Consider the following 72089-nt stretch of genomic DNA (forward strand, 5'->3'; position numbering starts at 1 on the left):
TGAAATGGTATGAAGGGGTATGTATGGTATGGTACGGTATGGAATGGTATGGTCTGGTATGGTCTGGTACACTATGGTATGGTATGGTATGTATGGTATGGAATGGAATGTATGGTATGGTCGGTATGGTATCGTATGGTACGGCATGGTATGGTACTGTATGGTATGGTACGGTACAGTATGGTATGGTATGGTATCATACAGTATGGTATAGTATGTAATGGTATGTGTGGTATGGTACGGTATGATATGGTGTGTATGGTATGGCAAGGTACGGTATGCTATGATATTATATGGTATGGTATGGGTTGGTACGGTATGGTATGGCACGGTATGGTATAGTATGTATGGTATGGTACGGTATGGTATGGAATGGTATGTACTGTATGATACGGCATGGTATGGTACGGTATGGACGGTATGGTATTGTATGTATAGTATGGTACGGTACGGTATGGAATAGTAATATGGTATGGTATGGTATCGTACGGTATGGTATGGTTTGGAATGGAATGTATTCTATGGTACGGTATGGTATGGAATGGTATGTCCTGCTGCTGTACCCAAGCGAGGACAAGACCCAGTCAGGAGGTTTAGCACCTCCTTTTGTCTTGCCTCGTGGGCAATACCTGTATGTTGCCCAAATAAGAAATAAACAGAAAAAAATGTATGGTATGGTACAGTATGGTATGGTATAGAATGATATGTATAGTATGGTACAGTATGGTATGGAATTGTATGTATGGTATGGTACGGTATGGTATGGTACGGTATTGCACGCTATGGTACGGTACGATATGATACGGTATGGTACGGTATGGTATGTTATGGTATGGTACGGTAAGGTATGGTACGGTATGGTACGGTATTGTATGGTATGGTATGGTACGGTATGGTATGGAATAGTATATATGATATGGTATGGAATGGTACAGTATGGTATGGTATGGTATGGTATGGAATGGTATATATGGTATGGTACGATGTGGTATAGTATGGTACGGTACGGTACGGTATGGTTTGGTATGGTACGGTATGGTATGGTATAGAATGGCATGTATGGTATGGTAGAGTTTGGTATTGTATGGTACGGAGTAGTATGTATGGTATGGTACGGTATGGAATGGAATGTATGGTATGGTACGGTATGGTAAGGTATGGTACGGTATGGTAGGCATGGTACGGAATGGTATGTATGGTATGGTACGGTATGGTATGGAGTGGAATGTATGGTATGTTATGGTATGGTATGGTACCATATGGAATGGAATAGTATGTATGGTATGGTATGGAATGATATGTATGGTATGGTGTGGTATGGTATGGTACAGTATGGTATGGAATGGAATGTATTGAATGGTACGGTATGGTATGATACGGTATGGTATGCATGGTATGGTATGGTACGGTGTGGTATGGTATCGTATAGTATGGTATGGTATTTAATGATGTGTGTGTTTGGTAATACATGAAATGGTATGTATGGTATGGTATGGAATGGTACGTACAATATGGTACAGCATGGTATGGTAAGGTTTTGTATGGAATGGTATGTATGGTAATGTATGGTATCATACGGCATGGTATGGTTTGAAATGGTATGTATTGTATGATACAGTATGAAATGGTATGTATGGTATGGTATGGTACAGTATGATATGATATGGTATGGTGTGGCATGGTATGGTATGGCATGTTAAGTATGGTATGGTATGGAATGGTATGTATGGTATGGTACAGTATGGTATGGTATGGAATGAGATTTATAGTTTAATACGGTATGGTATGATAAGGTATGGTATAGAATGGTATATATGGTATGGTACGATATGGTGCGGTGTGGTATGGTACGGTATGGTATGGTACGGAATGGCAAGTATGTTATGGTACGGTATGGTATGGTATGGAGTGGTATGTACGGTATGGTATGGTCTGGTACGGTCTAGTACGCTTTGGTATGGTATATATGGTACAGTATGGTATGGAATGGAATGTATGGTATGGTACGGTATGGTATGGTATGGAGTGGTATGTTTGGTATGGTACGGTATGGAATGAAATGGTATGTATGGTATGGTTTGGAATGATATGCATGGTTTGTTGTGGTATGGTATGGTATGGAATGGTATGTATGGTATGGAATGGTACGGTATTGTATAATACGGTATGGCATGGTATGGTATGTATGGTATGGTATGGTACGGTTATGGTATGGCATGTATGGTATTGTACGGTATGGTATGGAATGGCACGTATGGTATGGTACTGTATGTTATGGTATCGTATGGTACGGTATGTTATGGAATGGTTATATGGTATGGTATGGAATGGTATTGTATGGTACGGTATGTATGGTATGATTTACTATGGTATGGTATGTACGGTATGGTACCGTGTGTTATGGTGTGGTATGGAATGGTATGGTATTGTATTGTACGGTATGGTAAGGAATAGTATGGTACGGTATGGTATGGTATTGTATGGTACTGCACAGTATGGTATGGTACGTCATGGTATGTATGGTACAATAAGGTATGGCATGTATGGTATGGTATGGAATGGTATGGTATGGTACAGTATGGTATGGTAGGGTATGATATGATATTTTATGGTACGGGATTCCGGACATGCCGCCATTGGAATCTCAACCTGGCAACGTTTAACGCTAGAACTTTATCTAGTGAGGCTAGCCTAGCAGTGCTGTTCGAGGAACTAGCGGGAAATAAATGGGATGTGATAGGGCTTAGCGAAGTTAGGACAGGTGACGCGTATACAGTACTTAAGGACTGACACATACTGTGCTACCGCGGATTAGAGGATAGACGAGAACTAGGTGTGGTACTCCTGAATAATAAGGATATAGCTGTCAACGTAGAGGAGTTCTATAGTAATAACGAGAGGGTAGCAGCTACAGTATTTAGGCTGAATAGGAGGTACAAGCTGAAAGTTGTGCAGGCCTACGCGCCCACGTCCAGCCATGATGTCCAAACCGTTGAGTTTCTATGAGGACGTAGAATCGGCAATGAATAAAGCAAAATCGCGGTACACTGTACTGAGGGGCGACTTCAATGCGGAGGTGGGCAAGAAGCAGGCTGACGACCACGTGGTAGGTGACTATGGGATAGGCTCTAGAAATAGCAGGGGAGAGTTATTAGACGAATTCGCGGATAGAAATAATTTACGGATCATGAATACCTTCTTCCGCAAACGAGAAAACAGGAAGTGGACCTGGAAGAGCCCCAATGGTGAAACTAAAAATGAAATCGATTTCATACTATGCGCTAAACCTGGCATCATTCAGGATGTGGCCGTCCTCGGAAAGGTGCGTTGTAGTGACCATAGAATGGTAAGGTCTAGACTTTGCTTAGACTTTAAGAGAGAATGGAAGAATCTAGTGAAGAAGACCATTAATGAGTTAGCCGTAAGAGGGAAAGCACAGGAGTTTAGGATAGCGCTGCAAAACAGATATTTGGCTTTAACTGAGGAAGACGATCTTGATGTTCATACAATGCACGATAATCTGACATCAATAAATACGAAGTGCGCAGTTGAAGTAGGATGTAGGGCAGTTCTACATGATACCGGGAAGCTATGTCAGGTGACGAAAGATCTGATTAAGAAGCGCCAAAGCATGAGAGCGTCTAACTCTACGGACAGAATCGAAATATCAGAGCTTTTGAAATTAATAAACAAGCGCAAGGTAGCCGACATAATGAAGTTTTATATAGAGAGAATCGAGCATGCTCTAAAGAACGGAGGTATTCTATAAGCAGTGAAGAGGAAACTTGGCATAGGTAAAAACCAGATGTATGCATTAAGAGGGAATCAGGGCAATGTCATTAGTATTATGGATAAGATTGTTAACGTAGCCGAAGAGATCTACAGAGATCTGTAGAGTAACCAATGTAATCAGAGCGTTAATGAGGGAGACAGCAGAGCAGAGCAATGCGTCATCCCGCCAGTGACGAAAGATGAAGTAAAGATAGCCTTAGAAGTAATGAAAAGGGGAAAAGCAGCTGGGGAGGACCAGGTAACAGCAGATCTGTTGAAAGATGGAGGGGACATCGTGCTAGAAAAACTAGCCACCCTCTATACGCAATGCCTTATGACCTCGACTGTACCAGAGGCTTGGAAGAATGCAAACATTATCTTAATTCATAAGAAGGGAGACGCCAAGGACTTGAAAAATTACAAGCCGATCAGCTTACTATTCGTTGCCTACAAATATATTTACTAAGGTAATCGCTAATAGAGTCAGGGCAACGTTCGACTTTAATCAACCAAATGATGAGGCAGGCTTTCGTAAAGGATATTCGACAATGGATCATAATCACACTATCAATCAGGTGATTGAGAATTGCGCAGAATATAACCAACCTCTATATATAGCTTTCATTGATTACGAGAAAGCATTCGACTCAGTGTAAACCTCAGTAGTCATACAGGCGTTGCGCAATCAGGGGGTAGAAGAGCCTTCTGTCAAAATGTTGGAAGATATATACAGCAACAGCACAGCTACTATAGTCCTCCATAAAGTCAGCAATAAAGTTCCAATAAGGAAGGGCGTCAGGCAAGGAGACACTATCTCGCCAATGCTGTTCACTGGATGTTTACAGGAGGTATTTCGAGGCCTGAATTGGGAACATTTGGGTATAACAATTAATGGAGAATACCTAAATATTCTGCGATTCGCTGATGACATTGCCTTGCTGAGTCACACACGAGGTGAACTGCAAATCATGATCAATGAGTTAGACAGGCAGAGCAGATTGTTGGGTTTAAAAATTAACATGCAGAAAACCAAGATAATGTTCAACAGCCTAGCAAGGGAACAACAGTTCACAATTGGCAGCGAGAGCCTAGAAGTTGTGACGGAATACATCTACTTAGGGCATGTAGTGACAGCTGATCCGGATCATGAGAGGGAGATAACTAGAAGGATAAGAATGGGGTGGAGCGCATATTAAAAATTCTTGCAGATCATGAGTGGCAGTTTACCAATTTCCCTCACGTGGAAAGTGTACAACAGCTTTATCTTACCGGTACTCACCTACGGGGCAGAAACGTGTAGGCTAACGAAAAGAGTTCAGCTTAAGGTAAGGACAACGCAGCGAGCCATTGAAAGAAAAATGATAGGTGTAACGTTAAAAGAACGGAAGCGGGCAGAGTGGGTGAGGGAACAAACGCGGGTTAATGACATCCTAGTCGATATCAAGAAAAAGAAATGGGCTTGGGCAGGGGATGTAATGCGAAGGCAAGATAACCGCTGGTCCTTAAGGGTAACGGAGTGGGTTCCAAGAGAAAGTATGCATAGCAGGGGCGGCAGAATGTTATGTGGGCGGATGAGATTAAGAAGTTTGCAGGCAAACGGTGGATGCAGCTGGCAAAGGTTAGGGTTAATTGGAGAGACATGGGAGAGGCCTTTGCCCTGCAGTGGATGTAGTCAGGCTGATGATGATGATGGTATGGGATGGTACAGTATGGTATGGTATGTATGGCATGGTACGGTATGTATGTTATGGTATTTTAAGGTACGGTATGTACGGTATGGTACAGTGTGATATGGTATGGTATGGAATGGTATGTATGGTATGGTATGGTACGGTATGGTATGGAATGGTACAGCATGGTATGGTACGGTATGGCACGGCATGGTATGGTACGGTACGGTATGGAATGGTATGGTATGGTATGATATGGTATGGCATGGAAGGGTATGCACATTATGGTACGCTATGGTATGGTATGAAATGCTATGTGTGGTATTGTACGGTACGGTACGGTACGCTATGGTACGGTATGGTATGGAATGGCATGTACGGTATTGTACAGTATGGTATGGTACGGTATTGTATGGTATGTATTGTATGGTACAGAATGGTATGGTATGGAATGGTATGTATATTATGGTACACTATGTGTGGTATGGTAAGCATGGTATGGAATGGTATGGTATTGTACGGTATAGTATGGAATGGTACGTAAGGTATGGTACAGTATGTTACGGTATGGTACGATACGATAGGAATTGTATGTATGGAATGGAATGGTATGTATGGTATGTTATGGTATGGTATGGTACGGTGTGGTATGGTATGGTATGGTATGGAATGGTACAGTATGTTATGGTATGGTATGGTACGGTATGGTTTGGAATGGTATGTATGGTATGGTACGGTATAGAATGGTATGGTGTGGTATTTACGGTGTGGTATGGTCTGGTACTGTCTGGTATGCTATGGTATGGTATGTATGGTATGGTACAGCATGGTATATGGTATGGTAGGAATGGTATGTATGGGATGGTATGGTATTGTATGGTACGGTATGGTATGGAATGGTATGGTATGGTACAGTAATTTATGGAATGGTATGGTATGGCATAGAATGGTATGTATAGTATGGTACAGTATGGTATGGAATGATATGTATGGTATGGTATGGCATGTATGGTATGGTACGTTATGGTATCGTATGGTACGGTACGGTATGGTATGGTACGGTACGGTATGGTACAGTATTGTGTGGTATGGTATGGTACGGTGCGGTTTGGTATGTTACGGTATGACACGGTATGGTATGGAATGGTAAGTATAGTATTGTACGCAATGGTATGGTATGGTATGTATGGTATGGTACGTTATGGTATCGTATGGTACGGTACGATATGGTTTGGTACGGTACGGTATGGTACAGTATTGTATGGTATGGTATGGTATGGTACGGTACGGTATGGTATGGTACGGTATGGCACGGTATGGTATGGAATGGTAGGATACGATTTAGTATGCTATGGTGTGGTATGGAATGTTATGTATAGTATGGTATGCAATGGTATGGTAAGTATAGTATGGTACGCAATGGTATGGTATGGTATGTATGGTATGGTACGCTATGGTATCGTATGGTACGGTATGGTATGGTACGGTATGGCACGGTATGGTATGGAATGGTATGGTAGGATATGGTATGCTGTGGTATGGTATGGAATGGTAAGTATAGTATGGTACGCAGTGGTATGGTATGGTATGTATGGTATGGTATGTGTGGTATGGTACGGTACGGTATGGTAAGGAATGGTATGGTATGGTATCGTACGGTATGGTTTAAAATGGCCGTGTGGTAGAGCATCCGCCTCGCATTCGGGAGGTGCTGGGTTCGATCCCCAGTGCCGCCGGGTACCTACCGGGTACCCGGCGGCACTGGGGATCGAACTACTGTGGCTACTGTGGATCGAACTACTGTGACTACTGTGGTCAAGACTCTTTTCCCAAGCATCTCACCCAGAAGAGCCGAGCACCATGCCGGGGGAAATCTAGTACCCATTAAAAACCGGTGGGTACCCGGCGGCACTTGGGATCGAGCCCAGCACCTCCCGAATGCGAGGCGGATGCTCTACCACAAAGCGACGCTTCGGTATAATAAAGGGCCACAAATGGGCTTCTACCGCACGAGGCGGATTTAACGTTGTTGACGGCGGAACTTATTGCTGATCCATCAGAGCAACTGTGGTCAAGACCCTTTTCCCAAGCATTTCACCCAGAAGAGCCGGGCACCAGGCCGTGGGAAATCTTGTTCCCATTAAAAACCGGTGGGTACCCGGCGGCACTGGGCATCGAACCCAGCACCTCCCGAATGCGAGGCGGATGCTCTACGACAAGGCCACCGCTTCGGTCTTGACAACAGTTGACCAAAGTTGCACGGTATGGTATGGAATGATATGGCACTGTAGCGCCCTCTCTTGTGCGGCGCTGACAACCCGGCTGGCTGGCGCCACCCTGCGAAGAGAATAAAGACGGCACCTGCTCGTGGCTCGTGCAGCCACGGCTGGCAGTTCTGTTCTGGTGTCGGATCGTAGCAGTGGTCTCGTTTCCTTCGCTCCTGAGGCGTTAAGCCTACATTGGTGACCTGGGACGAGCAATGACAGATCCCTCAACATCCACGTAGCAGGATTCGCGTCCGCAGGAGGTTTCGTCGCTGCAGGTTCACCTTCCACCTTTCTGGCCCCAGGACCCGCAAGTTTGGTTCCACCAGGTTGAGTCGCAATTTTGCCTAGCCCGCATCACGTCGGAGACGACGCGCTACTACCATGTTGCCTCAAGCCTGCCTCCTGACGTTGCCGGTGAGCTCTCCGACGTTCTCTCCGCCCCCATGGGTGCTACACCATATCAACACCTGAAAACCAAGGTGCTGAAGAGATTTGTGCCATCGGACTGCACCCGCCTCCAGCAGCTCCTTACCGGGGAAGACCTTGGCGACCGGCGCCCCTCCCAGCTTCTGCGCCGCATGCAACAGCTTCTTGGGGAGCGCGACATCCCCAACCACTCAGCGTTGCTTCGGGAGCTTTTCCTCCAACGCCTTCCCCAGCCCATCCGCCTCGTCCTTGCGGCGGCCGGTGACGTCACCCTCGACAGCCTGGCTGAGCTCGCAGATAACGTTCACGAGGCCACCTCCCCGTCCGTCACTGCTGTTTTGCCGCCAAGAGACCCAGCGATTTCGCGCCTTGAGGCCCGTCTCGAGGAGCTTGCCGCCTCAGTCGCCGCACTCCGGAGCCGACTTCTGGAGACCCGTCCGTCTCGTCTTGATCATCGCGCTCTTTCGCGCTCACGTAAAGCTCGGAGTCCCAGCCCTACGTCTCTCTGCTGGTACCACAGGCGTTTTCGCCACCGGGCCACGAAGTGTACACCTCCCTGTTCGTGGCCGGGAAATGCCCGCCGGGATCACTAACGGCGGCGTGTGGTTCCCCCAGTCATTCGAGCCGCCTGTTCATGGTCACTGACAAGTTCTCCGGCACCCGGTTTCTTATCGACACGGGCGCGGAAATCAGCGTGGTTCCACCGACTAAAGCAGATCGTTCCAAGCCATGAGGACTGTCGCTCCGTGCTGCCAACGCCTCGTCTATACCCACGTATGGGCTACGATCTCTCATCCTCGACTTCGGCCTACGCCGCACTTTTCGATGGGCCGTCGTCATCGCAGACGTGGTTCGCCCGATCATCGGCTCAGACTTCCTCTCCTACTTCGACTTAGACGTCAGCGTGCGGCATCGTCGCCTTACCGACGGTCCGACTCATCTCTCTCTCTCAGGAGTCTCGTCCGACCTGGCTCCCATGGGCATTCGCACGCTGATACCTTCCTCTCAGTTCGAAAAAGTGTTGGCGGATTTCCCGGAGCTCACTAAGCCATGCAACCTCACTCAGGCGCCTAAACATACTGTGACACACCACATCGTCACCCGGGGTCCACCCGCAGCTGCTCGACCGCGCCGCGTGTTTGGAGACCGTCTAGCTATTGCCAAACGTGAGTTTGACCACATGCTGGAGCTCGGCATTATACGCCCGTCGTCCAGCGCGTGGGCGTCTCCGCTGCATCTAGTGCCCAAGCGTGATCCCGGTGACTGGCTTCCCTGCGGCGACTATCGGGCGTTGAATGCCAACACTGTCCACGACAGCTATCCGCTGTCCCACATCCAGGACTTTACATCGCGCCTCGCCGGCTGCGCCATTTTTAGCAAAGTTGACCTGGTTAAGGCGTATCACCAAATTCCCATTGAACCCGCCGACATACCTAAGACCGCCATCACGACGCCCTTTGGTTTGTTTGAGTATGTCTGGATGCCTTTTGGACTACACAATTCGGCTCATACCTTCCAGCGGTTCATGGCTGAGGTCACGCGGGGCCTACCGAGTGTATTCGCGTACCTTGACGATGTTCTCATCGCCAGCCCTACACCTCACGATCAAGAGCAAGACCTACGTGCTTTGTTCAAGCGTCGACAGCACTACGCCCTGGTTGTGAATGCCTCCAAGTGTGTTTTCGGTGCTTCTGAGCTGGAGTTTTTGGGTCATCACATATCCTCAGTGGGTATCCGCCCTCTCGCGTCCCACGTCACGACCATCGAGAATATTGCCCTGCCCACAACCCTGCCCCTCCTGCGACAATTCCTGGGGCTGGTGAATTTCTCCCGCCGCTTTATCCCGCACTGTGCAGAGCTACTTCGCCCGCTCACCGACCTCCTCTGGTCAACCGCTGGCCCATCCTCCGCAATCTCTTGGTCATCAGAAGCCCAGGCCGCCTTTACTGTCGCGAAGCAAGCAGTCGCTAACGCCGTGCTTCTAGTCCATACGCGCAACGACGCCCCTACGTGATTGATGGTGGATGCCTCCAGTGTGGCCATCGGAGCCGTCTTACAGCAGTACATTAACTCCGAGTGCAGACCATTGTCTTTTTACTCTCGGAAGCTACTTCCTGCTCAGACCCGCTACAGCGTCTTCGGTCGAGAGCTCCTAGCCATCTACTCCGCTATCCAGCACTTTCAGCATTTGTAGAAGGATGCAAGTTTCACGTGCTAACCGATCATAAACCGCTGGCATATGTGTTCCGGACCAACTCATCGAAGTACGTGTCACGTGAACTCCGTCAACTCGCTTATATCTCAGAGTTTACCACCGACATCTGGCATGTGAAAGGTGCAGCCAACACCGCCGCTGACGCCCTCTCTCGTATAGTCGCGATAGACGCTCCATCTTCCACCGTCGACTGGGCCGCATTCTCTTCTGCCCAGCAGAATGACGATGAGCTCGCCGCTTTTCGAGCGAACCCTCGTTCTCTCCGATTACGGCTTGTGCCCCATCCTTGCTCGCCTGAGCCCTTGTGGTGCGATGTTTCAACGGACTTTCCTCGCCCTTTTGTTCCGGCTTAACTACGTCGCCCTATCTTCCATTCTCTCCATGACATATGCCATCCAGGCATTCGGGCTACTCAGTGCCTTCTCACCCAGCGCTATGTTTGGCCCGGAATCAACGCTGATGTGCGCGCTTTGACGCGCCGGTGCCTACCCTGTCAGTCGACCAAGATCTGTCGACATACCAAGACACCTTCCCAAGCCTTTCTACCCCCTGGCCGTCGTTTCGACCATGTTCATCTCGACATCGTGGGCCCTCTACCCATCTCTCGAGGCTACTGCTATATCTTGACCATAGTCGACCGCTTCACTCGCTGGCCGGAGGCAGTCCCCATTCCTGACATCACCGCGGATGACATCTGCATATGGACATCTGCAGTAACACGCCTACAGTTGCGAGCGAGAATTCAGAGAGCCGCCACACAAACTGTTATCTACCTCCGTAATCGAGGCCTGGAAATTTCCATTTACGCGCAAACCCATGGCAAACTACAGTGTAATGATAAATGGCCAAATAATACGATGGGTCCGATCGTACAAGTTTCTAGGGGTCATAATCGACAGGGACTTGTCATGGAGCCCACACATATCATACGTGAAAAAAAGGTTGACAGGCATCTGCCACCTGTTCAAGTTTTTCGCTGGCTAGACCTGGGGATTGTCGCCTAGTGCCATGTTACAACTGTACAGGGTGCTTTTTCTAGGATTTCTGCGATACAGCTTGCCAGCAATAAACAACACAGGCAAAACGAATCTACGCACAATACAAAGTCTCCAGGGTCAAGTGCTCCGGATCTGTCTAGGCCTGCCTCAGAGTGCATCAACAGTGGCTACGATAGCAATCGCTAGAGACCACCTTGTCAAGACTCACATTGAAATTGAAGTACTCAGGACCCATATAAGGCATCTAGCCAGGAATCCTCGTCACCATTTAGCCTCTCTACCAGCGGACCGGCCACACACCACTTTCAGCCAAACGATAACTGCATATGAAGAATCATTGCCAGCTTGTTTCACTCCGGCTGCGAGACCTTCGATCCCTCCATGGTGCTTCGCTCAGACAAAAATCAACCTCGCATTACCTGGTATCTCGAAAAAAGCTGATCTGTCGTCACCAGCCCTTAGACAGCTCACGCTACTACATTTGTACGAGAACTACCGTGACTCAACGCATATTTACACTCATGGATCTGTTCTTCCAAGCAGCTCCGCGGCGGCAATCGTCATTCCAGTGAAAGCTACAACAATCAAATTTAAGACGACCCACGCGACAACATCGACGGCAGCAGAGCTCGCAGCGCTCTTAACTGCCCTTCATCACATTGGTGATGAATCGCCACACAAATGGACAATATTCTGTGATTCGAAGCCGGCACTGCAGTCTCTACTGTCATCTCTACGACGCGGACCGCACGAACAACTAATCTTCCATATTACAGAGACGTTACTCCGGACAGGCCGCCATTGGAATCTGAACCTGGCAACGTTTAACGCTAGAACGTTAGCTAGTGAGGCTAGCCTGGCAGTGCTGTTTGAGGAACTAGCGGGAATTAAATGGGATGTGATAGGGCTTAGCGAAGCTAGGAGGACAGGTGAGGCGTATTCAGTACTAAAGGACGGACACATACTGTGCCATCGCGGGTTAGAGGATAGACGAGAACTAGGTGTGGGATTCCTCATTAATAAGGATATAGCTAGCAACGTAGAGGAGTTCTACAGTATTACCGAGAGGGTAGCAGCTATAGTAATTAGGCTGAATAGGAGGTACAAGCTGAAAGTGGTGCAGGCCTACGCACCCAAATCCAGCCATGATGAACAGACCGTTGAAAGTTTCTATGAGGACGTAGAATCGGCAATGAATAAAGTAAAATCGCAGTACACTGTACTGATGGGCGACTTCAATGCGAAGGAGGGCAAGAAGCATGCTGTCGACCACGCGTTAGGTGACTATGGGATAGGCTCTAGAAATAGCAGGGGAGAGTTATTAGTCGAATTCGCGGATAGAAATAATTTACAGATCATGAATACCTTCTTCCACAAACGAGAAAACAGGAAGTGGACCTGGAAGAGCCCCAGTGGTGAGATTAAAATGAAATCGACTTCATACTATGCGCTAAACCTGGCATCATTCAGGATGTGGCCGTCCTCGGAAAGGTGCCTTGTAGCGACCACAGAATGGTAAGGTCTAGAATTAACTTAGACTTGAAGAGGGAACGGAAGAAGCTAGTGAAGAGGAAGACCATTAACGAGTTAGCCGTAAGAGGGAAAGCACAGGAGTTTAGGATAGCGCTGCAAAACCGATATTCGGCTTTACCTGAGGAAGATGATCTTGATGTTCATTCAATGCACGATAATCTGACATCAATAAATACGGAGTGCGCAGTAGAAGTAGGCGGTAGGAAAGTTAGAAAGGATACCGGGAAGCTATCTCAGGTGACGAAAGATCTGATTAAGAAGTGCCAAAACATGAGGGCATCTAACCCTACCGATAGAATAGAACTAACGGAGATATCAAAGTTAATAAATAAGCGCAAGATAGCCGACATAAGGAAGTTTAATATGGAGAGAATCGAGCATGCTATAAAGAACGGAGGTAGCCTAAAAACAGTGAAGAGGAAACTAGGCATAGGTAAAAACCAGATGTATGCATTAAGAGACAAGCAGGGCAATGTCATTAACAATATGGATAAGATTGTTAACGTAGCCGAAGAGTTCTACACAGACCTGTATAGTAGTGAATGTAATCAGAGCACTAATGAGAAAGACAGCAGTGCACAGCAATGCGTCATCCCGCCAGTAACGAAAGATGAAGTAAAGAAAGCCTTAGAAGCAATGAAAAGGGGAAAAGCAGCTGGGGAAGTTCAGGTAACAGCAGATCTATTGAAGGATGGAGGGGACATCGTGCTTGAAAAACTAGCCACCTTGTATACGCAATGCCTTATGACCTCGACTGTACCAGAAGCTTGGAAGAATGCAAACATTATCTTAATTCATAAGAAGGGAGACGCCAAGGACTTGAAAAATTACAGGCCGATCAGCTTACTATCCGTTGCCTACAAAGTATTTACTAAGGTAATCGCTAATAGAGTCAGGGCAACGTTCAACTTTAATCAACCAAATGATGAGGCAGGCTTTCGTAAAGGATATTCCACAATAGATTATATTCACACTATCAATCAGGTGATAGAGAAATGCGCAGAATATAACCAACCTCTATATATAGCTTTCATTGATTACGAGAAAGCATTCGACTCAGTGGAAACCTCAGCAGTCATACAGGCATTGCGTAATCAGGGGGTAGAAGAGCCTTATGTCCAAATACTGGAAGATATATATAGCAACTGCACAGCTACTATAGTCCTCCATAAAGTCAGCAATAAAATTTCAATAAGGAAGGGTGTCAGGCAAGGAGACACGATCTCGCCAATGCTGTTCACCGCATGATTACAGGAGGTATTTCGAGGCCTGAATTGGGAACAGTTGGAAATAAGAATAAACGAAGAATACCTAAATATTCTGCGATTCGCTGATGACATTGCCTTGCGGAGCGACGCAGGAGGTGAACTACAAATCATGATCAATGAGAGCAGATTGTTGGGTCTAAAAATTAACATGCAGAAAACCAAGGTAATGTTCAACAGCCTAGCAAGGGAACAACAGTTCACAATTGGCAGCGAGAGCCTTGAAGAGACGGAATACGTCTACTTAGGGCATGTAGTATGAAGTGGTATGTATGGTATGGAACTGTATGGAATGGTATGGTACAGACTGTACAGTATGGTATGGTCTGGTATGGTCTGGTACACTATGGTATGGTATGCATGGTATGGTATGGAATGGAATGTATGGTATGGTCGGTATGGTATCGTATGGTGCGGCATGGTATGGTACTATATGGTATGGTACGCTATGTATGGTATGGCACGGTATGGTACGATATGTATGGCATGGTACGGTATAGTATGGTACAGTATGGTACGGTATGGTAAGGTATGGAACGATATGGTATGGTAAGGTATGGAATGGTATGTATAGTATGGTACGGTATGGTATTGAATTGTATATATGGTATGGTATGGTATGCTATGGTATGGTATGGTACAGTATGGTACGGTGCGGTATGGTACAGTATGATATGCTATGGTATGGTATGGTACGGTATGGAATGGTATGTATGGTATGGTATGGCACGGTATGGTACGGAATGATATGGTAGAGTATGTATGGTATGATATGGTACGGAACTATATGGTGCGGTATTGTAAGGAATGGTATAGTATGGTATCGTACGGTATGGTATGTTATGGAATGGTATGTATGGTATAATACAGTACGATGTGCTATGGTATGGTATGGAATGGTATGTATGGTATAGTACAAAATGGTATGGTACGGCACAGTATGGTATGGTATCATACAATATAGTATAGTATGTGATTGTATGTGTGGTATGGTACGGTATACTATGATATTATATGGTATTTTATGGGTTGGTACGGTATGGTATGGCACGGTATGGTATAGTATGTATGGTATGGTACAGTATTGTACGGTATGGTATGGTTTGGAATGGTATGTATTGTATGATACGGCATGGTATGGTACGGTATGGACGGTATGGTATTGTATGTATAGTATGGTACGGTACGGTATGGAATAGTATGTATGGTATGGTATGGTATCGTACGGTATGGTATGTTTTGAAATAGAATGTATTCTATGGTATGGTATGGAATGGTATGTATGGTATAGTACAGTATGGTATGGTATAAAATGATATGTATAGTATGGTACAGTATGGTATAGAATTGTACGTATGGTATGGTACGGTATGGTATGGTATGGTATTGCACGCTATGGTACGGTACGATATGATACTTTATGGTACGGTATGGTATGTTATGGTATGGTACGTTAAGGTATGGTACGGTATGGTACGGTACGATATGATACGGTATGGTACGGTATGGTATCTTATGGTACGGTACGTTAAGGTGTGGTACGGTATGGTACGGTATAGTACGGTATGGTACGGTATTGTATGGTATGGTATGGTACGGTATGGTATAGTATGTATGGCATGGTATGAAATGGTATGAAATGGTACAGTATTGTATGGTATGTATGGCATATTATGGTATGGTTTGGTATGGAATGGTATATGGTATGGTACGATGTGGTATAGTATGGTACGGTATGGCATGGTACGGTATGGTATGGAATGGCATGCATGGTATGGTACAGTATGGTATTGTATGGTATGGAATGGTATGTATGGTATGGTACGGTATGGTATGGTACGGTATGGTAAGGTATCCTACAGTATGGTATGGTATGTAATGGTATGTCTGGTATGGTACGGTATGTTATGGTATGTATAGTATGGTATGGTACGGTATGCTATGATATTATATGGTATGGTATGGGATGGTACGGTATGGTATGGCATGGTATGGTATAGTATGTATGGCATGGTACGGTATGGTACGGTATGGTATAGTATTGATTGGTATGTATTGCATGATATGGCATGGCATGGTACGGTATGGCACGGTATGGTATTGCATGTATAGTATGGTTCGGTACGGTATGGAATAGTATGTATGGTATGGTATCGTACGGTATGGTATGGTTAGGAATGGAATGTATTGTATGGTACGGGACGGTATGGACTAGTATGTATGGTATGGTACAGTAAGGTATGGTATGGTATGGAATGATATGTATAGTATGGTACAGTATGGTATGGAATTGTATGTATGGTATGGTACGGTATGGTATGGTACGGTATGGCACAGTATGGTACGGTATGATATTGTACAGTATGGTACGGAATGGTATGGTATGGTACGGTAAGGTATGGTACGGTATTGTATGGTATGGTATGGCACGGTACGGTATGATTCGGTATGGTACGGTATGGTAATGTACGGTATGGTATGGTATGGAATGGCATGTATGGTATGGTATGGAAAGGCATGTATGGTATGGTACAGTATGGTATTGTATGGTATGAATTGGTATGTATGGTATGGTATGGTATGGAATGGAATGTATGGTATGGTACGGTATGGTAAGGCTTGGTACGGTATGGTATGGAATGGTATGTGTGGTATGGTACGGTATGGTATGGAGTGGTATGTATGGTATGGTGCGGTATGGAATGGTGTGGTACAGTCTGTACAGTATGGTATGGGCTGGTATGGTATGGTAGACTATGGTATGGTATGGTATGGAATGAAATGTATGGTATGGTCGGTACGGTACTGTATGGTACGGCATGGTATGGTACTGTATGGTATGGTATGCTATGTATGGTATGGCACGTTATGGTACGATATGTATGGTATGGTACGGTATGGTCTGGTACGGTATGGAATGGTATGTATAGTATGGTATGGCACGGTATGGTATGGAACGGTATGGTAGAGTATGTATGGTATGGTACAGTACATTATGGTATGGTATTGTAAGGAATGGTATGGTATCGTACGGTATGGTATGTTATGGAATGGTATGCATGGTATGGTAGGGTATGATATGCTATGGTATGGTATGGAATGGTATGTATGGCATGGTACGGTATAGTATGGTTTCATACAGTATGGTATGGTATGTGATGGTATGTGGGGTATGGTACGGTATGGTATGGTATGTATGGTATGGTACGGTATGCTATGATATTATATGGTATGGTAAGGGATGATATGGTATGGCATGGCATGGTATGGTATAGTATGCATGGTATGGTACGGTATGGTACGGTATAGTACGGTATGAAATGGTATTGAATGGTATGTATTGTATGATACGGAATGGTTGTATGGTACAGTATGGCACGGTATGGTATTGTATGTATAGTATGGTACAGTACGGTATGGAATAGTATGTATGGTATGGTACGGTATGGTATGGTACGGTATGGCATGGTATGGTACGGTACGATATGGTACGGTATGGTACGGTAAGGTATGGTACGGTGTTGTATGGTATGGTATGGTACGGTATGGTATGGAATAGTATGTATGTTATGGTATGGTATGGAATGATACGGTATGGTATGGTATGGTATTGTATGGTATGGTATGGAGTGGTATCTATGGTATGGTACGGTATGGAATGGAATGTTTGGTATGGTACGGTATGGTGTGGTACAGTATGGCACTGTATGGTATGCTATGGGATAGTGTGGTATGGAATGGTTGTATGGTATGGCACGGAATGGTATGGTACGGTATGGAATGGTATGTATGCTATGGAATGGTACGTATGGTATTGTACGGTATGAAATGGTATGAAGTGGTATGTATGGTATGGTACGGTATGGAATGGTATGGTCTGGTATGGTCTGGTACGTTATGGTATGGTATGGTATGTATGGTATGGTATGGAATGGAATGTATGGTATGGTCGGTATGGTATCGTAGGGTACGGCATGGTATGGTACTGTATGGTATGGTACGCTATGTATGGTATGGCACGGTATGGTACGGTGTAGTATGGTACAGTATGGTATGCTATGGTATGGTATGGTATGGTATGGGTGGTATGGTACGGTATGTTATGGTACGGTATAGAATGGTATGTATGGTATGGTATGGCACGGTATGGTAGGGAATGGTATGGTAGAGTATGTATGGTAAGGTACGGTACGGAACTATATGGAGCGGTATTGTAAGGAATGGTATGGTATCGTATCGTACGGTATGGTATGTTATGGAATGGTATGTATGGTATAATACAGTATGATGTGCTATGGTGTGGTATGGAATGGTATGTATGGTATGGTACGGTACAGTATGGTATGGTGTGGTATCATACAGTATGGTATAGTATGTAATGGTATGTGTGGTATGGTACGGTATGATATGGTGTGTATGGTATGGTATGGTACGGTATGCTATGATATTATATGGTATAGTATGGGTTGGTACGGTATGGTATGGCACGGTATGGTATAGTATGTATGGTATGGTACGGTATGGTATGGAATGGTATGTATTGTATGATACGGCATGGTATGGTACGGTATGGACGGTATGGTATTGTATGTATAGTATGGTACGGTACGGTATGGAATAGTATTATGGTATGGTATCGTACGGTATGGTATGGTTTGGAATGGAATGTATTGTATGGTACGGTATGGTATAGAATGGTATGTCCTGCTGCTGTACCCAAGCGAGGACAAGACCCAGTCAGGAGGTTTAGCACCTCCTTTTGTCTTGCCTCGTGGGCAATACCTGTATGTTGCCCAAAGAAGAAATAAACAGAAAAAATGTATGGTATGGTACAGTATGGTATGGTATAGAATGATATGTATAGTATGGTACAGTATGGTATGGAATTGTATGTATGGTATGGTACGGTATGGTATGGTACGGTATTGCAAGCTATGGTACGGTACGATATGATACGGTATGGTACGGTATGGTATGTTATGGTATGGTACGGTAAGGTATGGTACGGTATGGTACGGTATTGTAGGGTATGGTATGGTACGGTATGGTATGGAATAGTATGTATGATATGGTATGGAATGGTATGGAATGGTACAGTATGGTATGGTATGTATGGCATGTTATGGTATGGTATGGAATGGTATATATGGTATGGTACGATGTGGTATAGTATGGTACGGTACGGTATGGTTCGGAATGGTACGGTATGGTATGGTATAGAATGGCATGTATGGTATGGTACAGTTTGGTATTGTATGGTATGGAGTGGTATGTATGGTATGGTACGGTATGGAACGGAATGTATGGTATGGTACGGTATGGTAAGATATGGTACGGTATAGTAAGGCATGGTACGGAATGGTATGTATGGAATGGTGTGGTATGGTATGGTACAGTATGGTATAGAATGGTACGGTATGGTATGATACGGTATGGTATGGATGGTATGGTATGGTACGGTGTGGTATGGTATCGTATAGTATGGTATGGTATGTAATGATGTGTGCGTTTGGTAATATATGAAATGGTATGTATAGTATGGTATGGAATGGTACGTACAGTATGGTACAGCATGGTATGGTAAGGTTTGGTATGGAATAGTATGTATGGTAATGTATGGTATCATACGGTATGGTATGGTTTGAAATGGTATGTATTGTATGGTACAGTATGAAATGGTATGTATGGTATGGTATGGTACAGTATGCTATGATATGGTATGGTGTGACATGGTATGGTATGGCATGTTAAGTATGGTATGGTATGGAATGGTATGTATGGTATGGTACAGTATGGTATGGTATGGAATGAGATTTATAGTTTAACACGGTATGGTATGATAACGTATGGTATAGAATGGTATATATGGTATGGTACGATATGGTGCGGTGTGGTATGGTACGGTATGGTATGGTACGGAATGGCAGGTATGTTATGGTACGGTATGGTATGGTATGGAGTGGTATGTACGGTATTGTATGGTCTGGTACGGTCTAGTACGCAATGGTATGGTATGTATGGTACGGTATGGTATGGAATGGAATGTATGGTATGGTACGGTATGGTATGGTATGGAGGGGTATGTTTGGTATGGTACGGTATGGAATGAAATGGTATGTATGGTATGGTTTGGAATGATATGCATGGTTTGTTGTGGTATGGTATGGTATGGAATGGTATGTATGGTATGGTACGGTATGGTATGGAATGGTACGGTATTGTATAATACGGTATGGCATGGTATGGTATGTATTGTATGGTATGGTACGGTTATGGTATGGCATGTATTGTATGGTACGGTATGGTATGGAATGGCACATATGGTATGGTACTGTATGGTATGGTATCGTATGGTACGGTATGTTATGGAATGGTTATATGGTATGGTATGGTATGGAATGGTATTGTATGGTACGGTATGTATGGTATGTATGGTATGGTATGTACGGTATGGTACCGTGTGTTATGGTGTGGTATGGAATGGAATGGTATTGTATTGTACGGTATGGTAAGGAATAGTATGGTACGGTATGGTATGGTATTGTATGGTATGGTATGGTACTGTACAGTATGGTATGGTACGTCATGGTATGTATGGTACAATATGGTATGGTACGGTATGGTATGGAATGACACGTATGGTATGGTACTGTATGGTATGGTATCGTATGGTACGGTATGTTATGGAATGGTTATATGGTATGGTATGGTATGGAATGGTATTGTATGGTACGGTATGTATGGTATGGTATACTATGGTATGGTATGTACGGTATGGTACCGTGAGGTATGGTGTGGTATGGAATGGAATGGTATTGTATTGTACGGTATGGTAAGGAATAGTATGGTACGGTATGGTATGGTATTGTATGGTATGGTATGGTACTGTACAGTATGGTATGGTACGTCATGGTATGTATGGTACAATATGGTATGGCATGTATGGTATGGTATGGAATGGTATGGTATGGTACAGTATGGTATGGTAGGGTATGATATGATATTTTATGGTAAGGGATTCCGGACAGGCCGCCATTGGAATCTCAACCTGGCAACGTTTAATGTTAGAACTTTATCTAGTGAGGCTAGCCTAGCAGTGCTGTTCGAGGAACTAGCGGGGAATAAATGGGATGTGATAGGGCTTAGCGAAGTTAGGAGGACAGGTGACGCGTATACAGTACTTAAGGACTGACACTTACTGTGCTACCGCGGATTAGAGGATAGACGAGAACTAGGTGTGGTACTCCTGATTATTAAGGATATAGCTGTCAACGTAGAGGAGTTCTATAGTATTAACGAGAGGGTAGCAGCTACAGTAATTAGGCTGAATAGGAGGTACAAGCTGAAAGTGGTGCAGGCCTACGCGCCCACGTCCAGGCATGATGTCCAAACCGTTGAAAGTTTCTATGAGGACGTAGAATCGGCAATGAATAAAGCAAAATCGCAGTACACTGTACTGAGGGGCGACTTCAATGCGGAGGTGGGCAAGAAGCAGGCTGACGACTACGCGGTAGGTGACTATGGGATAGGCTCTAGAAATAGCAGGGGAGAGTTATTAGACGAATTCGCGGATAGAAAAAATTTACGGATCATGAATACCTTCTTCCGCAAACGAGAAAACAGGAAGTGGACCTGGAAGAGCCCCAATGGTGAAACTAAAAATGAAATCGATTTCATACTATGCGCTAAACCTGGCATCATTCAGGATGTGGCCGTCCTTGGAAAGGTGCGTTGTAGCGACCACAGAATGGTAAGGTCTAGACTTTGCTTAGACTTTAGGCGAGAATGGAAGAAGCTAGTGAAGAAGACCATTAACGAGTTAGCCGTAAGAGGGAAAGCACAGGAGTTTAGGATAGCGCTGCAAAACAGATATTTGGCTTTAACTGAGGAAGACCATCTTGATGTTCATACAATTCACGATAATCTGACATCAATAAATACGAAAAGCGCAGTAGAAGTAGGCGGTAGGAAAGTTAGAAAGGATACCGGGAAGCTATCTCAGGTGACGAAAGATCTGATTAAGAAGTGCCAAAACATGAGGGCATCTAACCCTACCGATAGAATAGAACTAACGGAGATATCAAAGTTAATAAATAAGCGCAAGATAGCCGACATAAGGAAGTTTATTATGGAGAGAATCGAGCATGCTATAAAGAACGGAGGTAGCCTAAAAACAGTGAAGAGGAAACTAGGCATAGGTAAAAACCAGATGTATGCATTAAGAGACAAGCAGGGCAATGTCATTAACAATATGGATAAGATTGTTAACGTAGCCGAAGAGTTCTACACAGACCTGTATAGTAGTGAATGTAATCAGAGCACTAATGAGAAAGACAGCAGTGCACAGCAATGCGTCATCCCGCCAGTAACGAAAGATGAAGTAAAGAAAGCCTTAGAAGCAATGAAAAGGGGAAAAGCAGCTGGGGAAGTTCAGGTAACAGCAGATCTATTGAAGGATGGAGGGGACATCGTGCTTGAAAAACTAGCCACCTTGTATACGCAATGCCTTATGACCTCGACTGTACCAGAAGCTTGGAAGAATGCAAACATTATCTTAATTCATAAGAAGGGAGACGCCAAGGACTTGAAAAATTACAGGCCGATCAGCTTACTATCCGTTGCCTACAAAGTATTTACTAAGGTAATCGCTAATAGAGTCAGGGCAACGTTCAACTTTAATCAACCAAATGATGAGGCAGGCTTTCGTAAAGGATATTCCACAATAGATTATATTCACACTATCAATCAGGTGATAGAGAAATGCGCAGAATATAACCAACCTCTATATATAGCTTTCATTGATTACGAGAAAGCATTCGACTCAGTGGAAACCTCAGCAGTCATACAGGCATTGCGTAATCAGGGGGTAGAAGAGCCTTATGTCCAAATACTGGAAGATATATATAGCAACTGCACAGCTACTATAGTCCTCCATAAAGTCAGCAATAAAATTTCAATAAGGAAGGGTGTCAGGCAAGGAGACACGATCTCGCCAATGCTGTTCACCGCATGATTACAGGAGGTATTTCGAGGCCTGAATTGGGAACAGTTGGAAATAAGAATAAACGAAGAATACCTAAATATTCTGCGATTCGCTGATGACATTGCCTTGCGGAGCGACGCAGGAGGTGAACTACAAATCATGATCAATGAGAGCAGATTGTTGGGTCTAAAAATTAACATGCAGAAAACCAAGGTAATGTTCAACAGCCTAGCAAGGGAACAACAGTTCACAATTGGCAGCGAGAGCCTTGAAGAGACGGAATACGTCTACTTAGGGCATGTAGTATGAAGTGGTATGTATGGTATGGAACTGTATGGAATGGTATGGTACAGACTGTACAGTATGGTATGGTCTGGTATGGTCTGGTACACTATGGTATGGTATGCATGGTATGGTATGGAATGGAATGTATGGTATGGTCGGTATGGTATCGTATGGTGCGGCATGGTATGGTACTATATGGTATGGTACGCTATGTATGGTATGGCACGGTATGGTACGATATGTATGGCATGGTACGGTATAGTATGGTACAGTATGGTACGGTATGGTAAGGTATGGAACGATATGGTATGGTAAGGTATGGAATGGTATGTATAGTATGGTACGGTATGGTATTGAATTGTATATATGGTATGGTATGCTATGGTATGGTATGGTACAGTATGGTACGGTGCGGTATGGTACAGTATGATATGCTATGGTATGGTATGGTACGGTATGGAATGGTATGTATGGTATGGTATGGCACGGTATGGTACGGAATGATATGGTAGAGTATGTATGGTATGATATGGTACGGAACTATATGGTGCGGTATTGTAAGGAATGGTATAGTATGGTATCGTACGGTATGGTATGTTATGGAATGGTATGTATGGTATAATACAGTACGATGTGCTATGGTATGGTATGGAATGGTATGTATGGTATGGTACAAAATGGTATGGTACGGCACGGTATGGTATGGTATCATACAATATAGTATAGTATGTGATTGTATGTGTGGTATGGTACGGTATACTATGATATTATATGGTATGGTATGGGTTGGTACGGTATGGTATGACACGGTATGGTATAGTATGTATGGTATGGTACAGTATTGTACGGTATGGTATGGTATGGAATGGTATGTATTGTATGATACGGCATGGTATGGTACGGTATGGACGGTATGGTATTGTATGTATAGTATGGTACGGTACGGTATGGAATAGTATGTATGGTATGGTATGGTATCGTACGGTATGGTATGTTTTGAAATTGAATGTATTGTATGGTATGGTATGGAATGGTATGTATGGTATAGTACAGTATGGTATGGTGTAAAATGATATGTATAGTATGGTACAGTATGGTATAGAATTGTATGTATGGTATGGTACGGTATGGTATGGTATGGTATGGTATTGCACGCTATGGTACGGTACGATATGATACGGTATGGTACGGTATGGTATGTTATGGTATGGTACGTTAAGGTATGGTACGGTATGGTACGGTACGATATGATACGGTATGGTACGGTATGGTATGTTATGGTATGGTACGTTAAGGTGTGGTACGGTATGGTACGGTATAGTACGGTATGGTACGGTATTGTATGGTATGGTATGGTACGGTATGGTATAGTATGTATGGCATGGTATGGAATGGTATGAAATGGTACAGTATTGTATGGTATGTATGGCATATTATGGTATGGTTTGGTATGGAATGGTATATGGTATGGTACGATGTGGTATAGTATGGTACGGTATGGCATGGTACGGTATGGTATGGAATGGCATGCATGGTATGGTACAGTATGGTATTGTATGGTATGGAATGGTATGTATGGTATGGTACGGTATGGTATGGTACGGTATGTTATGGTATGTGTAGTATGGTATGGTACGGTATGCTATGATATTATATGGTATGGTATGGGATGGTACGGTATGGTATGGCATGGTATGGTATAGTATGTATGGCATGGTACGGTATGGTACGGTATGGTATAGTATTGATTGGTATGTATTGCATGATATGGCATGGTATGGTACGGTATGGCACGGTATGGTATTGCATGTATAGTATGGTTCGGTACGGCATGGAATAGTATGTATGGTATGGTATCGTACGGTATGGTATGGTTAGGAATGGAATGTATTGTATGGTACGGGACGGTATGGACTAGTATGTATGGTATGGTACAGTAAGGTATGGTATGGTATGGAATGATATGTATAGTATGGTACAGTATGGTATGGAATTGTATGTATGGTATGGTACGGTATGGTATGGTACGGTATGGCACAGTATGGTACGGTATGATATTTTACAGTATGGTACGGAATGGTATGGTATGGTACGGTAAGGTATGGTACGGTATTGTATGGTATGGTATGGCACGGTACGGTATGATTCGGTATGGTACGGTATGGTAATGTACGGTATGGTATGGTATGGAATGGCATGTATGGTATGGTATGGAAAGGCATGTATGGTATGGTACAGTATGGTATTGTATGGTATGAATTGGTATGTATGGTATGGTATGGTATGGAATGGAATGTATGGTATGGTACGGTATGGTAAGGCTTGGTACGGTATGGTATGGAATGGTATGTGTGGTATGGTACGGTATGGTATGGAGTGGTATGTATGGTATGGTGCGGTATGGAATGGTGTGGTACAGTCTGTACAGTATGGTATGGGCTGGTATGGTATGGTAGACTATGGTATGGTATGGTATGGAATGAAATGTATGGTATGGTCGGTACGGTACTGTATGGTACGGCATGGTATGGTACTGTATGGTATGGTATGCTATGTATGGTATGGCACGTTATGGTACGATATGTTGGTATGGTACGGTATGGTCTGGTACGGTATGGAATGGTATGTATAGTATGTTATGGCACGGTATGGTATGGAACGGTATGGTAGAGTATGTATGGTATGGTACAGTACATTATGGTATGGTATTGTAAGGAATGGTATGGTATCGTACGGTATGGTATGGAATGGTATGCATGGTATGGTAGGGTATGATATGCTATGGTATGGTATGGAATGGTATGTATGGCATGGTACGGTATAGTATGGTTTCATACAGTATGGTATGGTATGTGATGGTATGTGGGGTATGGTACGGTATGGTATGGTATGTATGGTATCGTACGGTATGCTATGATATTATATGGTATGGTAAGGGATGATATGGTATGGCATGGCATGGTATGGTATAGTATGCATGGTATGGTACGGTATGGTACGGTATAGTACGGTATGAAATGGTATTGAATGGTATGTATTGTATGATACGGAATGGTTGTATGGTACAGTATGGCACGGTATGGTATTGTATGTATAGTATGGTACAGTACGGTATGGAATAGTATGTATGGTATGGTACGGTATGGTATGGTACGGTATGGCATGGTATGGTACGGTACGATATGGTACGGTATGGTACGGTAAGGTATGGTACGGTGTTGTATGGTATGGTATGGTACGGTATGGTATGGAGTAGTATGTATGTTATGGTATGGTATGGAATGATACGGTATGGTATGGTATGGTATTGTATGGTATGGAGTGGTATCTATGGTATGGTACGGTATGGAATGGAATGTTTGGTATGGTACGGTATGGTGTGGTACAGTATGGCACGGTATGGTATGCTATGGGATAGTGTGGTATGGAATGGTTGTATGGTATGGCACGGAATGGTATGGTACGGTATGGAATGGTATGTATGCTATGGAATGGTACGTATGGTATGGTACGGTATGAAATGGTATGAAGTGGTATGTATGGTATGGTACGGTATGGAATGGTATGGTCTGGTATGGTCTGGTACGTTATGGTAGGGTATGGTATGTATGGTATGGTATGGAATGGAATGTATGGTATGGTCGGTATGGTATCGTAGGGTACGGCATGGTATGGTACTGTATGGTATGGTACGCTATGTATGGTATGGCACGGTATGGTACGGTGTAGTATGGTACAGTATGGTATGCTATGGTATGGTATGGTATGGGTGGTATGGTACGGTATGTTATGGTACGGTATAGAATGGTATGTATGGTATGGTATGGCACGGTATGGTAGGGAATGGTATGGTAGAGTATGTATGGTAAGGTACGGTACGGAACTATATGGAGCGGTATTGTAAGGAATGGTATGGTATCGTATCGTACGGTATGGTATGTTATGGAATGGTATGTATGGTATAATACAGTATGATGTGCTATGGTGTGGTATGGAATGGTATGCATGGTATGGTACGGTGCAGTATGGTATGGTGTGGTATCATACAGTATGGTATAGTATGTAATGGTATGTGTGGTATGGTACGGTATGATATGGTGTGTATGGTATGGTATGGTACGGTATGCTATGATATTATATGGTATAGTATGGGTTGGTACGGTATGGTATGGCACGGTATGGTATAGTATGTATGGTATGGTACGGTATGGTATGGAATGGTATGTATTGTATGATACGGCATGGTATGGTACGGTATGGACGGTATGGTATTGTATGTATAGTATGGTACGGTACGGCATGGAATAGTATTATGGTATGGTATCGTACGGTATGGTATGGTTTGGAATGGAATGTATTGTATGGTACGGTATGGTATAGAATGGTATGTCCTGCTGCTGTACCCAAGCGAGGACAAGACCCAGTCAGGAGGTTTAGCACCTCCTTTTGTCTTGCCTCGTGGGCAATACCTGTATGTTGCCCAAAGAAGAAATAAACAGAAAAAATGTATGGTATGGTACAGTATGGTATGGTATAGAATGATATGTATAGTATGGTACAGTATGGTATGGAATTGTATGTATGGTATGGTACGGTATGGTATGGTACGGTATTGCAAGCTATGGTACGGTACGATATGATACGGTATGGTACGGTATGGTATGTTATGGTATGGTACGGTAAGGTATGGTACGGTATGGTACGGTATTGTATGGTATGGTATGGTACGGTATGGTATGGAATAGTATGTATGATATGGTATGGAATGGTATGGAATGGTACAGTATGGTATGGTATGTATGGCATGTTATGGTATGGTATGGAATGGTATATATGGTATGGTACGATGTGGTATAGTATGGTACGGTACGGTATGGTTCGGAATGGTACGGTATGGTATGGTATAGAATGGCATGTATGGTATGGTACAGTTTGGTATTGTATGGTATGGAGTGGTATGTATGGTATGGTACGGTATAGAACGGAATGTATGGTATGGTACGGTATGGTAAGATATGGTACGGTATAGTAAGGCATGGTACGGAATGGTATGTATGGAATGGTGTGGTATGGTATGGTACAGTATGGTATAGAATGGTACGGTATGGTATGATACGGTATGGTATGGATGGTATGGTATGGTACGGTGTGGTATGGTATCGTATAGTATGGTATGGTATGTAATGATGTGTGCGTTTGGTAATATATGAAATGGTATGCATAGTATGGTATGGAATGGTACGTACAGTATGGTACAGCATGGTATGGTAAGGTTTGGTATGGAATAGTATGTATGGTAATGTATGGTATCATACGGTATGGTATGGTTTGAAATGGTATGTATTGTATGGTACAGTATGAAATGGTATGTATGGTATGGTATGGTATGGTACAGTTTGCTATGATATGGTATGGTGTGGCATGGTATGGTATGGCATGTTAAGTATGGTATGGTATGGAATGGTATGTATGGTATGGTACAGTATGGTATGGTATGGAATGAGATTTATAGTTTAACACGGTATGGTATGATAACGTATGGTATAGAATGGTATATATGGTATGGTACGATATGGTGCGGTGTGGTATGGTACGGTATGGTATGGTACGGAATGGCAGGTATGTTATGGTACGGTATGGTATGGTATGGAGTGGTATGTACGGTATTGTATGGTCTGGTACGGTGTAGTACGCAATGGTATGGTATGTATGGTACGGTATGGTATGGAATGGAATGTATGGTATGGTACGGTATGGTATGGTATGGAGGGGTATGTTTGGTATGGTACGGTATGGAATGAAATGGTATGTATGGTATGGTTTGGAATGATATGCATGGTTTGTTGTGGTATGGTATGGTATGGAATGGTATGTATGGTATGGTACGGTATGGTATGGAATGGTACGGTATTGTATAATACGGTATGGCATGGTATGGTATGTATTGTATGGTATGGTACGGTTATGGTATGGCATGTATTGTATGGTACGGTATGGTATGGAATGGCACGTATGGTATGGTACTGTATGGTATGGTATCGTATGGTACGGTATGTTATGGAATGGTTATATGGTATGGTATGGTGTGGAATGGTATTGTATGGTACGGTATGTATGGTATGTATGGTATGGTATGTACGGTATGGTACCGTGTGTTATGGTGTGGTATGGAATGGAATGGTATTGTATTGTACGGTATGGTAAGGAATAGTATGGTACGGTATGGTATGGTATTGTATGGTATGGTATGGTACTGTACAGTATGGTATGGTACGTCATGGTATGTATGGTACAATATGGTATGGTACGGTATGGTATGGAATGACACGTATGGTATGGTACTGTATGGTATGGTATCGTATGGTACGGTATGTTATGGAATGGTTATATGGTATGGTATGGTATGGAATGGTATTGTATGGTACGGTATGTATGGTATGGTATACTATGGTATGGTATGTACGGTATGGTACCGTGTGTTATGGTGTGGTATGGAATGGAATGGTATTGTATTGTACGGTATGGTAAGGAATAGTATGGTACGGTATGGTATGGTATTGTATGGTATGGTATGGTACGTCATGGTATGTATGGTACAATATGGTATGGCATGCATGGTATGGTATGGAATGGTATGGTATGGTACAGTATGGTATGGTAGGGTATGATATGATATTTTATGGTAAGGGATTCCGGACAGGCCGCCATTGGAATCTCAACCTGGCAACGTTTAATGTTAGAACTTTATCTAGTGAGGCTAGCCTAGCAGTGCTGTTCGAGGAACTAGCGGGGAATAAATGGGATGTGATAGGGCTTAGCGAAGTTAGGAGGACAGGTGACGCGTATACAGTACTTAAGGACTGACACTTACTGTGCTACTGCGGATTAGAGGATAGACGAGAACTAGGTGTGGTACTCCTGATTAATAAGGATATAGCTGTCAACGTAGAGGAGTTCTATAGTATTAACGAGAGGGTAGCAGCTACAGTAATTAGGCTGAATAGGAGGTACAAGCTGAAAGTGGTGCAGGCCTACGCGCCCACGTCCAGGCATGATGTCCAAACCGTTGAAAGTTTCTATGAGGACGTAGAATCGGCAATGAATAAAGCAAAATCGCAGTACACTGTACTGAGGGGCGACTTCAATGCGGAGGTGGGCAAGAAGCAGGCTGACGACTACGCGGTAGGTGACTATGGGATAGGCTCTAGAAATAGCAGGGGAGAGTTATTAGACGAATTCGCGGATAGAAAAAATTTACGGATCATGAATACCTTCTTCCGCAAACGAGAAAACAGGAAGTGGACCTGGAAGAGCCCCAATGGTGAAACTAAAAATGAAATCGATTTCATACTATGCGCTAAACCTGGCATCATTCAGGATGTGGCCGGCCTTGGAAAGGTGCGTTGTAGCGACCACAGAATGGTAAGGTCTAGACTTTGCTTAGACTTTAAGCGAGAATGGAAGAAGCTAGTGAAGAAGACCACTAACGAGTTAGCCGTAAGAGGGAAAGCACAGGAGTTTAGGATAGCGCTGCAAAACAGATATTTGGCTTTAACTGAGGAAGACCATCTTGATGTTCATACAATTCACGATAATCTGACATCAATAAATACGAAAAGCGCAGTAGAAGTAGGCGGTAGGAAAGTTAGAAAGGATACCGGGAAGCTATCTCAGGTGACGAAAGATCTGATTAAGAAGTGCCAAAACATGAGGGCATCTAACCCTACCGATAGAATAGAACTAACGGAGATATCAAAGTTAATAAATAAGTGCAAGATAGCCGACATAAGGAAGTTTAATATGGAGAGAATCGAGCATGCTATAAAGAACGGAGGTAGCCTAAAAACAGTGAAGAGGAAACTAGGCATAGGTAAAAACCAGATGTATGCATTAAGAGTCAAGCAGGGCAATGTCATTAACAATATGGATAAGATTGTTAACGTAGCCGAAGAGTTCTACACAGACCTGCACAGTAGTCAATGTAATCAGAGCACTAATGAGAAAGACAGCAGTGCACAGCAATGCGTCATCCCGCCAGTAACGAAAGATGAAGTAAAGAAAGCCATAGAAGGAATGAAAAGGGGAAAAGCAGCTGGGGAAGTTCAGGTAACAGCAGATCTATTGAAGGATGGAGGGGACATCGTGCTTGAAAAACTAGCCACCTTGTATACGCAATGCCCTATGACCTCGACTGTACCAGAAGCTTGGAAGAATGCAAACATTATCTTAATTCATAAGAAGGGAGACGCCAAGGACTTGAAAAATTACAGGCCGATCAGCTTACTATCCGTTGCCTACAAAGTATTTACTAAGGTAATCGCTAATAGAGTCAGGGCAACGTTCAACTTTAATCAACCAAATGATGAGGCAGGCTTTCGTAAAGGATATTCCACAATAGATTATATTCACACTATCAATCAGGTGATAGAGAAATGCGCAGAATATAACCAACCTCTATATATAGCTTTCATTGATTACGAGAAAGCATTCGACTCAGTGGAAACCTCAGCAGTCATACAGGCATTGCGTAATCAGGGGGTAGAAGAGCCTTATGTCCAAATACTGGAAGATATATATAGCAACTGCACAGCTACTATAGTCCTCCATAAAGTCAGCAATAAAATTTCAATAAGGAAGGGTGTCAGGCAAGGAGACACGATCTCGCCAATGCTGTTCACCGCATGATTACAGGAGGTATTTCGAGGCCTGAATTGGGAACAGTTGGAAATAAGAATAAACGAAGAATACCTAAATATTCTGCGATTCGCTGATGACATTGCCTTGCGGAGCGACGCAGGAGGTGAACTACAAATCATGATCAATGAGAGCAGATTGTTGGGTCTAAAAATTAACATGCAGAAAACCAAGGTAATGTTCAACAGCCTAGCAAGGGAACAACAGTTCACAATTGGCAGCGAGAGCCTTGAAGAGACAGAATACGTCTACTTAGGGCATGTAGTATGAAGTGGTATGTATGGTATAGGACTGTATGGAATGGTATGGTACAGACTGTACAGTATGGTATGGTCTGGTATGGTCTGGTACACTATGGTATGGTATGCATGGTATGGTATGGAATGGAATGTATGGTATGGTCGGTATGGTATCGTATGGTGCGGCATGGTATGGTAATATATGGTATGGTACGCTATGTATGGTATGGCACGGTATGGTACGATATGTATGGCATGGTACGGTATAGTATGGTACAGTATGGTACGGTATGGTAAGGTATGGAACGATATGGTATGGTAAGGTATGGAATGGTATGTATAGTATGGTACGGTATGGTATTGAATTGTATATATGGTATGGTATGGTATGCTATGGTATGGTATGGTACAGTATGGTACGGTGCGGTATGGTACAGTATGATATGCTATGGTATGGTATGGTACGGTATGGAATGGTATGTATGGTATGGTATGGCACGGTATGGTACGGAATGATATGGTAGAGTATGTATGGTATGATATGGTACGGAACTATATGGTGCGGTATTGTAAGGAATGGTATAGTATGGTATCGTACGGTATGGTATGTTATGGAATGGTATGTATGGTATAATACAGTACGATGTGCTATGGTATGGTATGGAATGGTATGTATGGTATGGTACAAAATGGTATGGTACGGCACAGTATGGTATGGTATCATACAATATAGTATAGTATGTGATTGTATGTGTGGTATGGTACGGTATACTATGATATTATATGGTATGGTATGGGTTGGTACGGTATGGTATGGCACGGTATGGTATAGTATGTATGGTATGGTACAGTATTGTACGGTATGGTATGGTATGGAATGGTATGTATTGTATGATACGGCATGGTATGGTACGGTATGGACGGTATGGTATTGTATGTATACTATGGTACGGTACGGTATGGAATAGTATGTATGGTATGGTATCGTACGGTATGGTATGTTTTGAAATAGAATGTATTCTATGGTATGGTATGGAATGGTATGTATGGTATAGTACAGTATGGTATGGTATAAAATGATATGTATAGTATGGTACAGTATGGTATAGAATTGTATGTATGGTATGGTACGGTATGGTATGGTATGGTATGGTATTGCACGCTATGGTACGGTACGATATGATACGGTATGGTACGGTATGGTATGTTATGGTATGGTACGTTAAGGTATGGTACGGTATGGTACGGTACGATATGATATGGTATGGTACGGTATGGTATGTTATGGTATGGTACGTTAAGGTGTGGTACGGTATGGTACGGTATAGTACGGTATGGTACGGTATTGAATGGTATGGTATGGTACGGTATGGTATAGTATGTATGGCATGGTATGGAATGGTATGAAATGGTACAGTATTGTATGGTATGTATGGCATATTATGGTATGGTTTGGTATGGAATGGTATATGGTATGGTACGATGTGGTATAGTATGGTACGGTATGGCATGGTACGGTATGGTATGGAATGGCATGCATGGTATGGTACAGTATGGTATTGTATGGTATGGAATGGTATGTATGGTATGGTACGGTATGGTATGGTACGGTATGGTAAGGTATCATACAGTATGGTATGGTATGTAATGGTATGGTACGGTATGGTATGGTATGTATAGTATGGTATGGTACGGTATGCTATGATATTATATGGTATGGTATGGGATGGTACGGTATGGTATGGCATGGTATGGTATAGTATGTATGGCATGGTACGGTATGGTACGGTATGGTATAGTATTGATTGGTATGTATTGCATGATATGGCATGGTATGGTACGGTATGGCACGGTATGGTATTGCATGTATAGTATGGTTCGGTACGGTACGGAATAGTATGTATGGTATGGTATCGTACGGTATGGTATGGTTAGGAATGGAATGTATTGTATGGTACGGGACGGTATGGACTAGTATGTATGGTATGGTACAGTAAGGTATGGTATGGTATGGAATGATATGTATAGTATGGTACAGTATGGTATGGAATTGTATGTATGGTATGGTACGGTATGGTATGGTACGGTATGGCACAGTATGGTACGGTATGATATTGTACAGTATGGTACGGAATGGTATGGCATGGTACGGTAAGGTATGGTACGGTATTGTATGGTATGGTATGGCACGGTACGGTATGATTCGGTATGGTACGGTATGGTAATGTACGGTATGGTATGGTATGGAATGGCATGTATGGTATGGTATGGAAAGGCATGTATGGTATGGTACAGTATGGTATTGTATGGTATGAATTGGTATGTATGGTATGGTATGGTATGGAATGGAATGTATGGTATGGTACGGTATGGTAAGGCTTGGTACGGTATGGTATGGAATGGTATGTGTGGTATGGTACGGTATGGTATGGAGTGGTATGTATGGTATGGTGCGGTATGGAATGGTGTGGTACAGTCTGTACAGTATGGTATGGGCTGGTATGGTATGGTAGACTATGGTATGGTATGGTATGGTCGGTACGGTACTGTATGGTACGGCATGGTATGGTACTGTATGGTATGGTATGCTATGTATGGTATGGCACGTTATGGTACGATATGTATGGTATGGTACGGTATGGTCTGGTACGGTATGGAATGGTATGTATAGTATGGTATGGCACGGTATGGTATGGAACGGTATGGTAGAGTATGTATGGTATGGTACAGTACATTATGGTATGGTATTGTAAGGAATGGTATGGTATCGTACGGTATGGTATGGAATGGTATGCATGGTATGGTAGGGTATGATATGCTATGGTATGGTATGGAATGGTATGTATGGCATGGTACGGTATAGTATGGTTTCATACAGTATGGTATGGTATGTGATGGTATGTGGGGTATGGTACGGTATGGTATGGTATGTATGGTATGGTACGGTATGCTATGATATTATATGGTATGGTAAGGGATGATATGGTATGGCATGGCATGGTATGGTATAGTATGCATGGTATGGTACGGTATGGTACGGTATAGTACGGTATGAAATGGTATTGAATGGTATGTATTGTATGATACGGAATGGTTGTATGGTACAGTATGGCACGGTATGGTATTGTATGTATAGTATGGTACAGTACGGTATGGAATAGTATGTATGGTATGGTACGGTATGGTATGGTACGGTATGGCATGGTATGGTACGGTACGATATGGTACGGTATGGTACGGTAAGGTATGGTACGGTGTTGTATGGTATGGTATGGTACGGTATGGTATGGAATAGTATGTATGTTATGGTATGGTATGGAATGATACGGTATGGTATGGTATGGTATTGTATGGTATGGAGTGGTATCTATGGTATGGTACGGTATGGAATGGAATGTTTGGTATGGTACGGTATGGTGTGGTACAGTATGGCACGGTATGGTATGCTATGGGATAGTGTGGTATGGAATGGTTGTATGGTATGGCACGGAATGGTATGGTACGGTATGGAATGGTATGTATACTATGGAATGGTACGTATGGTATGGTACGGTATGAAATGGTATGAAGTGGTATGTATGGTATGGTACGGTATGGAATGGTATGGTCTGGTATGGTCTGGTACGTTATGGTAGGGTATGGTATGTATGGTATGGTATGGAATGGAATGTATGGTATGGTCGGTATGGTATCGTAGGGTACGGCATGGTATGGTACTGTATGGTATGGTACGCTATGTATGGTATGGCACGGTATGGTACGGTGTAGTATGGTACAGTATGGTATGCTATGGTATGGTATGGTATGGGTGGTATGGTACGGTATGTTATGGTACGGTATAGAATGGTATGTATGGTATGGTATGGCACGGTATGGTAGGGAATGGTATGGTAGAGTATGTATGGTAAGGTACGGTACGGAACTATATGGAGCGGTATTGTAAGGAATGGTATGGTATCGTATCGTACGGTATGGTATGTTATGGAATGGTATGTATGGTATAATACAGTATGATGTGCTATGGTGTGGTATGGAATGGTATGTATGGTATGGTACGGTACAGTATGGTATGGTGTGGTATCATACAGTATGGTATAGTATGTAATGGTATGTGTGGTATGGTACGGTATGATATGGTGTGTATGGTATGGTATGGTACGGTATGCTATGATATTATATGGTATAGTATGGGTTGGTACGGTATGGTATGGCACGGTATGGTATAGTATGTATGGTATGGTACGGTATGGTATGGAATGGTATGTATTGTATGATACGGCATGGTATGGTACGGTATGGACGGTATGGTATTGTATGTATAGTATGGTACGGTACGGTATGGAATAGTATTATGGTATGGTATCGTACGGTATGGTATGGTTTGGAATGGAATGTATTGTATGGTACGGTATGGTATAGAATGGTATGTCCTGCTGCTGTACCCAAGCGAGGACAAGACCCAGTCAGGAGGTTTAGCACCTCCTTTTGTCTTGCCTCGTGGGCAATACCTGTATGTTGCCCAAAGAAGAAATAAACAGAAAAAATGTATGGTATGGTACAGTATGGTATGGTATAGAATGATATGTATAGTATGGTACAGTATGGTATGGAATTGTATGTATGGTATGGTACGGTATGGTATGGTACGGTATTGCAAGCTATGGTACGGTACGATATGATACGGTATGGTACGGTATGGTATGTTATGGTATGGTACGGTAAGGTATGGTACGGTATGGTACGGTATTGTATGGTATGGTATGGTACGGTATGGTATGGAATAGTATGTATGATATGGTATGGAATGGTATGGAATGGTACAGTATGGTATGGTATGTATGGCATGTTATGGTATGGTATGGAATGGTATATATGGTATGGTACGATGTGGTATAGTATGGTACGGTACGGTATGGTTCGGAATGGTACGGTATGGTATGGTATAGAATGGCATGTATGGTATGGTACAGTTTGGTATTGTATGGTATGGAGTGGTATGTATGGTATGGTACGGTATGGAACGAAATGTATGGTATGGTACGGTATGGTAAGATATGGTACGGTATAGTAAGGCATGGTACGGAATGGTATGTATGGAATGGTGTGGTATGGTATGGTACAGTATGGTATAGAATGGTACGGTATGGTATGATACGGTATGGTATGGATGGTATGGTATGGTACGGTGTGGTATGGTATCGTATAGTATGGTATGGTATGTAATGATGTGTGCGTTTGGTAATATATGAAATGGTATGTATAGTATGGTATGGAATGGTACGTACAGTATGGTACAGCATGGTATGGTAAGGTTTGGTATGGAATAGTATGTATGGTAATGTATGGTATCATACGGTATGGTATGGTTTGAAATGGTATGTATTGTATGGTACAGTATGAAATGGTATGTATGGTATGGTATGGTATGGTACAGTATGCTATGATATGGTATGGTGTGGCATGGTATGGTATGGCATGTTAAGTATGGTATGGTATGGAATGGTATGTATGGTATGGTACAGTATGGTATGGTATGGAATGAGATTTATAGTTTAACACGGTATGGTATGATAACGTATGGTATAGAATGGTATATATGGTATGGTACGATATGGTGCGGTGTGGTATGGTACGGTATGGTATGGTACGGAATGGCAGGTATGTTATGGTACAGGTATGGTACGGAGTGGTATGTACGGTATTGTATGGTCTGGTACGGTCTAGTACGCAATGGTATGGTATGTATGGTACGGTATGGTATGGAATGAAATGTATGGTATGGTACGGTATGGTATGGTATGGAGGGGTATGTTTGGTATGGTACGGTATGGAATGAAATGGTATGTATGGTATGGTTTGGAATGATAGGCATGGTTTGTTGTGGTATGGTATGGTATGGAATGGTATGTATGGTATGGTACGGTATGGTATGGAATGGTACGGTATTGTATAATATGGTATGGCATGGTATGGTATGTATTGTATGGTATGGTACGGTTATGGTATGGCATGTATTGTATGGTACGGTATGGTATGGAATGGCACGTATGGTATGGTACTGTATGGTATGGTATCGTATGGTACGGTATGTTATGGAATGGTTATATGGTATGGTATGGTATGGAATGGTATTGTATGGTACGGTATGTATGGTATGTATGGTATGGTATGTACGGTATGGTACCGTGTGTTATGGTGTGGTATGGAATGGAATGGTATTGTATTGTACGGTAAGGTAAGGAATAGTATGGTACGGTATGGTATGGTATTGTATGGTATGGTATGGTACTGTACAGTATGGTATGGTACGTCATGGTATGTATGGTACAATATGGTATGGTACGGTATGGTATGGAATGACACGTATGGTATGGTACTGTATGGTATGGTATCGTATGGTACGGTATGTTATGGAATGGTTATATGGTATGGTATGGTATGGAATGGTATTGTATGGTACGGTATGTATGGTATGGTATACTATGGTATGGTATGTACGGTATGGTACCGTGTGTTATGGTGTGGTATGGAATGGAATGGTATTGTATTGTACGGTATGGTAAGGAATAGTATGGTACGGTATGGTATGGTATTGTATGGTATAATATGGTACTGTACAGTATGGTATGGTACGTCATGGTATGTATGGTACAATATGGTATGGCATGTATGGTATGGTATGGAATGGTATGGTATGGTACAGTATGGTATGGTAGGGTATGATATGATATTTTATGGTAAGGGATTCCGGACAGGCCGCCATTGGAATCTCAACCTGGCAACGTTTAATGTTAGAACTTTATCTAGTGAGGCTAGCCTAGCAGTGCTGTTCGAGGAACTAGCGGGGAATAAATGGGATGTGATAGGGCTTAGCGAAGTTAGGAGGACAGGTGACGCGTATACAGTACTTAAGGACTGACACTTACTGTGCTACCGCGGATTAGAGGATAGACGAGAACTAGGTGTGGTACTCCTGATTAATAAGGATATAGCTGTCAACGTAGAGGAGTTCTATAGTATTAACGAGAGGGTAGCAGCTACAGTAATTAGGCTGAATAGGAGGTACAAGCTGAAAGTGGTGCAGGCCTACGCGCCCACGTCCAGGCATGATGTCCAAACCGTTGAAAGTTTCTATGAGGACGTAGAATCGGCAATGAATAAAGCAAAATCGCAGTACACTGTACTGAGGGGCGACTTCAATGCGGAGGTGGGCAAGAAGCAGGCTGACGACTACGCGGTAGGTGACTATGGGATAGGCTCTAGAAATAGCAGGGGAGAGTTATTAGACGAATTCGCGGATAGAAAAAATTTACGGATCATGAATACCTTCTTCCGCAAACGAGAAAACAGGAAGTGGACCTGGAAGAGCCCCAATGGTGAAACTAAAAATGAAATCGATTTCATACTATGCGCTAAACCTGGCATCATTCAGGATGTGGCCGTCCTTGGAAAGGTGCGTTGTAGCGACCGCAGAATGGTAAGGTCTAGACTTTGCTTAGACTTTAAGAGAGAATGGAAGAAGCTAGTGAAGAAGACCATTAACGAGTTAGCCGTAAGAGGGAAAGCACAGGAGTTTAGGATAGCGCTGCAAAACAGATATTTGGCTTTAACTGAGGAAGACCATCTTGATGTTCATACAATTCACGATAATCTGACATCAATAAGTACGAAAAGCGCAGTAGAAGTAGGATGTAGGGCAGTTCTACATGATACCGGGAAGCTATGTCAAGTGACGAAAGATCTGATTATGAAGCGCCAAAGCATGAGAGCGTCTAACTCTACGGACAGAATCGAAATAGCAGAGCTTTCGAAATTAATAAACAAGCGCAATGTAGCCGACATAATGAAGTTTTATATAGGGAGAATCGAGCATGCTTTAAAGAACGGAGGTATCCTAAAAGCAGTGAAGAGGAAACATGGCATAGGTAAAAACCAGATGTATGCATTAAGAGGGAAGCAGGGCAATGTCATTAGTAATATGGATAAGATTGTTAACGTAGCCGAAGAGCTCTACAGAGATCTGTAGAGTAACCAATGTAATCAGAGCGTTAATTAGGGAGACAGCAGAGCAGAGCAATGCGTCATCCCGCCAGTGACGAAAGATGAAGTAAAGGTAGCCTTAGAAGTAATGAAAAGGAGAAAAGCAGCTGAGGAGGACCAGGTAACAGCAGATCTGTTGAAGGATGGAGGGGACATCGTGCTAGAAAAACTAGCCACCCTGTATACGCAATGCCTTATGACCTCGACTGTACCAGAGGCTTGGAAGAATGCAAACATTATCTTAATTCTTTAGAAGGAAGAGGCCAAGGACTTGAAAAATTACAGGCCGATCAGCTTACTATCCGTTGCCTACAAATAATTCACTGAGGTAATTGCTAATAGAGTCAGGGCAACGTTAGACTTTAATCAACCAAATGATCAGGCAGGCTTTCGTAAAGGATATTCGACAATGAATCATATTCACACTATCAATCAGATGATTGAGAAATTCGCAGAATATAACCAACCTCTCTATATAGCTTTCATTGATTACGAGAAAGCATTCGACTCAGTGGAAACCTCAGCAGTCATACAGGCGTTGCGTAATCGGGGGGTAGAAGAGCCTTCAGTCAAAATACTGGAAGATATATACAGCAACTGCACAGCTACTATAGTTCTGCATAAACTCAGCAATAAAATTCCAATAAGGAAGGGCGTCAAGCAAGGAGACACGATCTCGCCAATGCTGTTCACTGCATGTTTACAGGAGGTATTTCGAGGCCTGAATTGGGAACAGTTGGGAATAACAATTAACGGAGAATACCTAAATATTCTGCGATTCGCTGATGACATTGCCTTGCTGAGTCACACAGGATCTGATCTGCAAATCATGATTAATGAGTTAGACAGGCAGAGCAGATTGTTGGGTCTAAAAATTATCATGCAGAAAACCAAGGTAATGTTCAACAGCCTAGCAAGGGAACAACGGTTCAAAATTGGCAGCGAGAGCCTAGAGGTTGAGACAGTATACGTCTTGTTAGGGCATGTAGGGATAGCTAATCCGGATCATGAGAGGCAGATAACCAGAAGGATATGAATGGGGTGGAGCGCATATTAGAAAATCTTGCAGATCATGAGTGGCAGTTTACCAATTTCCCTCACGTGGAAAGTGTACAACAGCTTTATCTTACCGGAACTCACCTACGGGGCTGAAACGTGGAGGCTAACGAAAAGAGTTCAGCTTAAGTCAAGGACAACGCAGCGAGCCATTGAAAGAAAATATGGTATGAAATGCTATGTGTGGTATTGTACAGTACGGTACACTATGGTATGGTAGGGTATGGAATGGTATGTATGGTATGGTACAGTATAGTATGGTACGATATTGTATGGTATGGTATGGTATAGTATGGTATGTATGGTATGGTACAGTATGGTATGGTACGCTATGGAATGGTATGTATATTACGGTACAGTATGGCACGGTATGGTATTGAATGGTATGGTACGGTATGGTATGCTATGGTATAGTAAGATATGGAATGGTAGTATGGTATGTTACGGTATGGAATGGTATGTATGGTATGGTATGGTGTGGTACGTATAGTATGGTACGGAATGAAATGGTATAGAGTGCTATGTATGGTATGGTATGGTATGGAATGGTGTGGTACAGTTTTTACAGTATGGTATGGGCTGGTATGGTCTGCTGGACTATGGTATGGTATGGTATGGAATGAAATGTATGGTATGGTCGGTACGGTACCGTATGGAACGGCATGGTATGGTACTGTATGGTATGGAATGCTATGTATGGTATGGCACGTTATGGTACGATATGTATGGTATGGTACGGTATGGTATGGTACAGTATGGTACGGTGCGGTATGGTACAGTATGGTATGCTATGGTATGGTCTAGAATGGTATGTATGGTACGGTATGGTATGGTACGGTATGGAATGGTATGTATAGTATGGTATGTCACGGTATGGTATGGAACGGTATGGTAGAGTATGTATGGTATGGTATGGTACAGTACAATAAGGTACGGTATTGTAAGGAATGGTATGGTATGGTATCGCGCGGTATGGTATGTTATGAAATGGTATGTATGGTATGGTAGGGTATGATATACTATGGAATGGTATTGAATGGTATGTATGGTATGGTATGGTTTCATACAGTATGGTATGTGATGGTATGTGTGGTATGGTACGGTATGATATGGTATGTATGGTATGGTACGGTATGCTATGATATTATATGGTATGCTATGGGATGGTACGGTATGGCATGGCACGGTATGGTATAGTATGCATGGTATGGTACGGTATGGTACAATATGGAATGGTATTGAATGGTATGTATTGTATGATACGGAATGGTATGGTACGGTATGGCACGGTATGGTATTGTATGTATAGTATGGTACGGTACGGTATGGAATAGTATGTATGGTATGGTATCGTACGGTATGGTATGGTTTGGAATGGAACGTATTGTATGGTACGGTTTGGGATGGAATGGTATGTATGGTATGGTACAGTAAGGTATGGTATGGTATGGAATGATATGTATAGTATGGTACAGTATGGTATGGAATTGTATGTATGGTATGGTACGGTATGGTATGGTACAGTATGGTACGGTAAGATATGGTACGGTATGGTACGGTATAGTACGGTATTGTATGGTATGGTATGGTACGGTATGGTATGGAATAGTACGTATGGTACTGTATGGTATGGAGTGGTATGTATGGTATGGTACGGTATGGAATGGAATGGAATGTATGGTATGGTACAGTATGGTAAGGTATGGTACGGTATGGTAAGGCATTGTACGGTATGGTATGTATGGTATGGTATGGTATGGAGTGGTATGTATGGTATGCTATGATATGGTATGGTACCATAAGGAATGGAATAGTATGTATGGTATGGTATGGTGTCGTATGGTATGGTACAGTACAGTATGGTATGGAATGGATTGTATGGAATGGTACGGTATGGTATGATACGGTATGGTATGGTATGGTACGGTGTGGTATGGTATCGTACAGTATGGTATGTAATGGTGTGTGTGTATGGTAACATAATAAATGGTATGTATGGTACGGTACGGTACAGTATGCTATGATATGGTATGGTATGGGATGTTACGGTATGGTATGGCACGGTATGGTATGATATGTAAGGTATGGTACGGTATGGTGCATATGGTATGGTATGGTATGAAATGGTATAGAATAGTATGTATGGTATGGAATGGTATGGTACGGCATGTACGGTATGGTATAGTCTGGTACAGTCTGGTACGCTATGGTATGGTATGTATGGTATGGTACGGTATGGTATGGAATGGAATGGTATGTATGGTATGGTTTGGTGTGGTATGGTATGATACAGTATGGTATGGAATGGCATGTAAGGTATTGTACGGTATGGTATTGTACAGAATGTATGGTATGGTACGGCATGGTGTGGTACAGTATGGCACGGTATGGTATTGATTGGTATGGTACGGTATGGTATGCTATGGTATAGTATGGAATGGAATGGTAGTATGGTATGGCACAGAATGGTATGGTACAGTATGGAATGGTATGTATGGTATGGTATGGTACGAATGGTATGGTACGGTATGAAATGGTATGGAGTGGTATGTATGTTATGGTAAGGTTTGAATGGTCTGGTACAGTCTGTACAGTATGGTATGGTGTGGTACACTATGGTATGGTATGGTATGTATGGTATGGAATGGAATGTATGGTATGGTCGGTATGGTACGGTATGGTACGGCATGGTATGGTACTGTATGGTATGGTACGCTATGTATGGTTTGGCACGGTATGGTACGATATGTATGGTATGGTACGGTATAGTATGGTACAGTATGGTACGGTATGGTATGGTAAGGTATGGAATGATATGGTATGGTAAGGTATGGAATGGTATGTATATTATGGTACGGTATGGTATTGAATTGTATATATGGTATGGTATGCTAAGGTATGGTATGGTACAGAATGGCACGGTGCGGTATGGTACAGTATGGTATGCTATGGTATGGTATGGAATGGTATGTATGGTATGGAACGGTATGGTATGGTACGGTATGGAATGGAATCTATGGTATGGTAAGGCACGGTATGATATGGAATGGTATGGTAGAGTATGTATGGTATGGTATGGTACAATATGGTACGGTATGGTATGGAATGGTATGGTACTGTACAGTATGGTATGTTATGGAATGGTATGTATGGTATGGTATGCTATGGTATGGTATGGAATGGTATGTATGGTATTGTACGGTATTTTATGGTACAGTACGGTACGGTATGGTATGGTACGGTATGGTATGGAATAGTATGTATGGTATGGTATCGTACGGTATGGTATGGTTTGGAATGGAATGTATTGTATGGTACGGTATGGTATGGTATGGTACGGTATGGTATGTATGGTATGGTATGGTATAGTATGGTATGGTACGGTACGGCATGGTAGGGTACTGTATTGAATGGTATGGTATGGTACGATCTGGTACGGTATGGTATGGTACGGTATGGTATGTATGGTATGGTAAGTATGGAATGGAATAGTATGTATGGTATGGTATGGTATGGCATGATATGGTACGGTATGCATGGTTTGTACGGTATGTGCGTTATGGTAGGGTACGCTATTGTACGGTATAGTACGGTATAGAATGGTATGGTATGGTACGGTATGGTATGGAACGATATTGAATGGTAGGCATAGTATGGTACGGTATGGTATGGAATGATAGGTATGGTATGGTTTGGTTTGGTATGACATGGTATGGTAGGGTATGGAATGGTATGTAGGGTATGGTACGGTATGGTATGGTTTGGTTTGGTATGACATGGTATGGTAGGGTATGGAATGGTATGTATGGTATGGTACGGTATGGTACAGTAGAGTATGGTATGGCATGGTATGGTTCGGTGTGGTATGGAATGGTATGTATGGTACGGTAAGGTATGGTATGGTACGGTATGCTACGGTGTGGTATGGTACGGTATTGTGTGGTATGGTATGGTACGGTACGGTATGGTATGGTACGGTAAGACACGGTATGGTATGAAATAGTATGGTACGGCAAGGTATAGTATGGTATGGTATAGTATGGAATGGTAAGTATGGTATGGTACGGAATGGTATAGTATGGTATGTATGGTATGGTACTGTATATATGGTATGGTAGGATACGGTATGGTATGGAATGGTATGTATGGTATGTTACGGTATGGTACGGTATGCTACGGTGTGGTATGGTATTGTATGGTATGATATGGTACGGTACGGTATGGTATGGTACGGTATGGCACGGTAATGGTATAGAATGGTATGGTACGGTATTGTATGGTATGGTATGGAATGGTATGTATGGTATGTTACAGTATGGTTTGTACAGTATGGTATGGCACGATTTGGTTGGAATGGTATGTATGGTATGGAATGGTACATATGGTATGGTACAGTACGGTATGGTACGGTGTGGTATAGGCATGGTATGGCATGGTATGGTATGATACGGCAGGGCATGGTATGGTTTGGAATGGTATATGGTATGGTACGGTATGGTACGTATGGTATGGTACGGTATGAAATGGTATGGAATAGTGTGTATGGTATGGTATGGCACGGTATGTACGGTATAGTATGGTCTGGTACAGTCTGGTATGCTATAGTATGGTATGTATGATATGGTACAGTATGGTATGGTATGGAGTGGTGTGTATGGTATGGTACAATATGAAATGGAATGGTATGTATTGCATGGTATGGTATGGTTTGCTATGGTATGGTATGCATGGTATGGTACCGTGTGATATGGTGTGGTATTTAATGGTATGGTATATTATGGTACGGTATGGTATGGAATGGTATGGCACGGTATGGTATGGTACGGTACAGTACGGTATGGTATGGTACGGTACGGTATGGTACGGTATGGAACGGTACGGTACTGTATGGCATGGTATGGTATGGTACGGTCTGGTATGGAATGGTATGCATGGTATGGTATGGTAAGGTTTGGTATGGTATGGTTTGGAATGGTATGGTATGGTATGGCATGGTACAGTATGGTATGATACGGTATGGTATGGAATGTTACATATGGTATGGTACGATATGGTATATTATAGTACGGTACGGTATGGTATGGTTTGGAATGGTATGGTATGGTAATGGTATGGTACGGTCTGGTATGGAATGGTATGCATGGTATGGTATGGTATGGTTTGGAATGGTATGGTATGGTATGGCATGGTACAGTATGGTATGATACGGTATGGTATGGAATGTTACATATGGTATGGTACGATATGGTATATTATAGTACGGTACGGTATGGTATGGTTTGGAATGGTATGGTATGGTATGGCTTGGTTCAGTATGGTATGGTATGTATGGTATGGTATGATACGGTATGGTATGGTATGGAATGTTATATATGGTATGGTACGATATGGTATATTATGGTACGGTACGGAATGGTACGGTATGGTATGGTACGCTATGGTATGGTATGGAATGGCATGTATGGTATGGTACGGTATGGTACGGTACAGTATGGTATGGTACGGAGTAGTATGTATGGTATGTAGCGGTATGAAATGGTATGTATGGTATAGTACAGTATGGTATGGTACAGTAAGGTATGGAATGGCATGTATAGTATTGTATGGTGTGGAGTGGTATGTATGGTATGGTACGGTATGGAATGGTCCAGTATGGAATGGCATGGTATGGTATGGTATGGAATGATATGTATGGTATGGTGTGGTACGGTATAGTACGGTATGGTATGGAATGGTATGTATGGTATGGTATGGAATGGTACGGTATGGTATGGTATGGTATCTATGGTATGGTACGGTATGGTATGGCATGTATGGTATGGTATGGAATGGCATGTATGGTATGGTACTGTATGATACGGTATCGTATGGTACGATATGATACATAATGGTTATATGGGATGGTATGGTATGGAATGGTATGTATGGTATAGCACGGTATGTATGGTATGATATGGTAAGGTATGGTATGTACGGTATTGTATAGTGTGCTATGGTGTGGTATGGAATGGTAAGGTATAGTATGGTACGGTATGGTATGGAATGGCATGGTACGGTATGGTATGTATGGTATGTATGGTATGGTATGGTACAGTATGGTATGGTATGGTACGGTATGGTATGGTATGGTAGGGTATGATATGATATGTTATGGTATGGGATTCCGGACAGGCCGCCATTGAAATCTGAACCTGGAAAAGTTCAAAGCTACAACTTTATCTAGTGCGGCTAGCCTAGCAGTCCTTTTCGAGGAACTAGCGGGAATTAAATGGGATGTGATAGGGCTTAGCGAAGTTAGGAGGACAGGTGAGGTGTATACAGTACTTAAGGACGGAGACATACTGTGCTATCGCGGATGAGAGGATAGACGAGAACTAGGTGTGGGACTCCTGATTAATGAGGATATAGCTGCCAACGTAGAGGAGTTCTATAGTATTAACGAGAGGGTAGCAGCTACAGTATTTAGGCTGAATAGGAGGTACAAGCTGAAAGTGGTGCAGGCCTACGCGTCCACGTCCAGCCATGATGTCCAAACCGTTGAAAGTTTCTATGAGGACGTAGAATCGGCAATGAATAAAGCAAAATCGCACTACACTGTACTGAGGGGCGACTTCAATGCGAACGTGGGCAAGAAGCAGGCTGACGACCAGGCGGTAGGTGACTATGGGATAGGCTCTAGAAATAGCAGGGGAGAGTTATTAGTCGAATTCGCGGATAGAAATAATTTACGGTTCATGAATACCTTCTTCCGCAAACGTGAAAACAGGAAGTGGACCTGGAAGAGCCCCAATGGTGAAACTAAAAATGCAATCGACTTCATACTATGTGCTAACCTCCTGGCATCATTCAGGATGTGGCCGTTTTCGGAAAGGTGTGTTGTAGCGACCACAGAATGGTCAGGTCTAGACGTTGCTTAGACTTGAAGAGGGAATGAAAGAAGCTAGTAAAGAAAACCATTAACGAGTTAGCCGTAAGAGGGAAAGGACAAGAGTTTAGGATAGCGCTGCAAAACACATATTCGGCTTTAACTGAGGAAGACGATCTCGATGTTCATACAATGCACGATAATCTGATATCATTGATTACGGAGTGCGCAGTAGAAGTAGGCGGTACGACAGTTCTACAGGATACCGGGAAGCTATCTCAGGTGACGAAAGATCTGATTAAGAAGCGCCAAAGCATGAGGGTGTCTAACCGTACGGACAGAATAGAAATAGCAGAGCTTTCGAAATTAATAAACAAGCGCAAGGTAGCCGACATAAGGAAGTTTTATATAGAGAGAATCGACCATGCTCTAAAGAACGGGGGTAGCCTAAAAGCAGTGTAGAGGAAACTAGGCATAGGTAAAAACCAGATGTATGCATTAGGAGGCAAGCAGGGCAAGGTCATTAGCAATATGTATAAGATAGTTAACGTAGCTGAAGAGTTCTACAGAGATCTGTAGAGTACCAATGTAATCAGAGCGTTAATGAGGAAGACAGCAGTGCAGAGGAATGCGCCATCCCGCCAGTAACGAAAGATGAAGTAAAGAAAGCCTTAGAAGTAATGAAAACGGAAAAAGCAGCTGGGGAGGACCAGGTAACAGCAGATCTGTTGAAAGATGGAGGGGACATCGTGCTAGAAAAACTAGCCACCCTGTATACGCAATGCCTTATGACCTCGACTGTACAAGAAGCTTGGAAGAATGCAAACATTATCTTAATTCATAAGAAGGGAGATGCCAAGGACTTGAAAAATTACAGGCCGATCAGCTTACTATCCGTTGCCTACAAAGTATTTACTAAGGTAATCGCTAATAGAGTCAGGGCAACATTAGACTTTAATCAACCAAATGATCAGGCAGGCTTTCGTAAAGGATATTCCACAATAGATCATATTCACACTATGAATCAGGTGATAGAGAAATGCGCAGAATATAACCAACCTCTATATATAGCTTTCATTGATCACGAGAGAGCATTCGACTCAGTGGAAACCTCAGCAGTCATACAGGCGTTGCGTAATCAGGGGGTAGAAGAGCCTTCAGTCAAAATACTGGAAGATATATATAGCAACTGCACAGCTACTATAGTCCTCCATAAAGTCAGCAATAAAATTCTAATAAGGAAGGGTGTCAGGCAAGGATGCACGATCTCGCCAATGCTGTTCACCGCATGATTACAGGAGGTATTTCGAGGCCTGAATTGGGAACAGTTGGGAATAAGAATGAATGGAGAATACCTAAATAATCTTCGATTTGCTGGTGTGGTACAGTACAGCACGGTATGGTATTGAACGGTATGGTATGGCATGCTATGGTATAGTATGGTATGGAATGGTTTTATGGTATGGCACGGAATGGTATGGTACGGTATGGAATTGTATGTATGCTATGGTATGGGACGTATGGTATGGTACGGTATGAAATGGTATGAAGTGGTATGTATGGTATGGAACTGTATGGAATGGTATGGTACAGTCTGTACAGTATGGTATGGTCTGGTATGGTCTGGTACACTATGGTATGGTATGTATGGTATGGTATGGAATGGAATGTATGGTATGGTCGGTATGGTATCGTATGGTACGGCATGGTATGGTACTATATGGTATGGTACGCTATGTATGGTATGGCACGGTATGGTACGATATGTATGGCATGGTACGGTATAGTATGGTACAGTATGGTACGGTATTGTATGGAATAGTATGTATGGTATGGTATGGAATGGTATGGAATGGTACAGTATGGTATGGTATGTATGGCATGTTATGGTATAGTATGGTATGGAATGGTATATATGGTATGGTACGATGTGGTATAGTATGGTACGGTAGTGTATGGTATGGTATGGCACGGTACGGTATGGTTCGGTATGGTACGGTATGGTATGGTACGGTATGGTATGGTATGGAATCGCATGTATGGTATGGTACAGTATGGTATTGTATGGTATGGAGTGGTATGTATGGTATGGTACGGTATGGAATGGAATGTATGGTATGGCACGGTATGGTAAGGTATGGTAGGGTATGGTAAGGCATGGGACGGCATGGTACGGAATGGTATGTATGGTATGGTACGGTATGGTATGGAGTGGAATGTATGGTATGCTATGGTATGGTATGGTACCATATGGAATGGAATAGTATGTATGGTATGGTATGGAATGATATGTATGGTATGGTGTGGTATGATATGGTACAGTATGGTATGGAATGGAATGTATGGAATGGTACGGTATGCTATGATACGGTATGATATGGTACGGTATGTTATGGATGGTAAGGTATGGTACGGTGTGGTATGGTATCGTATAGTATGGTATGGTATGTAATGATGTGTGTGTTTGGTAATATATGAAATGGTATGTATGGTACGGTACGGTACAGTATGCTATGATTGGTATGGTAAGGGATGTTACGGTATGGTATGGTATGTATGGTTAGGTACGGTATGGAATAGTATGGTATGGTATGGAATGGTACGTACAGTATGGTACAGCATGGTATGGTACGGTTTGGTATGGAATAGTATGTATGGTAATGTATGGTATCATACGGTGTGGTATGGTTTGAAATGGTATGTATTGTATGGTACAGTATGAAATGGTATGTATGGTATGGTATGATACAGTGTGCTATGATATGGTATGGTGTGGGATGGTATGGTATGGCATGTTAAGTATGGTATGGTATGGAATGGTATGTATGGCATGGTACGGTATGGTATGGTATGGAATGAGATGTATAGTTTAATTCGGTATGGTATGATAAGGTATGGTATAGAATGGTATTTATGGTATGGAACGATATGGTACGGTATGGTATGGTACGGTATGGTATGGTACGGAATGGCATGTACGTTTTGATACGGTATGGTATGGTATGGAGCGGTATGTACGGTATGGTATGGTCTGGTACGGTCTAGTACGCTATGGTATGGTATGGAATGGCATGTATGGTATGGTACGGTATGGTATGGTATGGAGTGGTATGTATGGAATAGTAGGGTATGATATGCTATGGTATGGTATGTATGTTATGGTACGGTATGGTATGGTACGGTATGGTATGGTATCATACAGTATGTTATGTAATGGTATGTCTGGTATGGTACGGTATGTTATGGTATGTATAGTATGGTATGGCACGGTATGGTATGATATTATATGGTATGGTATGGCATGGTAAGGTGTAGTATGTATGGTATGTTACGGTATGGTACGGTATGGTATAGTATTGATTGGTATGTATTGTATGATACGGCATGGTATGGTACGGTATGGCACGGTATGGTATTGCATGTATAGTATGGTTCGGTACAGTATGGAATAGTATGTATGGTATGATATCGTACGGTATGGTATGTTTAGGAATGGAATGTATTGTATGGTATGGTATGGTATGAACTAGTATGTATGGTATGGTACAGTAAGGTATGGTATGGTATGGAATGATATGTATAGTATGGTACAGTATGGTATGGAATTGAATGTATGGTATGGTACGGTACGGTATGGTACGGTATGATATGGTACGGTATGGTACGGAATGGTATGGTATGGTACGGTAAGGTATGGTACGGTATTGTATGGTATGGTATGGTACGGTATGGTATGGAATGGTATATATAGTATGGTACGATGTGGTATAGTATGGTACGGTATTGTATGGTATGGTATGGCACGGTACGGTATGATTCGGTATGGTACGGTATGGTATGGTATGGGATGGCATGTATGGTATGGTATGGAAAGGCATGTATGGTATGGAACAGTATGGTATTGTATGGTATGAAGTGGTATGTATGGTATGGTATGGTATGGAAAGGAATGTATGGTATGGTACGGTATGGTAAGGTATGGTAAGGCATGGTACGGTATGGCATGGAATGGTATGTATGGTATGGTACAGTATGGTATGGAGTGGTATGTATGGTATGCTATGGTATGGTATGGTACCATATGAAATGGAATAGTATGTATGGTATGGTATGGAATATGTATGGCATGGTGTGGAACGTATGGTACATAAAGTATGGTATGGAATGGAATGTATAGAATGGTACGGTATGGTATGATATGGTATGGTATGGTTCGGTATGGTATGGTACGGTTTGGTATGGTATCGTATAGTATGGTATGGTATGTAATGGTGTGTTTGTATGGTAATATATGAAATGGTATGTATGGTATGGTACGGTTGGGTGCATATGGTATGGTATGGTATGAAATGGTATAGAATGGTATGTATGGTATGGAATGGTATGGTACGGCATGTACGGTATGGTATAGTCTGGTACAGTTTGGTACGCTATGGTATGGTATGTATGGTATGGTACGGTATGGTATGGAATGGAATGGTATGTATGGTATGGTTTGGTGTGGTATGGTATGATACAGTATGGTATGGAATGGCATGTAAGGTATGGTACGGTATGGTATTGTACAGAATGTATGGTATGGTACGGTATGGAGTGGTACAGTATGGCACGGTATGGTATTGAATGGTATGGTACGGTATGGTATGCTATGGTATAGTATGGTATGGAATGGTAGTATGGTATGGCACGGAATGTTATGGTATCGAATGGTATGTATGCTATGGTATGGTACGTATGGTATGGTACGGTATGACATGGTATGGAGTGGTATGTATGGTATGGTACGGTATGGAATTATATGGTACAGTCTGTACAGTATGGTATGGTCTGGTATGGTCTGGTACACTATTGTATGGTATGGTATGGAATGGAATGTGTGGTATGGTCGGTATGGTATCGTATGGTACGGCATGGTATGATACTGTATGGTATGGTACGCTATGTATGGTATGGCACGGTATAGTATAGTACAGTATGGTACGGTATGGTATGGTAAGGTATGGAACGATATGGTATGGTAAGGTATGGAATGGTATGTATAGTATGGTACAGTATGGTATTGAATTGTATATATGGTATGGTATGGTATGCTATGGTATGGTATGGTACAGTATGGTACAGTGCGGTATGGTACAGTATGGTATGCTATGGTATGATATGTATGGTATGATACGGTATGGTATGGTACCATATGGAATGGTATGTATGGTATGGTATGGCACGGTATGTTACGGAATGGTATGGTAGAGTATGTATGGTATTGTATGGTACGGATCTATATGGTGCGGTATTGTAAGGAATGGTATGGTATGGTATCGTACGGTATGGTATGTTATGGAATCGAATGTATGGTATAATACAGTATGATGTGCAATGGTATGGTATGGAATGGTATGTATGGTATGGTACAAAATGGTATGGTATGGTACAGTATGGTATGGTATGGTATCACACAGTATGGTATAGTATGTAATGGTATGTGTGGTATGGTACGGTATGATATGGTGTGTATGGTGTGGTGTGGTACGGTATGCTATGATATTATATGGTATGGTATGGGTTGGTACGGTATGGTATGGCACGGTATGGTATAGTATGTATGGTATGGTACGGTATGGCACGGTATGGTATGGTATGTATAGTATGATACGGTACGGTATGGAATAGTATGTATGGTATGGTATGGTATCGTACGGTATGGTATGGTTTGGAATGGAATGTATTGTATGGTACGGTATGGTATGGAATGGTATGTATGGTATGTTACAGTATGGTATGGTATAGAATGATATGTATAGTACGGTACAGTATGGCATGGAATTGTATGTATGGTATGGTATGGTACGGTATTGCACGCTATTGGACGGTACGATAAGGTACGGTATGGTACGGTATGGTATGTTATGGTACGGTAAGGTATGGTACGGTATGGTACGTTATTGTATGGTATGGTATGGTACGGTATGGTATGGAATAGTGTGTATGGTATGGTATGGAATGGCATTGAATGGTACAGTATGGTATGGTATGTATTGCATGTTATGGTATGGTATGGAATGATATATATGGTATGGTACGATGTGGTATAGTATGGTACGGTAGTGTATGGTATGGTATGGCGTGGTATGTATGGTATGGTACGGTATTGAATGGAATATATGGTATGGTACGGTATGGTAAGGTATGGTACGGTATGGTAAGGCATGGTACAGCATGGTACGGAATAGTATGTATGGTCTGGTATGGAGTGGAATGTATGGTATGCTATGGTATGGTATGGTACCATATGGAATGGAATAGTATGTATGGTGTGGTATGGTATGGAATGATATGTATGGTATGGTGTGGTATGGTATGGTACAGTATGGTATTGAATGGAATGTATGGAATGGTACGGTGTGGTATGACACGGTATGGTATGGTACGGTATGGTATGGTATGGTATGGTACGGTGTGGTATGGTAGCGTATAGTATGGTATGGTATGTAATGATATGTGTGTATGGTAATGTATGAAATGGTATGTATGGTACGGTACGGTATAGTATGCTATGATATGGTATGGTATGGGATGTTACGGTATGGTATGGTATGTATGGTATGGTAAGGTATGGAATAGTTTGGTATGGTATGGAATGGTACGTACAGTATGGTACAGCATGGCATGGTGCAGTTTGGTATGGAAAAGTATGTATGGTAATATATGGTATCATATGGTATGGTATGGTTTGAAATGTTATGTATTGTGGTACAGTATGAAATGGTATGGTATGGTATGGTATGGTATAGTATGCTATGATATGGTATGGTGTGGCATGGTATGGTATGGCATGTTAAGTATGGTATGGTATGGAATGGTATGTATGGTATGGTACGGTATGGTATGGTATGGAATGAGATGTATAGTTTAATACGGTATGGTATGATAGGGTATGGTATAGAATGGTATATATGGTATGGTACGATATGGTACGGTATGGTATGGTATGGCATGGTATGGTACGGAATGGCATGTGTGTTATGGTACGGTACGGTATGGTATGGAATGGAATGTATGGTATGGTAAGTATGGTATGGTATGGAGTGGTATGTTTGGTATGGTACGGTATGGTATGGTACGGTATGGAATTAAATGGTATGTATGGTATGTTTTGGAATGATATGCATGGTATGTAGTGGTATGATATGGTATGGAATGGTATGTATGGTATGGTATGGTATGGTATGGAATGGTACGGAACTATATGGTGCGATATTGTAAGGAATGGTATGGTATGGTATCGTACGGTATGGTATGTTTGGAATGGTATGTATGGTATAATACAGTACGATGTGCTATGGCATGGTATGGAATGGTATGTATGGTATGGTACAAAATGGTATGGTACGGTACAGTATATTATGGTAAGGTATCATACAGTATAGTATAGTATGTGATTGTATGTGTGGTATGGTACGGTATACTATGATATTATATGGTATGGTATGGGTTGGTACGGTATGGTATGGCACGGTATGGTATAGTATGTAGGGTATGGTACGGTATGGTACGGTATGGTATGGTATGGAATGGTATGTATTGTATGTATAGTATGGTACGGTACAGTATGGAATAGTATGTATGGTATGGTATGGTATCGTACGGTATGGTATGTTTTGGAATAGAATGTATTGTATGGTATGGAATGGTATGTATGGTATGGTACAGTATGGTATGGTATAAAATGATATATATATTATGGTACACTATGGTATGGAATTGTATGTATGGTATGGTACGGTATGGTATGGTACGGTATTGCACGCTATGGTACGGTACGATATGATACGGTATGGTACAGTATGGTATGGTATGGTATGGTACAGTATGGTACGGTATTGTATGGTATGGTATGGTACGGTATGGTATAGTATGTATGGCATGGTATGGAATGGTTTGAAATGATACAGTATTGTATGGTATGTATGGCATGTTATGGTATGGTATGGTATGGAATGGTATATGGTATGGTACGATGTGGTATAGTATGGTACGGTATGGCATGGTACGGTAAGGTATGGTATGGAATGGCATGCATAGTATGGTACAGTATGGTATTGTATGGTATGGAATGGTATGTATGGTATGGTAAGGTATGGTATAGTATGCTATGATATGGTATGGTGTGGCATGGTATGGTATGGCATGTTAAGTATGGTATGGTATGGAATGGTATGTATGGTATGGTACGGTATGGTATGGTATGGAATGAGATGTATAGTTTAATACGGTATGGTATGATAGGGTATGGTATAGAATGGTATATATGGTATGGTACGATATGGTACGGTATGGTATGGTATGGCATGGTATGGTACGGAATGGCATGTATGTTATGGTACGGTACGGTATGGTATGGAATGGAATGTATGGTATGGTACAGTATGGTATGGTATGGAGTGGTATGTTTGGTATGGTACGGTATGGTATGGTACGGTATGAAATTAAATGGTATGTATGGTATGTTTTGGAATGATATGCTAGGTATGTTGTGGTATGATATGGTATGGAATGGTATGTATGGTATGGTATGGTATGGAATGGTACGGAACTATATGGTGCGATATTGTAAGGAATGGTATGGTATGGTATCGTATGGTATGGTATGTTGTGGAATGGTATGTATGGTATAATACAGTACGATGTGCTATGGCATGGTATGGAATGGTATGTATGGTATGGTACAAAATGGTATGGTACGGTACAGTATGGTATGGTAAGGTATCATACAGTATAGTATAGTATGTGATTGTATGTGTGGTATGGTACGGTATGCTATGATATTATATGGTATGGTATGGGTTGGTACGGTATGGTATGGCACGGTATGGTATAGTATGTATGGAATGGTACGGTATGGTACGGTATGGTATGGAATGGTATGTATTGTATGATACGGCATGGTATGGTACGGTATGGAAGGTATGGTATTGTATGTATAGTATGGTACGGTACGGTATGGAACAGTATGTATGGTATGGTATGGTATCGAACGGTATGGTATGTTTTGGAATAGAATGTATTGTATGGTATGGAATGGTATGTATGGTATGGTACAGTATGGTATGGTATAAAATGATATGTATATTATGGTACAGTATGGTATGGAATTGTATGTATGGTATGGTACGGTAGGGTATGGTACGGTATTGCACGCTATGGTACGGTACGATATGATACGGTATGGTACGGTATGGTATGTTATGGTATGGTACGGTATGGTACGGTATTGTATGGTATGGTATGGTACGGTATGGTATAGTATGTATGGCATGTTATGGAATGGTTTGAAATGATACAGTATGGTATGTATGTATGGCATGGTATGTATGGCATGGTATGGTATGGTATGGAATGGTATATGGTATGGTACGATGTGGTATAGTATGGTACGGTATGGCATGGTACGGTAAAGTATGGTATGGTATCAACAGTATGGTATAGTATGTGATTGTATGTGTGGTATTGTATGGTATGATATGGTGTGTATGGTATGGTATGATACGGTATGCTATATTATATGGTATGGTATGGGTTGGTACGGTATGGTATGGCACGGTATGGTATAGTATGTATGGTATGGTACGGTATGGTACGGTATGGTATGGAATGGTATGTATTGTATGATACGGCATGGTATGGTACGGTATGGACGGTATGGTATTGTATGTATAGTATGGTACGGTACGGTATGGAATAGTATGTATGGTATGGTATGGTATCGTACGGTATGGTATGTTTTGGAATAGAATGTATTCTATGGTATGGTATGGTATGGAATGGTATGTATGATATGGTACAGTATGGTATGGAATAAAATGATATGTATAGTGTGGTACAGTATGGTATGAAATTGTATGTATCGTATGGTATGGTATGGTATGGTACGGTATTGCACGCTATGGTACGGTACGATATGATACGGTATGGTACGGTATGGTATGTTATGGTATGGTACGGTAAGGTACGGTATGGTACGGTATTGTATGGTATGGTATGGTACGGTACGGTATAGTATGTATGGCATGGTATGGAATGGTATGAAATGGTACAGTATTGTATGGTATGTATGGTATGTTATGGTATGGAATGGTATATGGTATGGTACGATGTGGTATAGCATGGTACGGTATGGCATGGTACGGTATGGTATGGTATGGAATGGCATGCATGGTATCTTACAGTATGGTATTGTATGGTATGGAATGGTATGTATGGTATGGTAAAGTATGGTACGGTATAGTAAGGCATGGTACGGCATGGTACGGAATGGTATGTATGGTATGGTACGGTATGGCATGGAACGGTACAGTATGGTATGGTATCATACAGTATGGTATAGTATATGATTGTATGTGTGGTATGGTATGGTATGTAATGGTGTGTATGGTATGCTATGATATTATATGGCATGGGTTGGTACGGTATGGTATGGCACGGTATGGTATAGTATGTATGGTATGGTACGGTATGTTACGGTATGGTATTGTATGTATAGTATGGTACGGTACGGTATGGAATAGTATGTATGGTATGGTATGGTATCGTACGGTATGGTATTGTTTGTAATGGAATGTATTGTATGGTACGGTATGGTATGGAATGGTATGTATGGTGTGGTACAGTATGGTATGGTATAGAATGATATGTATAGTATGGTACAGTATAGTATGGTACAGTATGGTATGGTACGGTATAGAATGGTACGGCATTGCACGCTATGGTACGGTACGATATGATACGGTATGGTACGGTATGGTATGTTATGGTATTGTACGGTAAGGTATGGTACGGTATGGTACCGTATTGTATGGTATGGTATGGTACGGTATCGTATGGAATAGTATGTACGGTATAGTATGGAATGGTATGGAATGGTACAGTATGGTGTGGTATGTATGGCATGTTATGGTATAGTATGGTATGGAATGGTCTATATGGTATGGTACGATGTGGTATATGGTATAGTATGGTACGGTAGTGTATGGTATAGTATGGCACGGTACGGTATGGTATGGTATGGAATCGCATGTATGGTATGGTATTGTATGGTATGGAGTGGTATGTATGGTATGGTACGATATGGAATGGAATGTATGGTATGGTATGGTATGGTAAGGTATGGTACGGTATGGTAAGGCATGGGACGGCATGGTACGGAATGGTATGTACGGTATGGAGTGAAATGTATGGTATGCTATGGTATGGTATGGTACCATATGGAATGGAATAGTATGTATGGTATGTTATGGAATGATATGTATGGTATGGTGTGGTATGATGTGGTACAGTATGGTATGGAATGGAATATATGGAATGGGATGGTATGGTATGATACGGTTTGGTATGGTACGGTATGTTATGGATGGCATGGTATGGTACGGTGTGGTATGGTATCGTACGGTATGGTATGGTATGGTATGTAATGATGTGTTTGTTTGGTAATATATGAAATGGTATGTATGGTACGGTACGGTACAGTATGCTATGATATGGTATGGTAAGGGATGTTACGGTATGGTATGGTATGTATAGTATGGTGCGGTATGGAATAGTATGGTATGGAATGGTACGTACAGTATGGTACAGCATGGTATGGTACGGTTTGGTATGGAATAGTATGTATGGTAATGTATGGTATCATACGGTATAGTATGGTTTGAAATGTTATGTATTGTATGGTACAGTATGAAATGGTATGTATGGTATGGTATGGTACAGTATGCTATGATATGGTATGGTGTGGGATGGTATGGTATGGCATGTTAAGTATGGTATGGTATGGAATGAGATGTATACTTTAATACGGTATGGTATAATAAGGTATGGTATAGAATGGTATATATGGTATGGTACGATATGGTACGGTATGGTATGGTACGGTATGGTATGGTACGGAATGGCATGTATGTTATGATACGGTATGGTATGGTATGGAGTGGTATGTACGGTATGGTATGGTCTGGTACGGTCTAGTACGCTATGGTATGGTATGTATGTTACGGTATGGTATGGAATGGCATGTATGGTATGGTACGGTATGGTATGGTATGGAGTGGTATGTATGGAATGGTAGGGTATGATATGCTATGGTATGGTATGGAATGGTATGTATGGTATGGTACGGTATGTTATGGTACGGTATGGTATGGTATCATCAGTATGGTATGGTATGTAATGGTATATGTGGTATGGTACGGTATGTTATGGTATGTATAGTATGGTATGGTACGGTATGCTATGATATTATATGGTATGGTATGGGATGGTACGGTATGGTATGGTATAGTATGTATGGTATGGTACGGTATGGTATAGTATTGATTGGTATGTATTGTATGATACGGCATGGTATGGTACGGTATGGAACGGTATGGTATTGCATGTATAGTATGGTTCGGTACGGTATGGAATAGTATGTATGGTATGGTATCGTACGGTATGGTATGGTTAGGAATGGAATGTATTGTATGGTACGGTATGGTATGGACTAGTATGTATTGTATGGTACAGTAAGGTATGGTATGGTATGGAATGATATGTATAGTATGGTACAGTACGGTATGGAATTGTACGGTATAGTACGGTGTGGTACGGAATGGTATGGTATGGTACGGTAAGGTATGGTACGGTATTGTATGGTATGGTATGGTACGGTATGGTATGGAATGGTATATATAGTATGGTACGATGTGGTATAGTATGGTACGGTATTGTATGGTATGGTATGGCACGGTACGGTATGATTCGGTATGGTACGGTATGGCAATGTACGGTATGGTATGGTATGGAATGGCATGTATGGTATGGTATGGAAAGGCATGTATGGTATGGTACAGTATGGTATTGTATGGTATGAAGTGGTATGTATGGTATGGTATGGTATGGAATGGAATGGAATGTATGGTATTATACGGAATGGAATGGAATGTATGGTATGGTACGGTATGGTATGGTATGGTAAGGCATGGTACGGTATGGTATGGAATGGTATGTATGGTATGGTACGGTATGGTATGGAGAGGTATGTATGGTATGCTATGGTATGGTATGGTACCATATGGAATGGAATAGTATGTATGATATGGTATGGAATATGTATGGTATGGTGTGGAATGGTATGGTACATACAGTATGGTATGGAACGGAATGTATAGAATGGTACGGTATGGTATGATATGGTATGGTATGGTACGGTATGATATGGTACGGTGTGGTATGGTATCGTATAGTATGGTATGGTACGTAATGGTGTGTGTGTATGGTAATATATGAAATGGTATGTATGGTATGGTACGGTACAGTATGCTATGATATGGTATGGTATGTGATGTTAGGGTATGGTATGACACGGTATGGTATGGTATGTATGGTATGGTACGGTAGGTGCATATGGTATGGTATGGTATGAAATGGTATAGAATGGTATGTATGGTATGGAATGGTATGGTACCGCATGTACGGTATGGTATAGTCTGGTACAGTCTGGTACGCTATGGTATGGTATGTATGGTATGGTATGTATGGTATGGAATGGAATGGTATGTATGGTATGGTTTGGTGTGGTGTGGTATGATACAGTATGGTATGGAATGGCATGTAAGGTATGGTACGGTATGGTATTGTACAGAATGTATGGTATGGTACGGTATGGTGTGGTACAGTATGGCAGGGTATGGTATTGAATGGTATGGTACGGTATGGTATGCTATGGTATAGTATGGTATGGAATGGTAGTATGGTATGGCACGGAATGGTATGGTATGGAATGGTATGTATGCTATGGTATGGTACGTATGGTATGGTACGGTATGAAATGGTATGGAGTGGTATGTATGGTATGGTACGGTATGGAATGGTACTGTACAGTCTGTACAGTATGGTATGGTCTGGTATGGTCTGGTGCACTATTGTATGGTATGGTATGTATGGTATGGTATGGAATGGAATGTGTGGTATGGTCGGTATGGTATCGTATGGTACGGCATGATATGGTACTGTATGGTATGGTACGCTATGTATGGTATGGCACGGTATAGTATAGTACAGTATGGTACGGTATGGTATGGTAAGGTATGGAATGGTATTTATAGTATGGTACAGTATGGTATTGAATAGTATATATGGTATGGTATGGTATGCTATGGTATGGTATGGTACAGTATGGTACGGTGCGGTATGGTACAGCATGGTATGGTATGTATGGTATGATACGGTATGGTATGGTACGGTATGGAATGGTATGTATGGTATGGTATGGCACAATATGTTACGGAATGGTATGGTAGAGTATGTATGGTATTGTATGGTACGGAACTGTATGGTGCGGTATTGTAAGGAATGGTATGGTATGGTATCGTACGGTATGGTATGGTATGGAATCGAATGTATGGTATAATACAGTATGATGTGCTATGGTATGGTATAGAATGGTATGTATGGTATGGTACAAAATGGTATGGTACAGTATGGTATGGTATGGTATCATACAGTATGGTATAGTATGTAATGGTATGTGTGGTATGGTACGGTAGATATGGTGTGTATGGTGTGGTGTGGTACGGTATGCTATGATATTATATGGTATGGTATGGATTGGTACTGTATGGTATGGCACGGTATGGTATAGTATGTATGGTATGGTACGGTATGGTACGCTATGGTATGGTATGGAATGGTGTGTATTGTATTATACGGCATGGTATGGTACGGTATGGACGGTATGGTATTGTATGTATAGTATGAAACGGTACGGTATGGAATAGTATGTATGGTATGGGATGGTATCGTACGGTATGGTATGGTTTGGAATGGAATGTATTGTATGGTACGGTATGGAATGGTATGTATGGTATGGTACAGTATGGTATGGTATAGAATGATATGTATAGTATGGTACAGTATGGCATGGAATTGTATGTATGGTATGGTATGGTACGGTATTGCACGCTATGGTACGGTATGATATGGTACGGTATGGTACGGTATGGTATGTTATGGTACGGTAAGGTATGGTACGGTATGGTACGTTATTGTGTGGTATGGTATGGTACGGTATGGTATGGAATAGTGTGTATGGTATGATATGGAATGGTATGGAATGGTACAGTATGGTTTGGTATGTATTGCATGTTATGGTATGGTATGGAATGATATATATGGTATGGTACGGTATTGAATGGAATATATGGTATGGTACGGTATGGTAAGGTATGGTACGGTATGGTAAGGCATGGTACAGCATGGTACGGAATGGTATGTATGGTCTGGTACAGTATGGTATGGAGTGGAATGTATGGTATGCTATGGTATGGTATGGTACCATATGGAATGGAATAGTATGTATGGTATGGTATGGTACAGTATGGTATTGAATGGAATGTATGGAATGGTACGGTATGGTATGACACGGTATGGTATGGTACGGTATGGTATGGTATGGTACGGTGTGGTATGGTAGCGTATAGTATGGTATGGTATGTAATGATAAGTATGTATGGTAATATATGAAACGGTATGTATGGTACGGTACGGTACAGTATGCTATGATATGGTATGGTATGGGATGTTACGGTATGGTATGGTATGTATGGTATGTTACGGTATGGAATAGTATGGTATGGTATGGAATGGTACGTACAGTATGGTACAGCATGGTATGGTACGGTTTGGTATGGAATAGTATGTATGGTAATATATGGTATCATATGGTATGGTATGGTTTGAAATGTTATGTATTGTATGGTACAGTATGAAATGGTATGTATGGTATGGTATGGTACAGTATGCTATGATATGGTATGGTGTGGCATGGTATGGTATGGCATGTTAAGTATGGTATGGTATGGAATGGTATGTATGGCATGGTACGGTATGGTATGGTATGGAATGAGATGTATAGTTTAATACGGTATGGTATGATAGGGTATGGTATAGAATGGTATATATGGTACGGTACGATATGGTACGGTATGGTATGGTACGGTATGGTATGGTATGGAATGGCATGTATGTAATGGTACGGTATGGTATGGTATGGAGTGGTATGTACAGTATGGTATGGTCTGGTACGGTCTAGTAAGCTATGCTATGGTATGTATGGTACGGTATGGTATGGAATGGAATGTGTGGTATGGTACGGTATGGTATGGTATGGAGTGGTATGTTTGGTATGGTACGGTATGGTATGGTACGGTTAGGATTTAAATGGTATGTATGGTATGGTTTGGAATGATATGCATGGTATGTTGTGGCATGATATGGTATGGAATGGTATGTATGGTATGGTACGGTATGGTATGGAATGGTACGGAACTATATGGTGCGGTATTGTAAGGAATGGTATGGTATGGTATCGTACGGTATGGTATGTTATGGAATGTATGTATGGTATAATACAGTACGATGTGCTATGGTATGGTATGGAATGGTATGTATGGTATGGTACAAAATGGTATGGTACGGTACAGTATGGTATGGTATGGTATCATACAGTATAGTATAGTATGTGATTGTATGTGTGGTATGGTACGGTATGCTATGATATTATATGGTATGGTATGGGCTGGTACGGTATGATATGGCACGGTATGGTATTGTATGTATAGTATGATACGGTACGGTATGGAATAGTATGTATGGTATGGTATCGTACGGAATGGTATGTCTTGGAATAGAATGTATTGTATGGTATGGTATGGAATGGTATGTATGGTATGGTACAGTATGGTATGGTATAAAATGATATATATAGTATGGTACAGTATGGTATGGAATTGTATGTATGGTATGGTACGGTATTGCACGCTATGGTACGGTACGATATGATACGGTATGGTACGGTATGGTATGTTATGGTATGGTACGGTAAGGTATGGTACGGTATGGTACGGTATTGTATGGTATGGTATGGTACGGTATGGTATAGTATGTACGGCATGGTATGGAATGGTATGAAATGGTACAGTATTGTATGGTATGTATGGCATGTTATGGTATGGTATGGAATGGTATATGATATGGTACGATGTGGTATAGTATGGTACGGTATGGCATGGTACGGTATGGTATGGTATGGAATGGCATGCATGGTATGGTACAGTATGGTATTGTATGGTATGGAATGGTATGTATGGTATGGTAAGGTATGGTAAGGCATGGTACTGCATGGTACGGAATGGTATGTATGGTATGGTACGGTGTGGCATGGTACGGTACAATATGGTATGGTATGGTATCATACAGTATGGTATAGTATGTGATTGTATGTGTGGTATGGTACGGTATGATATGGTGTGTATGGTATGATATGGTACGGTATGCTATGATATTATATGGTATGGTATGGGTTGGCACGGTATGGTATAGTATATAGGGTATGGTACGGTATGGTACGGTATGGAATGGTATATACTGTATGATGCGGCATGGTATGGTACGGTATGGACGGTGTGGTATTGTATGTATAGTATAGTATGGTACGGTATGGAATAGTATGTATGGTATGGTATGGTATCGTACGGTATGGTATGGTTTGGAATGGAATGTATTGTATGGTACGGTATGGTATGGAATGGTATGTATGGTGTGGTACAGTATGGTATGGTATAGAATGATATGTATAGTATGGTACAGTATGGTATGGAATTGTATGTATGGTATGTTACGGTATAGTATGGTACGGTATTTCACGCTATGGTACGGTACGATATGATACGGTATGGTACGGTATGGTATGTTATGGTATGGTACGGTAAGGTATGGTATGTATGGCATGTTATGGTATAGTATGGTATGGAATGGTATATATGGTATGGTACGATGTGGTATAGTATGGTACGGTAGTGTATAGTCTGGTATGGCACGGTACGGTATGGTTCGGTATGGTACGGTATGGTATGGTACGGTATGGTATGATATGGAATCGCATGTATGCTATGGTACAGTATGGTATTGTATGGTATGGAGTGGTATGTATTGTATGGTGCAGTATGAATTGGTATGTATGGTATGGTATGGTACAGTATGCTATGATATGGTATGGTGTGGGATGGTATGGTATGGCATGTTAAGTATGGTATGGTATGGAATGGTATGTTTGGCATGGTACGGTATGGTATAATATGGAATGAGATGTATAGTTTAATACGGTATGGTATAATAAGGTATGGTTTAGAATGGTATATATGGTATGGTACGGAATGGCATGTATGTTATGATACGGTATGGTATGATATGGAGTGGTATGTACGGTATGGTATGGTCTGGTACGGTCTAGTACGCTATGGTATGGTATGTATGGTACGGTATGGTATGGAGTGGTATGTATGGAATGGTAGGGTATGATATGCTATGGTATGGTATGGAATGGTATGTATGGTATGGTACGGTATGGTATGGTATTGTATGGTATGGTACGGTATGGTATGGTATCATACAGTATGGTATGGTATGTGTGGTATGGTATGGTATGTTATGGTATGTATAGTATGGTAAGGTACGGTATGCTATGATATTATATGGTATGGTATGGGTTGGTACGGTATGGTATGGCATGGTATGGTATAGTATGTATGGTATGGTACGGTATGGTAGGGTATGGTGTAGTATTGATTGGTATGTATTGTATGATACGGCATGGTATGGTACGGTATGGCACGGTATGGTATTGCATGTATAGTACGGTTCGGTACGGTATGGAATAGTATGTATGGTATGGTATCGTACGGTATGGTATGGTTAGGAATGGAATGTATTCTATGGTACGGTATGGTATGGACTAGTATGTATGGTATGGTACAGTAAGGTATAGTATGGTATGGAATGATATGTATAGTATGGTACTGTATGGTATGGAATTGTATGTATGGTGTGGTACGGTATGGTATGGTACGGTATGGCACAGTATGGTACGGTATGATATGGTACGGTATGGTATGGTATGGTACGGTATTGTATGGTATGGTACGGTATGGTTTGGAATGGTATAAATAGTACTGTACGATGTGGTATTGTATGGTACGGTATTGTTTGGTATGGTATGGAACGGTACTGTATGATTCGGTATGGTACGGTATGGTAATGTACGGTATGGTATGGTATGAAATGGCATGTATGGTATGGTATGGAAAAGCATGTATGGTATGGTACAGTATGGTATTGTATGGTATGAAGTGGTATGTATTGTATGGTATGGTATGGAATGGAATAAAATGTATGGTATGGTACGGTATGGTAAGGTATGGTGAGGCATGGTACGGTATGGTATGGAATGGTATGTAGGGTATGGTACGGTATGGTATGGTACGGTATGCATGGTTTGTACGGTATGTGCGTTATGGTAGGGTACGCTATTGTACGGTATAGTACGGTATGGAATGGTGTGGTATGGTACGGTATGGTGTGGAACGGTATAGAATGGTATGTATAGTATGGTACGGTATGGTATGGAATGATAGGTATGGTTTGGTTTGGTATGACATGGTATGGTAGGGTATGGAATGGTATGTATGGTATGGTACGGTATGGTACAGTAGGGTATGGAATGGCATGGTATGGTACGGTGTGGTATGGAATGATATGTATGGTACGGTAAGGTATGGTATGGTACGGTATGCTACGGTATGGTATGGTACGGTATTGTATGGTATGGTATGGTACGGTACGGTATGGTAGTGTACGGTAAGATACGGTATGGTATGGAATAGTATGGTACGGCCTGGTATAGTATGGTATGGTATAGTATGGAATGGTAAGTATGGTATGGTACGGAATGGTATGGTATGTATGGTATGGTACTGTATATATGGTATGGTAGAATACGGTATGGTATGGAATGGTATGTATGGTATGTTACGGTATGGTACGGTATGCTACGGTGTGGTATGGTATGGTATTGTATGGTATGATATGGTACGGTACGGTAGGGTATGGTATGGTACGGTATGGCACGGTAATGGTATAGAATGGTATGGTACGGTATGGTACGGTATGGTATGGTATGGAATGGTATGTATTGTATGATACGGCATGGTATGGTACGGTATGGACGGTATGGTATTGTATGTATAGTATGGTGCGGTACGGTATGGAATAGTATGTATGGTATGGTATCGTACGGTATGGTATGTTTTGGAATAGAATGTATTCTATGGTATGGTATGGTATGGAATGGTATGTATGGTATGGTACAGTATGGTATGGTATAAAATGATATGTATAGTATGGTACAGTATGGTATGGAATTGTATGTATGGTATGGTACGGTATGGTATGGTACGGTATTGCACGCTATGGTACGGTACGATATGATACGGTATGGTACGGTATGGTATGTTATGGTATGGTACGGTAAGGTATGGTACGGTATGGTACGGTATGGTACGGTATGGTACGGTATATTATGGTATGGTATGGTACGGTATGGTATAGTATGTATGGCATGGTATGGAATGGTATGAAATGGTACAGTATTGTATGGTATGTATGGCATGTTATGGTATGGTATGGTATGGAATGGTATATGGTATGGTACGATGTGGTATAGTATGGTACGGTATGGCATGGTACGGTATGGTATGGTATGGAATGGCATGCATGGTACGGTACAGTATGGTATTGTAAGGTATGGAATGGTATATATGGTATGGTAAGGTATGGTACGGTATGGTAAGGCATGGTGCGGCATGGTACGGAATGGTATGTATGGTATGGTACGGTATGGCATGGTACGGTACAGTATGGTATGGTATGGTATCATACAGTATGGTATAGTATGTGATTGTATGTGTGGTATGGTACGGTATGATATGGTGTGTATGGTATGGTATGGTACGGTATGCTATGATATTATATGGTATGGTATGGGTTGGTGCGGTATGGTATGGCACGGTATGGTATAGTATGTATGGTATGGTACGGTATGGTACGGTATGGTATGGTATGGAATGGTATGTATTGTATAATGCGGCATGGTATGGTACGGTATGGACGCTATGGTATTGTATGTATAGTATGGTATGGTACGGCATGGAATAGTATGTATGGTATGGTATGGTATCGTACGGTATGATACGGTATGGCACGGTATGGTACGGTACGATATGGTACGGTATGGTACGGTAAGGTATGGTACGGTATGGTACGGTGTTGTATGGTATGGTATGGTACGGTATGGTATGGTATGGTACGGTATGGTATGGAATAGTATGTATGTTATGGTATGGTATGGAATGATACGGTATGGTATGGTACGATGTGGTATAGTATAGTACGGTATTGTATGGTTGGTATGGCATGGTACGGTATGATTCGATATGGAACGGTATGGTAATGTACTGTATGGTATGGTATGGAATGGCATGTATGGTATGGTACAGTATGGTATTGTATGGTATGGAGTGGTATCTATGGTATGGTACGGTATGGAATGGAATGTTTAGTATGGTACGGTATGGTGTGGTACTGTATGGCACGGTATGGTATGCTATGGGATAGTGTGGTATGGAATGATTGTATGGTATGGCACGGAATGGTATGGTACTGTATGGAATGGTATGTATGCTATGGTATGGTACGTATGGTATGGTACGGTATGGAATGGTATGGTCTGGTATGGTCTGGTACACTATGGTATGGTATGGTATGTATGGTATGGTATGGAATGGAATGTATGGTATGGTCGGTATGGTATCGTATGGTACGGCATGGTATGGTACTGTATGGTATGGTACGCTATGTATGGTATGGCACGGTATGGTACGATATGTATGGTATGGTACAGTATAGTATGGTACAGTATGGTACTGTATGGTATTTTAAGGTATGGAACGATATGGTATGGTAATGTATGGAATGGTATGTATAGTATGGTACGGTATGGTATTGAATTGTATATATGGTATGGTATGCTATGGTATGGTATGGTACAGTATGGTACGGTGCAGTATGGTACAGTATGGTATGCTATGGTATGGTATGGTATGTATGGTATGGTACGGTATGTTATGGTACGGTATGGAATGGTATGTATGGTATGGTATGGCACGGTATGGTACGGAATGGTATGGTAGAGTAGGTATGGTAAGGTATGGTACGGAACTATATGGAGCGGTATTGTAAGGAATGGTATGGCATCGTATCGTACGGTATGGTATGTTATGGAATGGTATGTATGGTATAATACAGTATGATGTGCTATGGTATGGTATGGAATGGTATATATATGGTATGGTACGATGTGGTATAGTATAGTACGGTATTGTATGGTTGGTATGGCATGGTACGGTATGATTCGATATAGAACGGTATGGTAATGTACTGTATGGTATGGTATGGAATGGCATGTATGGTATGGTACAGTATGGTATTGTATGGTATGGAGTGGTATCTATGGTATGTTACGGTATGGTGTGGTACAGTATGGCACGGTATGGTATGCTATGGGATAGTGTGGTATGGAATGATTGTATGGTATGGCACGGAATGGTATGGTACGGTATGGAATGGTATGTATGCTATGGTATGGTACGTATGGTATGGTACGGTATGAAATGGTATGAAGGGGTATGTATGGTATGGTACGGTATGGAATGGTACTGTCTGGTATGGTCTGGTACACTATGGTATGGTATGGTATGTATGGTATGGTATGGAATGGAATGTATGGTATGGTCGGTATGGTATCGTATGGTACGGCATGGTATGGTACTGTATGGTATGGTACGCTATGTATGGTATGGCACGGTATGGTACGATATGTATGGTATGGTACAGTATAGTATGGTACAGTATGGTACTGTATGATATTTTAAGGTATGGAACGATATGGTATGGTAATGTATGGAATGGTATGTATAGTATGGTACGGTATGGTATTGAATTGTAAATATGGTATTGTATGGTATGCTATGGTATGGTATGGTACAGTATGGTACGGTGCAGTATGGTACAGTATGGTATGCTATGGTATGGTATGGTATGTATGGTATGGTACGGTATGTTATGGTACGGTATGGAATGGTATGTATGGTATGGTATGGCACGGTATGGTACGGAATGGTATGGTAGAGTAGGTATGGTAAGGTATGGTACGGAACTATATGGAGCGGTATGGTAAGGAATGGTATGGCATCGTATCGTACGGTATGGTATGTTATGGAATGGTATGTATGGTATAATACAGTATGATGTGCTATGGTATGGTATGGAATGGTATGTATGGTATGGTACGGTACAGTATGGTATGGTATGGTATCATACAGTATGGTATAGTATGTAATGGTATGTGTGGTATGGTACGGTATGATATGGTGTGTATGGTATGGCAAGGCACGGTATGCTATGATATTATATGGTATGGGTTGGTACGGTATGGTATGGCACGGTATGGTATAGTATGTATCGTATGGTACGGTATGGTATGGAATGGTATGTATTGTATGATACGGCATGGTATGGTACGGTATGGACGGTATGGTATTGTATGTATAGTATGGTACGGTACGGTTGGAATAGTATTATGGTATGGTATGGTATCGTACGGTATGGTATGGTTTGGAATGGAATGTATTGTATGGTATGGTATGGAATGGTATGTCCTGCTGCTGTACCCAAGCGAGGACAAGACCCAGTCAGGAGGTTTAGGACCTCCTTTTGTCTTGCCTCGTGGGCAATACCTGTATAATGCCCAAATAAGAAATAAACAGAAAAAATGTATGGTATGGTACAGTATGGTATGGTATAG

Source organism: Amblyomma americanum, chromosome 1, assembly GCF_052857255.1.
Source record: "Amblyomma americanum isolate KBUSLIRL-KWMA chromosome 1, ASM5285725v1, whole genome shotgun sequence".
In the NCBI taxonomy this organism is placed as follows: domain Eukaryota; kingdom Metazoa; phylum Arthropoda; class Arachnida; order Ixodida; family Ixodidae; genus Amblyomma; species Amblyomma americanum.